Below are 72089 nucleotides of genomic sequence, written 5' to 3' on the forward strand. Positions count from 1 at the left end.
GCTACCCTTTATCGATCTAGTGATCATGCGGAGACCCCGCAGAGCAGGACTAGGGGTGTTATCTCCCCGGAGAGCCCCGAACCTGGGTAAGATTCGCCGGCGTGCATGTCTTCGCCTCATCCCGTTTCCAGGCACCGGCGACGTTTTATTGGCTCCCACAATGATAAGCCATCCCTTGGCATATGTCGCACCAACCACCCGACAATGGCCGGAACCTCTTTCAAGCACTGGTGGCCCTGCGACTGCCCTCTGACGGCACGAAGAATGTCCACCTGGAGGTCGCGCTCGCCGCGAGGCGCCTCGCCCTGCAAGAATTCGTCGACCTACACATCCACGTGTACGAGCAAATCGTGTACATAGGTATCTACAAGGCCAGTGAGGACGCTACGACGTTGGCTTTCCTCAACCGGCTGGAAGCCTTGGATGCCTTTGCTGAGAAGCACCTCGACCTCGCCACAAAAGCCGCCGCTCCTTAGCCGCCGGTTGGTGGCCTGACGCACTAAGTTGAGGAGGAGGAGGTCGTACGTTTGTGGATCCATCTTTCTTCTTGCCTTCTGTAACCACCACTGCGATCGCATCATCGTGGCCTTAATTCTTATTGTGCTGTTGCATTCTCGTTCCAGTCAATACCGACATGTGCGATCCCTTTGCTTAATTATATGCGTCACTGTAACCAGTACTCCATCCGTCAATTTATAAGTTGTGCTTACCTTTTCCATCAACTTCGTGCAACGCGCGGGCATCTTGCTAGAAACACTAGAATATGTCTTTATAATCCGTATGTGATAGTCCATTTCAAATCTCAAAAAAGACAAATATTTAGGTATGGAGGGAGTAATATATTAGGAGTATATCAAAACAATAGTGTTTTCTTTCAAGTTTGTGAACAAATACTACTATTCTACTACTTTGGATCCGTCGCAACGCACGGGCACATTGCTGGTAAAAGGAAAAGGCCTGCCGCGTTCGCGTCGCACCCCCACACGCCCGGGAATCAGGAGTACAACACGGCCCGTCCGGCACGACACATAGCTTAGGGAAGGCGTGTTGCCTAGCATTTTCACTTTCATGTGGGACCGCCGTTGAGCAAACCGACACCCCGCCCGCCGCCGGGTTGGAAAACAGAAACGAGGGGAAGATCTAGCTGTAGCACGGAAGCCAAGAAATATGGTGTCAGACGGGGCTCGTTGATCGAGTAGGAGCATTCCGTACTAGTACTACTCCTACTAGTACCAAGTTTGTACTCCTAATACTATATTACTAGTACTACCACTATACAACTAGTAGGTACGTGCACGGCACCACATCGTAGGAACAAAAAACGGGAAGATCTTGTTTTGGGTGATTTATCTTTTTTTCAATCAACGTAGTATGAATAATATGATGTGGGGGGCACCCATGAAGCTTATGTGGCTTGGTTGCATGGCTACGGAAGGTTGGAGAAAAATAAATAGATAATGTGTTGAGAGTGCACTCCACTAAATAGATATACTTTGGATCCATTGCAACGGACCGGCACATCTATATCTATACCCCCTATATAGTGTGTGTGAAAAACTTTGAAAGTTGGTCGTTGGATGAAGCCAATCCGACGGTAAAAAGATGGCAAATCCGAGCACTACTGGTCGTTGGATATCATCCACCAGATTCTGCCACATGTATAATCTAGAAGACTCCATGGTTGAACTTAATTCATGACTAACTTTGCCACAACTAAGCTTAGGCAAAGTTATTAGTTCTTCAAAATGAGAGCCACAAGTTGGCAAGCCTAAGGGAATCTTGCCACATTTTGTGTGTGTGTGTCATGTGGGGCCTTAGTGTGGCTTGCCTAAGGTGTGGTTTGAACCAAACACTCACCTAAGTTAATCAAACTTGCCTAACCTTACATTCCACCAGATTTTGCCACATGTTAGAATCCAGAAAGCTCCACATGTAGAAGCATAATGCACAAACCACCAGAATCTCATGCGTGCAATGCACGTGTACCTTACTAGTACTAGTTGGTAGTAGTAAGAAACAAATTCCAGTTTTGGCACGAGCTCGTACTGCGGGAGCACCACAAGGCCTGTCGCAGGAGTTACATTTCCCTCTCGGGGCCCACGGGACCGAACTTCAGTGGCTTAGTGCCCGGCCTATGAGTCAATGACATGCGGACCTTAAATGCGGTTGGCCCACATGTCATTCTCATGGTGGTGGCGTGGTTCGTGACTCACTCGTTCGAGATGAACCGGCCGGTGGTGGCGTGGCTGTGGCGAGGGTGCCACAGCTGGGCGTCGGGGCGTTACGAGGCGTAGATGGCCACACCGGCGGGTACTACCTGTAGTACATAAGTACTCCAGATGAGGATTGATGCCCGGGACGAAATGTGTCACAGCCGCTGGATGAAAATTCGATGGTGCGGGAGTACGGATCGGAGCACAGCAGCGGAGCAGGCAAACCGCGTCCAATCGGGTGTGTCTGTGGTAGAAAGTTGATGGTCGCCGCAGTTCAGCTGGCCCGCATGTCATGCACACAAAGGCAGAGGAGTGGTGGGGCCGAGAGGGATGAGGGGCACGTCGGGGGGATGACGATCCCCTGACGCGAACAATCCTACCGTTCTGTCACTGACATGTGGGACCCATAAGCGTGGGTCCCACCTGTCAGCGAAGGAAAGGCAGGGCAAGGCAGTGATAGCCACGTCAGAGGATCCATGTCCACGTCGGGGGACGTCGTGCCGTGGGTTGGAGCCGCGTCGTGGGAATCGCGTGTGGGTGTGGCAGTGGTAGAAACAAGAAACGTGATGGTCGCCGTGGTACAACTTCCATGGACAAGCTGTCATGTCTGCTGACACATGTATATCAAAGCTAGAGTGTTTACATTTCAAGCACGTGAACAAGTATTATTCTACTACTTTGGATCCATTGCAACGCACGGGCCAGCACATTGGTAGTAGTAGTGTCCATCTCTATCTCTAGAGGCCTTCCCTCGTTCATCCTTTTCTCTCACAAGATAAACTACTCATACAAATGCATCTTGATGTTTCGTGGAACGCGCGAGGATGTTTCCTTGGGGGTCTCTCCAGCGCGGCGTGGCCGTAGTTGCAAGTTGACGCCCCTTGAGATGCCGACATTGAGGGGCACTCGGATTTCCTCCGATGAGCAGGTAAGATGAGTTTGATCACGTAGTAAATGCATTCTAAAGACTACTTCCATGTCCATTTCCTAATTCTCCCCCTGCCCACTGTTTCACAGGTTAGGCTCGGTGCGAGTGGAGATTGGCTTGCATATGTATGGGAGGGTACCAACATCAATTTGCACAACATTTACAACAGTGACACCGTTCCCGTAGAACCTTTGTCCAACATTGGGAACAGCCATGCAACGGGCCACCGCATGAATTGGTACTATGGAACCACGGTGAGATTGAATAAGATAGCATGAACCTTGCACATGGCGGTCAAAGGCGGACCATGCTGTCTGCGGCCGATTTGTTGCCGTACGAGTAGGAAGACGCTGTGCTCCTTTCTAACCGCATCTTCGCGGTGACAAACCAGGGGACTTATTTTGTATGGGACACATCCTACAATATACTCCCTCTCTCCCAGTTTATTTGTTTTGAATCTTTTTGTTTTATAAGTTTCAAATTCAAATTTAGAGCTTTCCATCACATGTTGAGATTACAATGTCCATTAAATCGTTGCGTGCATGTAGTAAAGAAACAAATCTCGAGTTTGGCACGAGTTCGTGCTGCGGGAGCACCACAAGCCCTGGCGCAGAAGTTACATTTCCCTCTCAGGGCCGTCGGGACTGAGCTTCAGCGCCTTACTACACCTACCTTTGAGTCAATAACATGTGGACCCGATAGGTGACTGGTCCACATGTAATGCTCCCGTAGGCAGAGGGGCAGTGGGGCCAAGAGGGGTGAGCCGCAGGTCGGGGGACGTGTGGTTTCATGGGTGGCTGTGGTAGAAACTTGATGCTCGCCGCATTTTAGGTGGCCCACATGTCATGCACACAAAGGCAGAGGGGCGATGCGGCCGAGAGGGGTGAGGCGCACGTCGGGGGGCGTGGTGCCGTGGGTTGGAGAGGCGTCGTGGGAATCGCGAGATGAAACGTGATGGTCGCCATAGTTGAACTTCCATGGACAAGCTGTCATGTCTACGGACACATGCACTGCATACCGATCACTGGAAGGAGTAGCAGAGAAAGCTATATATGCGGATAAATAGTTCCTTATAGTCAAGTGGACCCACGCTACTACTCTGTTCCAAAGACATGCACACCATCGAAATAGTCCATCTATATCAATATACACTGAGAGGGAATAATTTTTTTTACAAGAGATGAAATAGTTCATCCATCCATAATGCCCTCCTGCTGGTGCAGCCTTTTCTTCTTCTTCTTCTTCTTCTTCTTCTTGTTCTCATTCTCTGTGGGAGACGGCTTCGCAACAAGCTCTTTGGACCTTGCAGCTATCTCAAAACTCACACGGGCATTGAGGGCAGCATATTTTATCCGCTCGTACGTCAAGGGATAATTCTCCCATCCAGACGACCTTAATATACGTCCTCCCGCGACAAGAAATCGTGAAGCTCACCTGGTATGGAGGGCGAGTGTATGATGTGGTACACCAAAACATCATCTTCGAGGCACAGCTGAAGGACGGCGGCGCACTGGATCTTCCCAGGGGCACGCTCCGTGTACTCTGCGTCGAGACCGATGACCCTCGTCTCTACCTTTTCGAGGGAGTTGGATACATTGTTGATCCACTGCCGAACAACCCTTGGGTGGACGGTGACGGTGGCAACTATGCGCATCGAGCCTTCGACGAGGACATGTTGGACGCTAAAAACCTGCATCTCGATCTCTTTCGCCATTTGGAACCGCTGGAACGGAGGGCTATGGTTTGGAGAATTAGGATTAGATGGCTAGTCTAACTGAAGTAGTAGATGATTATTTAAAGAGGTTAAAACAATGTGAACGCAGTGGGGTTTGGATGCAAATGAAGACGAAGGGGAGGTGAAGAAGCCGAGGAGAATCGGTTCCCGATGGAGAAGTAAATGGGAGAAGTGGCGTGCAGGCAGTTGATTAGACGGCTAGGTAGACTAAACGAAAAGGCTATGCGGGTAGACTGATGAGTCGTACCTGTTCGTGTACGTGCCCATCCTTCCTGATAGGTGGGACCTATGCAAACAGATAAAAAATGTGTCGTAGTTTTTTTTTGAGCGCGTGAGTGGGAGACACAACATTCTCTGGTTAAGGAATACTCCCTCTGTTTAGGTGAGTATAAGTCACCTTATGAAAATCAGGATTTCCCATAACCTTTAGGCGTGGAGAATTAACTTCCTGCTCGATCCCCTCCCAGCCTCGTTAGCCAGCGTTCTCTTCCTCTGCTGCCGCGTTCTACCTTTCCATTTTTCCTCTTCTCAAGTGTGGAACGATCTACATGCTGTCCTTGATGCACCAGAACGACCACTACATGCATCACGGCAGGGCGTTGATTGGGCATGCACGAGAATTTGGTTCTGCTCGCAATATGGATGATACCTGAATGATGAAGTGAACAGGCATGCTAGCACGGGAGACCTATTTCCGCTATACAATACTAGAGTACTCATGTTCCTACTACTAGTAGTAGTAGTAGTACAACTGTGGTACTCCCTCCGTCTAGGTGTGTAAGTCATCTTACGAAAACCAAATAATCCCAAAACACTTAGGTGCGGTGCATTAATTTCTATCTCATTTCTTGTTTCTTGACATATCAACCAATAAGAGAAGAGGGGTGTGCAAGCTTTTAATGACTTGAGACTACCAAACACAACATGCAGTGGTTAGTTCATTGCATGCAATGCTATTAATTAGCAAATAAACATTAAGGTCTCTCATTTTCCCCTCCTCCTTGGTCACGGCGCACAACCTAAGATGACTTACTCACCTAGACGGAGGGAGTACACTTGATGGTCAAAATACTATTCATCCGGTCCTCACAGCGAAGTGACAACACCCTGCGCCTGACACTAGTCTAGACGGCGTGTTCGGGTTACCAAAGTCAGCCTCACCCCGTGCACTGTGCAGTCTGTCACCGCCGCTGTACAGCACATTGGCGCCTCGCCTCGTCTCCCTCTCCGCTCCCATAGCACCACTCCATCTCCATCTCCTTCTCCGTCTCCGTCTCCATCTCACTGTGCCCCCGTGTACCGTCGCCTCACTCGCCTCCCCCAGTACCACTATTCCCTCGCTAGCCGCTCCAGCACCGACATCCTTCTCCCCCGTAAATCAAGCCCCCTTCCAAACTCCACCATGGCCAAACGCGAACCACGCAGCATCCATATGAGCCGCGATTGGAGCAATCTCCCCACTGACATCCTCGACCTTTGTTGTTCGTGTATGGATATGTTGAGCGCCCTGCGGCTGGCTGCATTCTCGAGGGACATGCACACGGCCATCGTCGAAGCGAGGCCTAAGCTTTTCAAGACACCCTGCTTGCTGCTATCTGGTCTTGCGAGATTGGCTCACCATGATACGGAGGCGTGCATGATGCCCCTCGAATTCAATCCGATCTCCATTAGCCGAAACTTCTTTGCAGGTATGTGGTGGGTCGCCGTACATCATTTCCCTCGACATCGATCCGATCACCATCACCCGAAACTTCTTGGCAGGTATGTACTGGGTCGGCATGAACTCCCACTGGATGGCTGCCTTCAGAGAAGACGGTAAAAAGTTGGTGCTCGTGAACTTCCAAACCTCCCATGAGATTATCCTTCCTCCGTTGGATTATATAGAGTATTACCATCACGGTCCAAGTCATCTAGATTGCTACGTCAGTTGGACGGACCTTGTTTTGCAGAAGATTGTTATCTGCCAAGTGCCCATACGACATGCGAATTACGCAGACTTCAAGCTAATTGCCTTGTTCGACCGCGGACTCGCCTATCTTTACGCCGGTGCCTTCTTTAGCTGGAGACAACTCGGCTCGCAGTGGATCATCGTCAAAGCTGATACACACTTCTATGATGCTATTGAACACAATGGCATCATCTACGCGGTCGACAAAGTAGATGGCACCACATATTGCTGGGACGGCGCACGTAAGTTGTTTCCGTCTCATGTTAATGATGATGCCATGACACTGTTTGAACTTTTTGTGATGATTGGCATATCCCTGTTTGAGCAGAATTTGAGTAGAACTATGGCAATGTATTAGAGACGCCGTAAATTAGCTATATTTGGAATGAGTTAATTCATGCGATTGTGACCATGTCATTACAGCCAATTTGTACCCTGAATAATCAAACGGTTAGGAATATATGGATATTATCCTTATTTTACAGTAATCTATATACTACTACTAAATATGAGTGTGTATCAATGGCCATGTTAGTTTCCTCATTTTCATGATGTAGAAACATGCACCACACTGTTGGTTTCATCTAACCATACATTAGGGAAGTAAATGTGCATATGGAGAACTCTATATTTGGAAGTAGTGAAATCCTGCAATGCTTACCATGTGTACATACCTATATTCGCCCTTCAGCAATCAATGGCTAGAATAATATCCTCACAAAATTTTTGCCCACAGAACACGAGTATATAACAATGCATGGTCTGTTAGTTACCTTGAAGAATTTGTTTGTCAGGACAGAACATGATTACTCCCTCTGTTCCCAAATATTTGTCCTTCTAGAGATTTTAACAAGTGACTACATACGGAGCAAAATGAGTGAATCTACACTCTAAAATATGTCTACATACATCCGTATGTTGTGTCTATTTGAAATGCCTAGAAAGACAAATATTTGGGAACGGAGGGAGTACATAACATGCATGACATGGTAGTTTCCTGTGAAGAATCGATTGCGAGATAACATGAGTATAACCATGCATGGCACTTCTATATTTTCGAACCCAGTATACATTTCCCTGTATTTTCCTCCCAGTTCCAACAGGGACATATCAATGTTGTTTCTTGCATTATCCTACTCATACTCTGAACAATGCTGATCTTACATTAACAATGCCTGTCCTTTTTGATATGATGCAGTGTCCCTATAGTTACTGCCCTTTGTAATCACACCACCTTTGCCAAAAACAGGGAAGCACAACTGGTTCCTCGCTCGATCAGACGACGGCAAAAGACTGATGATCATTCGGACACATGAGCCGGAAAAGTTATATTGCAAAAACCCCACTGTATACAAGCACCGTGTAGTACGTGAGTATCCGGACAGTGGTTGTTACGTCTATGAGCAGGATACTAGCTTGTTGGGGCCTTTAGGATTTTTTAGTTGGAGGCGGGTAAACAGCCTTGGTTCACACTCTCTGTTTCTCGGACTCAATTATCCGATTAACCAGGAGATTGAAGGAAATATGCCCTAGAGGCAATAATAAAGTTATTATTTATTTCCTTATATCATGATAAATGTTTATTATTCATGCTAGAATTGTATTAACCGGAAACATGATACATGTGTGAATACATAGACAAACAGGGTGTCACTAGTATGCCTCTACTTGACTGGCTCGTTGATCAAAGATGGTTATGTTTCCTAGCCATAGGCATGAGTTGTCATTTGATTAACGGGATCACATCATTAGGAGAATGATGTGATTGACTTGACCCATTCCGTTAGCTTAGCACTCGATCGTTTAGTATGTTGCTATTGCTTTCTTCATGACTTATACATGTTCCTATGACTATGAGATTATGCAACTCCCGTTTACCAGAGGAACACTTTGTGTGCTACCAAACGTCACAATGTAACTGGGTGATTATAAAGGTGCTCTACAGGTGTCTCCGAAGGTACTTGTTGGGTTGGCGTATTTCGAGATTAGGATTTGTCACTCTGATTGTCGGAGAGGTATCTCTGGGCCCTCTCGGTAATGCACATCACTAAAGCCTTGCAAGCATTGCAACTAATGAGTTTGTTGCGAGATGATGTATTACGGAACGAGTAAAGAGACTTGCCGGTAACGAGATTGAACTAGGTATTGAGATACCGACGATCGAATCTCGGGCAAGTAACATATCGATGACAAAGGGAACAACGTATGTTGCTATGCGGTCTGACCGATAAAGATCTTCGTAGAATATGTGGGAGCCAATATGAGCATCCAAGTTCCGCTATTGGTTATTGACCGGAGACGTGTCTCGGTCATGTCTGCATAGTTCTCGAACCCGTAGGGTCCGCACGCTTAACGTTACGATGACAGTTATATTATGAGTTTATATGTTTTGATGTACCGAAGGCTGTTCGGAGTCCCGGATGTGATCACGGACATGACGAGGAGTCTGGAAATGGTCGAGACATAAAGATTGATATATTGGGCGACTATATTCGGACACCGGAAATGTTCCGGGTGATTTCGGAGAAAACCGGAGTGCCGGAGGGTTACCGGAACCCCCCGGGAGAAGTAATGGGCCTTATGGGCCTTAGTGGAGAGAGAGAGGGGCAAGCAGGAGGGGCCGCGCGCCCCCTCACCCTCTGGTCCGAATTGGACTAGGAGAGGGGGGCGGCGCCCCCCTTTCCTTCTCCCTCTCCCCCTTCCTTTCCCCTCCTAGTAGGAGTAGGAAAGAGGGGAGTCCTACTCCTACTAGGAGGAGGACTCCTCCTCCTGGCGCGCCAAGAAGGGCCGGCCGGCCTCCCCCTTGCTCCTTTATATACAGGGGCAGGGGGGCACCCCATAGACACAACAATTGATCTATTGATCTCTTAGCCGTGTGCGGTGCCCCCTCCACCATATTACACCTCGATAATATTGTAGCGGTGCTTAGGCGAAGCCCTGCGTCGGTAGAACATCATCATCGTCACCACGCCGTCGTGCTGACGAAAATCTCCCTCAACACTTGGCTGGATCGGAGTTCGAGGGACGTCATCGAGCTGAACATGTGCTGAACTCGGAGGTGCCGTACGTTCGGTACTTGATCGGTCGGATCATGAAGACGTACGACTACATCAACCGCGTTGTGCTAACGCTTCCGCTATCGGTCTACGAGGGTACGTGGACAACACTCTCCCCTCTCGTTGCTATGCATCACCATGATCTTGCGCGTGCGTAGGAAAGTTTTTGAAATTACTACGTTCCCCAACAGTGGTATCAGAGCCTGGTTTTATGCATTGATGTTATGCACGAGTAGAACACAAGTGAGTTGTGGGCGATATAAGTCATACTGCTTACCAGCATGTCATACTTTGGTTTGACGGCATTGCGAGATGAAGCGGCCCGGACCGACATTACGCGTACGCTTACGCGAGACTGGTTTCACCGTTGCGAGCACTCGTTGCTTAAAGGTGACCGGCAGGTGTCTGTCTCTCTCACTTTAGTTGAACCGAGTGTGGCTACGCCCGGTCCTTGCGAAGGTTAAAATAGCACCAACTTGACAAACTATCGTTGTGGTTTTGATGCGTAGGTAAGAATGGTTCTTGCTAAGCCCGTAGCAGCCACGTAAAACTTGCAACAACAAAGTAGAGGACGTCTAACTTGTTTTTGCAGGGCATGTTGTGATGTGATATGGTCAAAGCATGATGCTAAATTTTTTGTATGAGATGATCATGTTTTGTAACCGAGTTATCGACAACTGGCAGGAGCCATATGGTTGTCGCTTTATTGTATGCAATGCAATCACCCTGTAATGCTTTACTTTATCACTAAGCGGTAGCGATAGTCGTAGAAGCATAAGATTGGCGAGACGACAATGATGCTACGATGGAGATCAAGGTGTCGCGCCGGTAATGATGGTGATCATGACGGTGCTTCGGAGATGGAGATCACAAGCACAAGATGATGATGGCCATATCATATCACTTATATTGATTGCATGTGATGTTTATCTTTTATGCATCTTATCTTGCTTTGATTGACGGTAGCATTATAAGATGATCCTTCACTAAATTATCAAAGTATAAGTGTTCTCCCTGAGTATGCACCGTTGCGAAAGTTCTTCGTGTTGAGACACCACGTGATGATCGGGTGTGATAGGCTCTACGTTCAAATACAACGGGTGCAAAACAGTTGCACACGCGGAATACTCAGGTTAAACTTGACGAGCCTAGCATATAACAGATATGGCCTCGGAACACGGAGACCGAAAGGTCGAGCATGAATCATATAGTAGATATGATCAACATAGTGATGTTCACCGTTGAAACTACTCCATCTCACGTGATGATCGGACATGGTTGAGTTGATATGGATCACGTGATCACTTAGAGGATTAGAGAGATGTCTATCTAAGTGGGAGTTCTTAAGTAATATGATTAATTGAACTTGAATTTATCATGAACTTAGTACCTGATAGTATCTTGCTTGTCTATGTTAATTGTAGATAGATGGCCCGTGCTGTTGTTCCGTTGAATTTTAATGCGTTCCTTGAGAAAGCAAAGTTGAAAGATGATGGTAGCAATTACACGGACTGGGTCCGTAACTTGAGGATTATCCTCATTGCTGCACAGAAGAATTACGTCCTGGAAGCACCGCTGGGTGCCAGGCCTGCTGCAGGAGCAACACCAGATGTTATGAATGTCTGGCAGAGCAAAGCTGATGACTACTCGATAGTTCAGTGTGCCATGCTTTACGGCTTAGAACCGGGTCTTCAACGACGTTTTGAACGTCATGGAGCATATGAGATGTTCCAGGAGTTGAAGTTAATATTTCAAGCAAATGCCCGGATTGAGAGATATGAAGTCTCCAATAAGTTCTACAGCTTCAAGATGGAAGAGAATAGTTATGTCAGTGAGCATATACTCAAAATGTCTGGGTATAACAATCACTTGATTCAACTGGGAGTTAATCTTCCGGATGATAGCGTCATTGACAGAATTCTTCAATCACTGCCACCAAGCTACAAGAGCTTCGTGATGAACTATAATATGCAAGGGATGGATAAGACGATTCCCGAGCTCTTCGCAATGCTAAAGGCTGCGGAGGTAGAAATCAAAAAGGAGCATCAAGTGTTGATGGTCAATAAGACCACTAGTTTCAAGAAAAAGGGTAAAGGGAAGAAGAAGGGGAACTTCAAAAAGAACAGCAAACAAGTTGCTGCTCAGGAGAAGAAACCCAAGTCTGGACCTAAGCCTGAGACTGAGTGCTTCTACTGCAAGCAGACTGGTCACTGGAAGCGGAACTGCCCGAAGTATTTGGCGGATAAGAAGGATGGCAAGGTGAACAAAGGTATATGTGATATACATGTTATTGATGTGTACCTTACTAATGCTCGCAGTAGCACCTGGGTATTTGATACTGGTTCTGTTGCTAATATTTGCAACTCGAAACAGGGGCTACGGATTAAGCGAAGATTGGCTAAGGACGAGGTGACGATGCGCGTGGGATATGGTTCCAAAGTCGATGTGATCGCGGTCGGCACGCTACCTCTACATCTACCTTTGGGATTAGTTTTAGACCTAAATAATTGTTATTTGGTGCCAGCGTTAAGCATGAACATTATATCTGGATCTTGTTTGATGCGAGACGGTTATTCATTTAAATCAGAGAATAATGGTTGTTCTATTTATATGAGTAATATCTTTTATGGTCATGCACCCTTGAAGAGTGGTCTATTTTTGTTGAATCTCGATAGTAGTGATACACATATTCATAATATTGAAGCCAAAAGATGCAGAGTTGATAATGATAGTGCAACTTATTTGTGGCACTGCCGTTTAGGTCATATCGGTGTAAAGCGCATGAAGAAACTCCATGCTGATGGACTTTTGGAACCACTTGATTATGAATCACCTGGTACTTGTGAACCGTGCCTCATGGGCAAGATGACTAAAACACCGTTCTCCGGAACTATGGAGAGAGCAACAGATTTGTTGGAAATCATACATACAGATGTATGTGGTCCGATGAATATTGAGGCTCGTGGCAGATATCGTTATTTTCTCACCTTTACAGATGATTTGAGCAGATATGGGTATATCTACTTAATGAAACATAAGTCTGAAACATTTCAAAGGTTCAAAGAATTTCAGAGTGAAGTTGAAAATCATCGTAACAAGAAAATAAAGTTTCTACGATCAGATCGTGGAGGAAAATATTTGAGTTACGAGTTTGGTCTACATTTGAAACAATGCGGAATAGTTTCGCAACTCACGCCACCCGGAACACCACAACGTAATGGTGTGTCCGAATGTCGTAATCGTACTTTACTAGATATGGTGCGATCTATGATGTCTCTTACTGATTTACCGCTATCGTTTTGGGGTTATGCTTTAGAGACGGCTGCATTCACGTTAAATAGGGCACCATCAAAATCCGTTGAGACGACGCCTTATGAACTGTGGTTTAGCAAGAAACCAAAGTTGTCGTTTCTTAAATTCGGGGCTGCGATGCTTATGTGAAAACACTTCAACCTGATAAGCTCGAACCCAAATCGGAGAAATGTGTCTTCATAGGATACCCAAAGGAGACTGTTGGGTACACCTTCTATCACAGATCCGAAGGCAAAACTTTTGTTGCTAAATTCGGAAATTTTCTGGAGAAGGAGTTTCTCTCAAAAGAAGTGAGTGGGAGGAAAGTAGAACTTGATGAGGTAACTGTACCTGCTCCCTTATTGGAAAGTAGTTCATCACAGAAACCAGTTTCTGCGACACCTACGCCAATTAGTGAGGAAGTTAATGATGATGATCATGAAACTTCAGATCAAGTTATTACTGAACCTCATAGATCAACCAGAGTAAGATCCGCACCAGAGTGGTACGGTAATCCTGTTCTGGAGGTTATGTTACTAGACCATGACGAACCTACGAACTATGAAGAAGCGATGGTGAGCCCAGATTCCGCAAAATGGCTTGAGGCCATGAAATCCGAGATGGGATCCATGTATGAGAACAAAGTATGGACTTTGGTTGACTTGCCCGATGATCGGCAAGCCATTGAAAATAAATGGATCTTCAAGAAGAAGACCGACGCTGACGTTAATGTTACTGTCTATAAAGCTCGACTTGTTGCGAAAGGTTTTCGACAAGTTCAAGGGATTGACTACGATGAGACCTTCTCACCCGTAGTGATGCTTAAGTCTGTCCAAATCATGTTAACAATTGCCGCATTTTATGATTATGAAATTTGGCAAATGGATGTCAAAACTGCATTCCTGAATGGATTTCTGGAAGAAGAATTGTATATGATGCAACCGGAAGGTTTTGTCGATCCAAAGGGAGCTAACAAAGTGTGCAAGCTCCAGCGATCCATTTATGGACTGGTGCAAGCCTCTCGGAGTTGGAATAAACGCTTTGATAGTGTGACCAAAGCATTTGGTTTTGTACAGACTTTTGGAGAAGCCTGTATTTAAGAAAGTGAGTGGGAGCTCTGTAGCATTTCTGATATTATATGTGGATGACATATTGCTGATTGGAAATGATATAGAATTTCTGGATAGCATAAAGGGATACTTGAATAAGAGTTTTTCAATGAAAGACCTCGGTGAAGCTGCGTATATATTGGGCATCAAGATCTATAGAGATAGATCAGGACGTTTAATTGGACTTTCACAAAGCACATACCTTGACAAAGTTTTGAAGAAGTTCAAAATGGATCAAGCAAAGAAAGGGTTCTTGCCTGTGTTACAAGGTGTGAAGTTGAGTAAGACTCAATGCCCGACCACTGCAGAAGATAGAGAGAAGATGAAAGATGTTCCCTATGCTTCAGCCATAGGCTCTATCATGTATGCAATGCTGTGTACCAGACCTGATGTATGCCTTGCTATAAGTCTAGCAGGGAGGTACCAAAGTAATCCAGGAGTGGATCACTGGACAGCGGTCAAGAACATCCTGAAATACCTGAAAAGGACTAAGGATATGTTTCTCGTATATGGAGGTGACAAAGAGCTCGTCGTAAATGGTTATGTTGATGCAAGCTTTGACACTGATCCGGACGATTCTAAATCGCAAACCGGATACGTGTTTACATTGAACGGTGGAGCTGTCAGTTGGTGCAGTTCTAAACAAAGCGTCGTGGCGGGATCTACATGTGAAGCGGAGTACATAGCTGCTTCGGAAGCAGCAAATGAAGGAGTCTGGATGAAGGAGTTCATATCCGATCAAGGTGTCATACCTAGTGCATCGGGTCCAATGAAAATCTTTTGTGACAATACTGGTGCAATTGCATTAGCAAAGGAATCCAGATTTCACAAGAGAACCAAGCACATCAAAAGACGCTTCAATTCCATCCGGGATTTAGTCCAGGTGGGAGACATAGAAATTTGCAAGATACATACGGATCTGAATGTTGTAGATCCGTTGACTAAGCCTCTTCCACGAGCAAAACATGATCAGCACCAAGGCTCCATGGGTGTAAGAATCATTACTGTGTAATCTAGATTATTGACTCTAGTGCACGTGGGAGACTGAAGGAAATATGCCCTAGAGGCAATAATAAAGTTATTATTTATTTCCTTATATCATGATAAATGTTTATTATTCATGCTAGAATTGTATTAACCGGAAACATGATACATGTGTGAATACATAGACAAACAGAGTGTCACTAGTATGCCTCTACTTGACTAGCTCGTTGATCAAAGATGGTTATGTTTCCTAGCCATAGACATGAGTTGTCATTTGATTAACGGGATCACATCATTAGGAGAATGTTGTGATTGACTTGACCCATTTCGTTAGCTTAGCACTCGATCGTTTAGTATGTTGCTATTGCTTTCTTCATGACTTATACATGTTCCTATGACTATGAGATTATGCAACTCCCGTTTACCGGAGGAACACTTTGTGTGCTACCAAACGTCACAACGTAACTGGGTGACTATAAAGGTGCTCTACAGGTGTCTCCGAAGGTACTTGTTGGGTTGGCGTATTTCGAGATTAGGATTTGTCACTCCGATTGTCGGAGAGGTATCTCTGGGCCCTCTCGGTAATGCACATCACTTAAGCCTTGCAAGCATTGCAACTAATGAGTTTGTTGCGAGATGATGTATTACGGAACGAGTAAAGAGACTTGCCGGTAACGAGATTGAACTAGGTATTGAGATACCGACGATCGAATCTCGGGCAAGTAACATACCGATGACAAAGGGAACAACGTATGTTGTTATGCGGTCTGACCGATAAAGATCTTCGTAGAATATGTGGGAGCCAATATGAGCATCCAGGTTCCGCTATTGGTTATTGACCGGAGACGTGTCTCGTTCATGTCTGCATAGTTCTCGAACCCGTAGGGTCCGCACGCTTAACGTTACGATGACAGTTATATTATGAGTTTATATGTTTTGATGTACCGAAGGTTGTTCGGAGTCCCGGATGTGATCACGGACATGACGAGGAGTCTTGAAATGGTCGAGACATAAAGATTGATATATTGGACGACTATATTCGGACACCGGAAATGTTCCGGGTGATTTCAGAGAAAACCGGAGTGCGGAGGGTTACCGGAACCCCCCCTTGAGAAGTAATGGGCCTTATGGGCCTTAGTGGAGAGAGAGAGGGGCAGCCAGGAGGGGCCGCGCGCCCCCTCACCCTCTGGTCCGAATTGGACTAGGAGAGGGGGGCGGCGCCCCCCTTTCCTTCTCCCTCTCCCCCTTCCTTTCCCCCTCCTAGTAGGAGTAGGAAAGAGGGGAGTCCTACTCCTACTAGGAGGAGGACTCCTCCTCCTGGCGCGCCAAGAAGGGCCGGCCAGCCTCCCCCTTGCTCCTTTATATACAGGGGCAGGGGGGCACCCCATAGACACAACAATTGATCTATTGATCTCGTAGCCGTGTGCGGTGCCCCCCTCCACCATATTACACCTCGATAATATCGTAGCGGTGCTTAGGCGAAGCCCTGCGTCGATAGAACATCATCATCATCACCACGCCGTCGTGCTGACGAAACTCTCCCTCAACACTCGGCTGGATTGGAGTTCGAGAGACGTCATCGAGCTGAACGTGTGCTGAACTCGGAGGTGCCGTACGTTCGGTACTTGATCGGTCGGATCGTGAAGACGTACGACTACATCAACCACGTTGTGCTAACGCTTCCGCTATCGGTCTACGAGGGTACATGGACAACACTCTCCCCTCTCGTTGCTATGCATCACCATGATCTTGCGTGTGCGTAGGAATTTTTTTGAAATTACTACGTTCCCCAACAGAGATCACCGTTGGCAAGGACCTTGATGGCAGAGAGGCTCTGTTTGCTATGGAAAACTGTGTCTACACGGCGAGCCCTAGGAGTTCGGGAGCAAACTCCCCTGATTGTCAACGATACAGCCTGCAGCCAAAAGAAGGTGAGAATGACAAAGGCATCCGGATTAACTTTGATCTTTGGATGTCTCAATTACGACTGGCAGTGATGTGGTTCAAGCCTTCAGGTTGATAGGTAATTGGGCTGTTGCATCGAAAGGGTGGAGTACTGGTGTCTCCGGATCACTGGTCGCTGAAGCGGGGCTGCAAATTATGATGGTGTTGGATCATCTCTTTGAATGACTTTGTTGTCTTTGCTCCTGGTTCTGGATGGGTAGTTCTTTCTTTTGTTATGCATATTCCTTGTCATTTGGTCATCCTCGTCTATGTCACTCTTACTATGTAATAGTTGCTCCTGTTTAGAATGTCATTCTCGTCTGGATCATGAGAGTCTAAGCGCTGCAGATGGGTGCGTTTTGGTGGTGTAGCAAGACTTCTTATGAACTATCATGTCTTGCTGTTTATGTCAGTAGTAGTCACTAGTCAGTGTTTGAATGTTGTATATATCGTTGTTTCGAACTGTTTATTGTCTCGAACTACTGGTGGGCTAAATGAGGGCATCACCATTCTCCAGTGTTCAGAGTATATCTCCTTTTTTCAAGTTATATAATTTGAGCTCAGTGTCTTTTCGATGATGTACACTTGTTTGGGCCAGTGAGGTGTCGTTGAATATGGGCCGAGTAGTAACGCAATGCCAAACAGGTCAATTATGACTCTCAGGCCGGGCTCTCATAAGATCATGAAAAAAAAGAAGGTCGGGCTCTCCAAAAAAGAAAGAATAAGGACTCTTAGGCCGACATGTGGGCGCCACCGGTGTTTTCGTGCGCTTGCGCGCCGAGAGCATATTGGCGCGTGCTTGAAATTCATGCTGCCTTTTCATCCCCAGTCTCCCGCCCCTCCCCCACCACTTGAATCTCGATTCCTACTCCAGTTCCCCCAAATCCCCCTCCTGTACTCCCTATACTCAAGCGCACTATCATGTCGTCGGTCAACGCGGATCTCCGAGCCGGAGATCCTGAGGTCCGTCCTGCCTTCGGTCGCTGCGTGCTGTCGCTCAACAGTGGCATGGCGGCGCTTGACGACCAGTTTGCCGGCAAAGTGCTGATGGTAACCATCAACGGCGACTGGCTTCCCGTCTCGCCGGACGACCTTGTCAAAGCTCTTGGCATTGCGCACGGCATCCAAATAAGTGACTTGCTCGTCGAAGTCTATCCGCCACCGGCTGATTTCTTCGTCAGGTTCCGGACAACTTTCGACTGCAGTCGTGTGTTCGAATCTTCCCGGCATTTGTTCTGCGATGGCGCATTGGTGAGCTTTGATCGGTGGCACCCAGGATAGGGCTCGGTGCCCTCTGAGCTTGAGTTTTTAACAAAGCTTACCTTCCACGGCATGCCTCGACGTGCTTGGAACAGCTAGTCCATGAACGAGCTTATCAACGACCTTGGAGGTGATCTCGTAAGTATGTTTGTTCCTCCAGACAGCTGGGCTCTGACGGTTATGGCATGGATGAAGAAGCCTTCCACCATATTGAAGGTGATTGGTGTTGAGATACCGGTGCAGGAACCGGGGTTGTACTATTCGTCGCCACCAAGGACGCCGCGGACCACGTTAGGGATGTACCTGTATCGAGTGTTCGTGCATGTCGAAGAAGTGGTCAATCCATCAATCGAAGTCCCGCCGCCGCCGCTGGTGCCAGGGTCCGTCGACGACGTCCATTACAGGAGTCAACGTCAGACTTTCCCCGTGTTGCTCGGAACGATGGATGGCACAGGGCCTACTCCATCGTGCGGCAGAGGCCACTGCTTCTTTGGGAGAAAAGGCAGGGCTGGCTGCCTGGATGTGCTCTAATTTGAGGTAACAACTGAATCTTGTCAGATACTAGTTAAATCCGAGCTATGGGTGTGAAGGACTGATATGCCAGTACATTTGATTGTGACTTGTTCTAATTTTGTACCTGAACTTTTTTTAGAAAGGGTTGTACGTCAACTTAATGTGCTAGCAGAACTTATGGTGTTGTCTGTCTGTTTTCTTTGCACAACATTCAAGATATTTCCCCGTCATTGATAAAGACGATGAACCGTTATGTACGACTTCGTTGGTTTCAACATAGCCCTTCCGTAGCGATCCACTGCTTCCATCCTGATTCTGCCGCCTGCGTGAAATTTTTGTATGCAAGTTCAGTGTGCTATGATGTTCTATATGATTGTGTCAACTATATAAGTTTTTACTGAGCATCAGCAATGCATATGGCTGAAAGATGTATTTATGAGCATCGACCGATGGGTCTCTCTCTATCTCTCTCTCTCTCTCTCTCTCACACACACACACGCACACACACGCGCACACGCACAAGTGGGACCCGTTGAATTATTTATTTGCTCGTGACAGCTTTTAATTAGGTTCCACTGTAATCTAACTTTTTTCTTAAGTTATTAATTGAGCTCAGTGACTTCAAAAAGTTGTACCGAAGCCTTGTTTGGGCCTTTCCGGCGTCGCTGAATGTGGGCTGAGTAACCATGTTAGGTTGTACTATACTACACAGGCCTTTTTTTCAACATCAGCAATGCAACTGGGCCGACAGTTGTACACAATATCCGGGTCAACTTGTTATTCTCCGCCCCGCTGGGCTGCAAACTTTCCTAGGAGGTATGCATTAGGCTTAACAAGAAAATGGACTTTAAGAAATAATAAATGGGATGTAATTATAATAACTGAACAGTTACTATGCACCAAACACATAATTAGTTGAAAAATATATTATTTTTGGAATTTGGAAATTTTAATTTCATTACTTGTTGCGCGCACAATATTTCGTTGGATTTTAACGTAATACAACGTTATTTTGAAATTATATTTAACCTGACTAGAAATTTCGGATAAAAATATTTCGGATCCCATCAAAATGTGGGAATTTTTTTTGAATTCTGTTTTGAGCGGTTGTTTGAAATTATTAATCATTGTCCTAGCTAGAAGTTGGGTTGTACTTTTAACAAACTGTAAATGGGCTGTAGTAAATTCCATTAGAATTAAAAAATGGGCTGTACATTCTTACAAATCGAAAATGGGCTATATGTTCTCTGCCAAATCCGAGTTGTGGGCCTACTAAGTTGACGCGTACCAAGGGCTTTGTCAACTTAGTCAATATAAACGATTCTAGCTGCAGTGATCGTACGATGTCCATCCAACGGCCGTAGTGCTTCTTCAACCTCTGGTCTTCTTGCTCCAGCCGCCCAAAGCAGCGCTGGTCGTGTCGCGTGCTCCTGCCTCCCGTGGCCGGCTGTGATGCCGCGGAGGCCTCACCGCCCCGTACTACTCCCACCGCTGGCCAGGCCATCCCTCTACTCACCCACACCCCCTGTTATTCTGCGGCGACGGCAGCCTCATACCGCAGCCGAACCAGCGAACCCTCGTACTCCTCTCCGTGCGTGCTTCCACTGCTGCGTCTTCCATGGCTCCGCGTCGTCCCCTTCCTAGGCCTCGCCGTCGTCCAGACCACCGCCCTGGTGCTCTCCGCGCGGCATGGTCAACGTGGTCAACGACCGACTTCCATCGGAAGAGTACTGTACGTGGAGAGGCTGACAGCTGGGTCCAGGCGGCCGCAAGGAAGTGCCTCCTTATTACGCGAAGCAGGGACCCATCGGACGGGCCACCTTATTTCGCAAAAAAAATGTTTCCCCCTGGCTGCTGGGACCCACCGGACGGGCCAGCGTATTTCGCGAAAAAACGTTCCCCCCGCTGTCAGCTCGGACCCACCGAAAGTGCCTCCTTATTACGCACAAAAAAATGAATACTCCCCCTACTAGCTGGGACCCACCATGGTGGGAGGCTGACTTGTGGGCCTACTAAGTTGACTGGGACGGGGGCCTTTGTCAACTTTAGTCAATATGAATGATTCTAGCTCCAGTGACCGTACGATGTCCATCCAACGGTCGTAGTGCTTCTTCAACCTCTGGTCTTCTTGCTCCAGCCGCCCAAAGCAGCGCCGGTCGTGCCGCATGCTCCTACCTCCCGTGGCCGGCTGTGCTGTCGCGGAGGCCTCACTGCCCCCTACTATTCCCACCGCTGGCCAGGCCCTGCGGCGACGGCAGCCTCACACCGCAGCCGAACCAGTGAACCCTCGTACACCTCTCCGCGCGGGCTTCCACTGCCGCGTCTTCCCGGCTCCCCGTCGTCCCCTTCCTAGGCCTCGCCATCGTCCACTGCCCTGGTGCTCTCGGCGCGGCGTGGTCAATGTGGTCAAGGAACGACTTCCATCGGACGTGGACTGTACGTGGAGAGGCTGACAGCTGGGTCCACGGCCGCAGCAAGGAAGTGCCTCCTTATTACGCGGAAAATAATGATTCCTCCACCTGACAGCTGGGACCCACCGGACGGGCCACTGTATTTTGTGAAAAAAAAGCGTTTCCCCCTGACTGCTGGGACCCACCAGCTACATCTTCGCACGCAAGGAAGTGCGTCCGGGCAAAAAAACGGTTCGCCCCCTCACTGCTGGGACCCACCAGCTACATCTTCGCAGGCCAGGAAGTGCCTGACAGTCGGGACCCACCTGGTCGAAGCGTACGCAGCGTTGTCATTCTGGTCGCGAACGTGTACGTACATATATACTGGTGGATGTAGAGGTGCGCACGTGTCGTAGTAGAGGCGCGTACGTGTCGTAGTAGAGGCGCGCACGTAGCATGTACACGTACGTACAGCGGCCAGGGTGCAAGAAAGAAAATACGGCCACGTATGTGTACATACGGGCGGGGTCTCGAACGCCTACTCGCGCATACGTACGGCCAGGGCTCGTGTACATGGCTGGGTCGGAACGGAGAAACAGCGTCGTCGTCGTGTTCATGGGGAGGCAACGGAATGCGTCGTGTTCATGGGGAGGCAACGGAATGCGTCGTGTTCATCGGGAGGCAACGAAACGAGCCAACCGGCTGGGTCGGAACGGAATGCGTGGTCGTGTTCATCGGGAGGGCTTGGACGGAACAGGCGATGGAAACGAGGCCTGGCGTACCGCACAACGGAGGAAACGGACCTCCTACGTTTGGAACGGGGTCCTGTTGATCGGGAGGGGTCTGGCGTACCGCAAAACAGAGGAAACGGACCTCCTACGGTCGAAACGGGGTCCTGTTGATTGGGAGGGGTGTGGCGTAACGCAAAACGGAAAAAACGGACCTCCTACGGTCGAAACGGGGGTCCTGTTGATCGGGAGGGGTGTGGCGTACCGCAAAACAGACGAAACGGACCTCCTACGGTCGAAACGGGGGTCCTGTTCATTGGGAGGGGTGTGGCGTACCGCAAAATGGGACTCCACGGGATACTGTTCATCTCCACCATCGACCTCCTCCAGCCTCCACGGGCTCCTGTTCATCCAGCCTCCACCGCGCGCTACTCCACCGGCTACTGTTCAACCACCCCTCCACGGGCACCCCTCCACCGTCTACTATTCATCCAGCCCTCCACACCATGGGGTCCTGTTCAACCACCCCTCCACGGGCACCCCTCCACCGTCTACTATTCATCCAGCCCTCCACCACACCACGGGGTCCTGCTCATCCACAAGCAACGCCACCGCTCACTGTTCATCCAACCCCCCCCCCCCCCCGCAACGCTCACTGTTCATCCAACCGATCGGCTTCAGTTAGCAGCAGTAGCGAAGGAATCGCTCGATCGGGTTCAGTTAATAGCCATCGATTGATCGCTCGGGTTCAGTAACGCATAGCCTGCAGTGCAATCGCTCGGGTTCAGTTAGAGCCCAACGCCTCGCTCGGGTTCAGTTAGAGCCAACGCCTCGCACACACGCGCGTACGTGTACGAGAGAAACGCGCATCGCTCGGCCCCCGACCTCCCACCATAACCGGGAACTCCCTGAAATTTTCCTCCCCCTCGCTTCTACCACGGTTTTTTCCGTCATGGACGGCCCAAAGAATGTCATGCAGCTGCTTCTCCGGCCCGCCCAGGACAAAAACCCATTTTCTGTCATGACTTTTTGTCATAGAAGTAGGAGCCCACCACATCTATGATGATACCGGGTTTTGTCACAATTATCGTCATAGAAGTGTCATATGTATGACAGAAAAAAAATTCGTTCAGCCCAAAATGTCATGGATGTGTCTTTTTTTGTAGTGTCTATATGAATGCCTCTGGCGGTGTACCGGGATGTGCAATGATCTAGCATAGCAATGACATCAAGAAACGGACAAGCCATGAAAAAATCATGCTAGCTATCTTACGATCATGCAAAGCAATATGACAATAAATGCTCAAGTCATGTATATGGTGATGATGGAAGTTGCATGGCAATATATCTCGGAATGGCTATGGAAATGCCAAGATAGGTAGGTATGGTGGCTGTTTTGAGGAAGATATAAGGAGGCTTATGTGTGAAAGAGCATATCATATCACGGGGTTTGGATGCACCGGCGAAGTTTGCACCAACTCTCGGGGTGAGAAAGGGCAATGCACGGTACCGAACAGGCTAGCAATGATGGAAGAGTGAGAGTGCGTATAATCCATGGACTCAACATTAGTCATAAAGAACTCACATACTTATTGCAAAAATCTATTAGTCATTGAAACAAAGTACTACACGCATGCTCCTAGGGGGATAGATTGGTAGGAAAAGACCATTGCTCATCCCCGACCGCCACTCATAAGGAAGACAATCAATAAATACCTCATGCTCCAACTTCGTTACATAACGGTACACCATACGTGCATGCTACGGGAATCACAAACTTCAACACAAGTATTTCTACAATCCACAAATACACACTAGCATGACTCTAATATCACCACCTTTATACCGCAAAACTATCGCAAGGAATCGAACATATCATATTCAATGATCTACAAGTCTTATGTAGGATTTTATGACTAACCATCTGAATGACCAGTTCCTGTCATCTCTCTAAATAGATATAAGTGAAGCAACAGAGTTTAATTCTTTCTACAAAAGATATGCCCACGCTCTAACAAATATAAGTGAAGCAAAAGAGCATTCTACAAATGGCGGTTTTCTATGTGAAGAGAAACAGGCAATCCAAACTTCAAATGATATAAGTGAAGCACATGAAGCATTCTATAAAGCCATACTCAAAAGATATAAGTGAAGTGCAAAGAGCATTCTATAAATCAACCATGGACTATCTCATACCAGCATGATGCATAAAAAAAGTGAAAACTAAATGCAAAAGACGCTCCAAGATTTGCACATATCGCATGAATGAAACGAATCCGAAAACATACTGATACTTGTTGAAGAAAGATGGGATGCCTTCCAGGGCATCCCCAAGCTTAGACGCTTGAGTCTCCTTGAATATTTACTTGGGGTGCCTTGGGCATCCCCAAGCTTGAGCTCTTGCCGCTCCTCCTTCTCCTCACATCGAGACCTCCTCGATCTTCGAACAATTCATCCACACGAAACTCAACAGAAAACTCGGTAAGATCCATTAGTATTATAAAGCAAATTACTACTCTAAGTACTATTGCAAACCAATTCATATTTTGTTTTTTGCACTTTAGCTACTGTAATATAACTTTTCCATGGCTTAATCCACTGATATAAATCGATAGTTTCATCAAAACAAGCAAACTATTCATCAAAAATAGAATCTGTTTTAAACATGACAGTCTGTAATAATCTGAACATTCACCATACCTCTGGTGCTCCAAAAATTCTGCCAAAAGTATCAAAAATAAATAATTTGTATAGAAATACAGTTCAAAAAGTTTCAGAACCGTTTGACGTTCCAGTAAAAAATGTAAAATCGCGCACTACAGCCAAAGTTTCTGTCCTGCACCGCACAAACCAACAAGTAGTCTAAAACAACCTAAAGGCAAACCTCGGCACATTATTTTTATTTTTAAACTTTATAAAAGCACACAACAGAAATAAATGACTCTCTAAAACTTCCGGGTTGTCTCCCTGGCAGCACTTTCTTTAAAGCCATTAAGCTAGGCATATAGTGCTCAAGTAATAGATCCACCCGGATCCCAAGGTGTATCAAAGCCAATTTTAATTAACAATGATTTGTAATTTAGTAGTGAGCGAAAGTAACATATATCATGTAATGACAAAGTATAAATCTCTTCCTATGCATCGGCATGTCATAGAAGAACAATTCATGCACACATAGTAAAGGCCAATGCATAGTATAAACAGTTTCTTGCAATTTTATCATGTGGGAAACATAGAGAGGTGGAGATATAGTTCCTCTCTCATAATAATTGCAAGTAGGAGCAGCAAGCACATGCATATTATATTCATCAAAATCATCATGTGCAACGGTAAAAGGCAACCCATCAATATAATCCTTAATAAGGGCAAACTTCTCCGATATAGTGTAGTCGGGAGAATTCAAAAAGATAATAGGACTATCATGTGTGGGTGCAATAGCAACAATTTCATGTTTAACATAAGGAACTATAGCAAGTTCATCTCCATAAGCATAATTCATATTGGCATCTTGGCCACAAGCATAACAAGCATCATAAAAAAGGGATATTTCAAAAGAATCAATGGGATCATAACAATCATCATAGCATTCATCCTTCGGTAAGCATGAAGGGAAATTAAACAATGTATGAGTTGAAGAGTTACTCTCATTAGAAGGTGGGCACGGGTGATCAATCCGATCTTCCTCCTTTTGTTCTTCGCTCTCCTCATCATCTTTTTCATCCAATGAGCTCACAGTTTCATCAATTTCTTCTTCCATAGACTCCTGCAAAATATTAGTCTCTTCTTGGACAGCGGAGGAGTCCTCAATATATGGTTTAACATAGGCATTAGAAGCATAATTATCATAACAATATTCAAGTATGGCAAAATTTTCAGATTTGTAAATAGTAGCATCATACTTTTCAATCAAAGAAGCAATTTCATAAGCACCCTTAAAAGCAACAAATTCTTCAATTTGTTAAAATCATAGTAATTATAAACACCCTTAGCATACGAAGATACGATTCCATTATCACTAAACTCACGTTGGTAGGGAAGGTGTTTCTTAGGGTTTTCAGAACAACAAGTCACATCATATATTTCACATAAATTCCAAGCATAGCATTGCAAACAATGAATTTGATCCAGTAAAAGTTTCCCTTTTTGAGATAAGTGGTGTCGCACATAACAAGCATGCTCATCTAAAGATTTGCCCTCAACTAAGCTAGTTGGGGTTTCAGCACGAGCACAAAGGGATCGAAGATGATCCAAGTAAAAGGCTTCAGGAGTGTGGTAGATTTTGAGTGGTTCTTCAACCATTGGTTCAGTAGGTACAACTAATTTTTTTGGTATTTGTCATTTCCTACCCATAACTAAAGATAGAAAACAACTCAGAACAGCAAATAAAAATTACTTAGTGATAAAGCAAACAAGCACACACGAGAATATTCACCCCACGCTATGACTCCCCGGCAACGGCGCTAGAAAAAGGTCTTGATAACCCACAAGTATAGGGGATCAATTGTAGCCTCTTTCGATAAGTAAGAGTGTCGAACCCAACGAGGAGCTAAAGGTAGAACAAATATTCCATCAAGTTCTATCGACCACCGATACAACTCTACGCACGCTTGACGTTCGCTTTACCTAGAACAAGTATAAAACTAGAAGTACTTTGTAGGTGTTTTTGGATAGGTTTGCAAGATAATAAAGAGCGCGTAAATAAAAAGTAGGGGCTGTTTAGATAAAGACACAACTAAGTTAGTATAGCGAGTGTGGAAAAGTGGTGGTAGGAGTTGCGAAATTGTCCCTAAGCAATTGACTACTTTACTAGACCGATAGCAAGTTTTATGTGGGAGAGGCCACTGCTAGCATGTCATCCCTGACTTGGAATTCTATGCACTTATGATTGGAACTATTAGCAAGCATCCGCAACTACTAACATTCATTAAGGTAAAACCCAACCATAGCATTAAGATATATTGGTCCCCCTTCAATCCCGTATGCATCAATTTCTATGCTAGGTTGAAGCTTCTGTCACTCTTGCCCTCCAATACATAGTCCTATCAACATACAACTAACCCTATGGTGTGATCCACGCACGCGCTCATATGATGGGCACCAAATGACAGCAACATAACCACAAGCAAATTAAACCAATCATAGCAATTCACCAATTACCGATAGGACAACGAAAATCTACTCAGACATCATAGGATGGCAACACATCATTGGATAATAATATGAAGCATAAAGCACCATGTTCAAGTAGAGGGTACAGCGGGTAGCGGGAGAGTGGACCGTTGTAGATAGATGGGGGAAGGTGATGAATATGTTGGTGAAGATGACGGCGGTGTTGGTGTAGATCGCGGTGATGATGATGGCCCCGGCGGCGTTCCGGCGCCACCGGAAGCGAGGGGGAGAGAGCCCCCCTCCTTCTCCTTCTTCCTTGGCCTTCTCCCTAGGTGGGAGAAGGGTTCTCCCTCTAGTCCTTGGTCTCCATGGCGTGGGAGGGGCGAGAGCCCCTCCGAGATTGGATCTGTCTCTCTGTCTCTCTCTGTTTCTGCGCTCTGGATTCTGCCCTTTCACCGTTTCTTTTATAACCGGAGATCCGTAACTCCGATTGGATTGAAATTTCAACACGATTTTTATCTGGATATTAGCTTTCTTGCGACGAAAGAAGGGCAACAACCGCCTTACGGGGCGTCCACGAGGGTCAGGGGCGCGCCCCTGCCTCGTGGCCCCCTCGGGCATCGTCTCGCGATGATTCCACTTCCCAAAAATCAGATATATTCCAAAAAAATCTCCGTCAGTTTTTATTCCGTTTGGACTCCGTTTGATATGGATTTTTTGCGAAACGAAAAACATGCAACAAACAGGAACTGGCACCGGGCATTGGATCAATATGTTAGTCCCAAAAATAGTATAAAAAGTTGCCAAAAGTATATAAAAGTTGTAGAATATTGGCATGGAACAATCAAAATTTATAGATACGACGGAGACGTATCAACGGCCATCAAGTTTAAGTGTTACAACTCAAAAGCCAAATAGTTTCAAAATGAGAGTTGTAAGAACTTAGCAAAAATAATGCAACCACCCATATGGACCCGCTTGAAGACTATCAACCGCATATGCTTCTCCCCCTTTTGTCAGTAATGACCAAAAAAGTTTGAAGACATAGAGGATCTACTCGTTCCTAGTTGGAGTAGAAGATGGAGCAGGGTCGACGTTGGAGTTTGGTGGTGCAGATGGGCCTGACGCAGAATCATGATGTAGTGCAGCCAAAGTTCGTGAAGTGGCGTCCTCTTCTTCATCGACGACTCTCGCAACAACAGTTGCAGCCGAAGACAAATATTTAGAATCTTCAACAGATGGAGTGTGACGCCAGCTTACATTCTATGGAGGCCTAGAATCAAACTTGAAGCTCTCTGTTAAGAGCATCTCCACCCGTTCGCCCCCCCAGGGCGCCTAAAAATAGCGGCCTGGGGGCGAACCGGCGCTAGCTCGGCCCCTGGGGGCGACCTAGCTCCCAGTCACGCCCCCCAGGCGCCACCCCCCCAAGTCGCGCAATTTCAAACTTGGTCATTCCCGCTCACAAAGATGCCACAAGTCCGGCGATCACAAGTCATAGTTCGGCGATCGGATGTAGTCTGGCATACAAAAAATAGAGCGCCACAAGTTCGCGTGCGCAACGCATCACTCGGCGGGGTCGGCCCCTGGCGTCGGTGGAGTCGGCGTGCGCGGGCTGGGTGGTGTCGGAGCTTGCTACCTCTTGAGCACTGCGTTGGTTTTCCCTTGAAGAGGAAAGGGTGATGCAGCAAAGTAGCGTAAGTATTTCCCTCGGTTTTTGAGAACCAAGGTATCAATCCAGTAGGAGGCCACGCACGAGTCCCTCGCACCTACACAAACAAATAAATCCTCGCAACCAACGCGATAAGGGGTTGTCAATCCCTACAGGGTCACTTACGAGAGTGAGATCTTATAGATATGATAAGATAACATTTTTGGTATTTTTATGATAAAAATGCAAAGTAAAATAGAAAGCAATAAACATAACTAAGTGTTGGAAGATTAATATGATGGAAAATAGACCCGGGGGCCATAGGTTTCACTAGTGGCTTCTCTCAAGAGCATAAGTATTACGGTGGGTGAACAAATTACTGTTGAGCAATTGACAGAATTGAGCATAGTTATGAGAATATCTAGGTATGATCATGTATATAGGCATCACATCCGAGACAAGTAGACCGACTCCTGCCTCCATCTACTACTATTACTCCACACATCGACCGCTATCCAGCATGGATCTAGAGTATTAAGTTCATAAGAACAGAGTAACGCTTTAAGCAAGATGACATGATGTAGAGGGATAAACTCATGCAATATGATATAAACCCCATCTTGTTATCCTCGATGGCAACAATACAATACGTGCCTTGCTGCCCTTACTGTCACTGGGAAAGGACACCGCAAGATTGAACCCAAAGCTAAGCACTTCTCCCATTGCAAGAAAGATCAATCTAGTAGGCCAAACCAAACTGATAATTCGAAGAGACTTGCAAAGATAACCAATCATACATAAAAGAATTCAGAGGAGAATCAAATATTGTTCATAGATAAACTTGATCATAAACCCACAATTCATCGGTCTCAACAAACACACCGCAAAAGAAGGTTACATTGAATAGGTCTCCACGAGAGAGGGGGAGAACATTGTATTGAGATCCAAAAAGAGAGAAGAAGCCATCTAGCTAATAACTATGGACCCGAATGTCCGAGGTAAACTACTCACACATCATCGGAGAGGCTATGGTGTTGATGTAGAAGCCCTAAGTGACCGACTCCCCCTCCGGCGGAGCTCCGGAAAAGGCCCCAAAATGGGATCTCACGGGTACAGAAGGTTGCGGCGGTGGAATTAGGTTTTTGGCTCCGTATCTGGTAGTTTGGGGGTACGTAGGTATATATAGGAGGAAGAAGTACGTCGGTGGAGCAATGTGGGGCCCATGAGGGTGGAGGGCGCGCCTGGGGGGGTAGGCGCGCTCCCTACCTCATGCCCTCCTGGTTGATGTCTTGACGTTGGGTCCAAGTCATCTGGATCACGTTCGTTCCGAAAATCACGTTCCCGAAGGTTTCATTCCGTTTGGACTCCGTTTGATATTCTTTTTCTGCGAAACTCTGAAATAGGCAAAAAACAGCAACTCTGGGCTTGGCCTCCGGTTAATAGGTTAGTCCCAAAAATAATATAGAAGTGTATAATAAAGCACAATAATGTCCAAAACAGAATATAATATAGCATGGAACAATCAAAAATTATAGATACGTTGGAGACGTATCAAGCATCCCCAAGCTTAATTCCTGCTCGTCCTGGAGTAGGTAAATGATAAAAACAGAATTTTTGATGTGGAATGCTACTTGGCATAATTTCAACGTAATTCTTCTTAATTGTGGTATGAATATTCAGATCCGAAAGATTCAAGATAAAAGTTCAATATTGACATAAAAATAATAATACTTCAAGCATACTAACTAAGCAATTATGTCTTCTCAAAATAATCATGGCCAAAGGAAGTTATCCCTACAAAATCATATAGTCTGGCTATGCTCTATCTTCACCACACGAATTATTTAAATCATGCACAGCCCCGATGACAAGCCAAGCAATTGTTTCATACTTTTAGTGTTCTCAAACTTTTTCAATCTTCACGCAATACATGAGCGTGATCCATGGACATAACACTATATGTGGAATAGAATGGTGGTTGTGGAGAAGACAAAAAAGGAGAAGATAGTCTCACATCAACTAGGCGTATCAACGGGCTATAGAGATGCCCATCAATAGATATCAATGTGAGTGAGTAGGGATTGCCATGCAACGGATGCACTTAGAGCTATAAGTATATGAAAGCTCAACAAAAAGGAACTAAGTGGGTGTGCATCCAACTCGCTTGCTCACGAAGACCTAGGGCAATTTTGAGGAAGCCCATCATTGGAATATATACAAGCCAAGTTCTATAATGAAAAATTCCCACTAGTATATGAAAGTGATATCATAGGAGACTCTCTATCATGAAGATCATGGTGCTACTTTGAAGCACAAGTGTGGTAAAAGGATAGTAACATTGTCCCTTCTCTCTTTTTCTCTCATTTTTTTATTTGGGCCTTTTCTCTTTTTTTATGGCCTCTTTTTTTCGTCCGGAGTCTCATCTTGACTTGTGGGGGAGTCATAGTCTCCACCATCCTTTCCTCACTTGGGACAATGCTCTAAAAAATGATGATCATCACACTTTTACTTACTTACAACTCAACAATTACAACTCAATACTCAGAACAAAATATGACTCTATGTGAATGCCTCCGGCGGTGTACCGGGATATGCAATGAATCATGAGTGACATGTATGAAAGAATTATGAACGGTGGCTTTGCCACAAATACAATGTCAACTACATGATCATGCGAAGCAATATGACAATGATGGAGCGTGTCATAATAAACGAAACGGTGGTAAGTTGCATGGCAATATATCTCGGAATGGCTATGGAAATTCCATGATAGGTAGGTATGGTGGCTGTTTTGAGGAAGATATATGGTGGGTGTATGATACCGGCGAAAAGTGCGCGGTGTTAGAGAGGCTAGCAATGGTGGAAGGAAGAAAAGTGTGTATAATCCATGGACTCAACATTAGTCATAAAGAACTCATATACTTATTGCAAAAATCTACAAGTTATCAAAGCAAAGTATTACGCGCATGCTCCTAGAGGGATAGATTCTTAGGAAAAGACCATCGCTCGTCCCCGACCGCCACTCATAAGGAAGACAATCAATAAATAAATTATGCTCCGACTTCATCACATAACGGTTCACCATACGTGCATGCTACGGGAATCACAAACTTTAACACAAGTATTTCTCAAATTCACAACTACTCAACTAGCATGACTCTAATATCACCATCTTCATATCTCAAAAAAATTATCAAGCATCTAACTTCTCATAGGATTCAACACACTCATAAGAAATTTTTTCACTAATCTTGAATGCCTATCATAATTAAACAAATTACCATGCTGTTTTGTAGGACTCTCAAAATAATATAAGTGAAGCATGAGAGAACAATAGTTTCTATAAAACAAATCCACCACCGTGCTCTAAAAGATATAAGTGAAGCACTAGAGCAAAAACTATATAGCTCAAAAGATATAAGTGAAGCACATAGAGTATTCTAATAAATTCCGAATCATGTGCGTCTCTCTCAAAAGGTGTGTACAGCAAAGGTGATTGTGGCAAACTAACAAATAAAGACTCAAATAATACAAGACGCTCCAAGCAAAACACATATCATGTGGTGAATAAAAATATAGCTCCAAGTAAAGTTACCGATGGAAGTAGACGAAAGAGGGGTTGCCTTCTGGGGCATCCCCAAGCTTTGGCTTTTAGGTGTCCTTAGATTATCTTGGGGGTTCCATGTTCATCCCCAAGCTTAGGCTCTTGCCACTCCTTGTTCCATAATCCATCAAATTTTTCACCCAAAACTTGAAAACTTCACAACACAAAACTCAGCAGAAAATCTCGTGAGCTCCGTTAGCGAAAGAAAACAAAAGATCACTTCAAGGTACTGTAATGAACTTATTCTTTATTTATATTGGTGTTAAACCTACTGTATTCCAACTTCTATATGGTTTATAAACTCTTTTACTAGCCATAGATTCATCAAAATAAGCAAACAACACACGAAAAACAGAATCTGTCAAAAACAGAACAGTCTGTAGTAATCTGTAACTAACGCAAACTTCTGGAACTCCAAAAATTCATACAAAATAGGAAGAGCTAGAAAATTTGTTTATTGATCAGAATCAATTGGAATCAATATTTTATCACGTTCTGGTCATTTTTAACAATTATTTTCGTGAACAGAAAGTTTCTGAAATTTTCAGAAAAATCAAATAACTATCATCTAAGAAGATCCTATAGATTAAACTTGGCACAACCACTAATTAAAACATAAAAAGACATATAACCAGAGGCTAGATCAAAGATTTAATCCTAAACATAAGCAAAAAGCAAAAAAAACTAAAAATAAAATCGGGTTGCATCCCAACAAGCGCTATCGTTTAACGCCCCTAGCTAGGCATAATAGCAAGAATAGATCTAGGTATTGCCATCTTTGGTAGGCAATCCATAGGTGGCTCTCATAAGGTAATTTTATTTTCTTTATAGGGAAGTGTTCCATGACTTCCCTTAACGGAAATTGGAATCTAATATTCTCTTCCTTCATATCAATAATTGCACCAATCGTTCTAAGGAAAGGTCTACCAAGAATAATAGGACATGAAGGATTGCAATCTATATCAAGAACAATAAAATCTACGGGCACATAATTCCTATTTGCAACAATAAGAACATCATTAATTCTTCCCATAGGTTTCTTAATAGTGGAATCTGCAAGGTGCAAGTTTAAAGAGCAATCATCAAATTCACGGAAACCTAATAAATCACACAAAGTCTTTGGAATCATGGGAACACTAGCACACAAATCACACAAAGCATAGCATTCATGATCCTTAATTTTAATTTTAATAGTAGGTTCCCACTCATCATAAAGTTTTCTAGGCATAGAAACTTCCAACTCAAATTTTTCTTCATAAGATTGCATCAAAGCATCAACGATATGTTTGGTAAAGGCTTTATTTTGACTATAAGCATGAGGAGAATTTAGCACGGCTTGCAACAAGGAAATACAATCTATCAAAGATCAATTATCATAATTAAATTCCTTGAAATCCAAAATAGTGGGTTCATTAATATCTAGAGTTTTGATCTCTTCAATCCCACTTTTACCAATTTTTGCATTAAGATCTAAAAACTCCGAATTTTTGGAACGCCTTCTAGGCAAAGGTGGCTCATATTCAGTCCCATCATTATCAAGATTCATATTTCAAAACAAAGATTTAATAGGGGACACATCAATAACTTTTAGATCTTCATCTTTATTTTCATAAAAACTAGAAGAACACGATTTTACAAAGCAATCTTTCTTAGCACGCATCCTAGCGGTTCTTTCTTTGCACTCATCAACGGAAATTCTCATGGCTTTGAGAGACTCATTGATATCATGCTTAGGTGGAATAGATCTAAGTTTCAAGGAATCAACATCAAGAGAAATTCTATGAACGTTCCTAGCCAATTCATCAACTTTAAGCATTTTTTCTTCAAGCAAAGCATTGAAATTCTTTTGTGAATTCATAAACTCCTTTACACTAGTCTCAAATTCACAGGGCATCTTATTAAAATTTCCATAAGAGTTGTTGTAGAAATTACCATAGTTATTAGAGGAATTACTAGGATACGGCCTAGGATTAAAGTTTCCTCTATACGCGTTGTTACCAAAATTATTCCTACCAACAAAATTCACATCCATAGATTCATTATTATTCTCAATCAAAGTAGACAAAGGCATATCATTAGGATCGGAAGAAACACTTTTATTAGCAAATAATTTCATAAGTTCATCCATCTTTCCACTCAAGACATTAATTTCTTCTATCGCATGCACTTTTTTATTAGTAGATCTTTCAGTGTGCCATTGAGAATAATTAACCATAATATTATCTAGGAGTTTAGTAGCTTATCCTAAAGTCATTTCCATAAAAGTGCCTCCCGCGGCCGAATCTAAAAGATTTCTAGAAGCAAAATTCAATCCGGCATAAAAAATTTGTATAATCATCCACAAATTCAAACCATGTGTAGGGCAATTACGTATCATTAATTTCATCCTCTCCCAAGCTTGTGCAACATGTTCATGATCAAGTTGCTTAAAATTCATAATATTGTTTCTAAGACAGATGATTTTAGCGGGAGAAAAATATTTAGAGATAAAAGCATCTTTGCACTTATTCCAAGAATCAATACTATTTTTAGGCAAAGATGAAAACCAAGCTTTAGCACGATCTCTAAGCGAAAAGGGAAATAGCTTCAGTTTAACAATATCATTATCCACATCTTTCTTCTTTTTCATATCACACAAATCAACGAAGCTATTTAGATGGGTAGCGGCATCTTCACTAGGAAGGCCGGCGAATTGATCTTTCATGACAAGATTCAACAAAGCAGCATTAATTTCACAAGATTCAGTATCAATAAGAGGAGCAATCGGAGTGCTAAGAAAATCATTGTTGTTGGCATTGGTGAAGTCACACAATTTAGTATTGTCTTGAGCCATCGTGACAAGCAAGCAATCCAACACGCGAGCAAACAAGAAGCGAACAAAAAGAGGCGAACGGAAAAGAGAGGGCAAATAAAACGGCAAGGGTGAAGTGGGGGAGAGGAAAACGAGAGGCAAATGGCAAATAATGTAATGCGGGAGATAAGGGTTTGTGATGGGTACTTGGTATGTTGACTTTTGCGTAGACTCCCCGGCAACGGCGCTAGAAATCCTTCTTGCTACCTCTTGAGCACTGCGTTGGTTTTCCCTTGAAGAGGAAAGGGTGATGCAGCAAAGTAGCATAAGTATTTCCCTCAGTTTTTGAGAACCAAGGTATCAATCCAGTAGGAGGCCACGCACGAGTCCCTCGCACCTACACAAACAAATAAATCCTCGCAACCAACGCGATAAGGGGTTGTCAATCCCTACACGGTCACTTACGAGAGTGAGATCTGATAGATATGATAAGATAATATTTTTGGTATTTTTATGATAAAGATGCAAAGTAAAATAGAAAGCAATAAAAATAACTAAGTGTTGGAAGATTAATATGATGGAAAATAGACCCGGGGGCCATAGGTTTCACTAGTGGCTTCTCTCAAGAGCATAAGTATTACGGTGGGTGAACAAATTACTGTTGAGCAATTGATAGAATTGAGCATAGTTATGAGAATATCTAGGTATGATCATGTATATAGGCATCACGTCCGAGACAAGTAGACCGACTCCTGCCTGCATCTACTACTATTACTCCACACATCGACTGCTATCCAGCATGCATCTAGAGTATTAAGTTCATAAGAATAGAGTAATGCTTTAAGCAAGATGACATGATGTAGAGGGATAAACTCATGCAATATGATATAAACCCCATCTTGTTATCCTCGATGGCAACAATACAATACGTGCCTTGCTGCCCCTACTGTCACTGGGAAAGGACACCGCAAGATTGAACCCAAAGCTAAGCACTTCTCCCATTGCAAGAAAGATCAATCTAGTAGGCCAAACCAAACTGATAATTCAAAGAGACTTGCAAAGATAACCAATCATACATAAAAGAATTCAGAGGAGAATCAAATATTGTTCATAGATAAACTTGATCATAAACCCACAATTCATCGGTCTCAACAAACACACCGCAAAAGAAGGTTACATCGAATAGGTCTCCACGAGAGAGGGGGAGAACATTGTATTGAGATCCAAAAAGAGAGAAGAAGCCATCTAGCTAATAACTATGGACCCGAAGGTCTGAGGTAAACTACTCACACATCATCGGAGAGGCTATGGTGTTGATGTAGAAGCCCTCCGTGATCGACTCGCCCTCCGGCGGAGCTCTGGAAAAGGCCCCAAGATGGGATCTCACGGGTACAGAAGGTTGCGGCGGTGGAATTAGGTTTTTGGCTCCGTATCCGGTAGTCTGGGGGTACGAAGGTATATATAGGAGGAAGAAGTACGTCGGTGGAGCAACATGGGGCCCACGAGGGTGAAGGGCGCGCCTGGGGGGTAGGCGCGCCCCCTACCTCGTGCCCTCCTGGTTGATGTCTTGACGTAGGGTCCAAGTCCTCTGGATCACGTTCGTTCCAAAAATCATGTTCCCGAAGGTTTCATTCCGTTTGGACTCCGTTTGATATTATTTTTCTGCGAAACTCTGAAATAGGCAAAAAAAAACAATTCTGGGTTGGGCCTCCGGTTAATAGGTTAGTCCCAAAAATAATATAAAAGTGTATAATAAAGCCCAATAATGTCCAAAACAGAATATAATATAGCATGGAACAATCAAAAATTATAGATACATTGGAGACGTATCAGAGCTGCTTCGGTGCTTGGCGGTGTCGGCGCGGCTTGGGCGCTGCTGGGCGTCGTGGAGGCGTCATCACTCGGGCTTGGTGTCGGCATCGGCGTGGGCGCGGGAGTTGGCGTCGCCGTCGTCGGCAGCTGGTTCTGGATGAGGCCGCGCTCCGCCATGTACCACGCCTTGAGCTTCTCGTCGGTGCTCTGGAGCATGTCCGCCCCGCCCATCAGAAAAGCCAGGTCAGTGTTCCTCTTCTTCGCAGCGACGTTAGTCCGGAGCAGGTCGAGCTTGATGGCGCTCTTCGTCATCAGCGACGACCACCGCGCCGCGGTTTTCTCTTCACGTAGGACGGCCCGGGCCTGTGCATCAGCGAGGCAATGCTCGATGGACTCCTGCACTCATGCCGTAGCGGCATTGGCGTGTTTCCCCTTCTTGGCCCCTTTGTTGCCGTCCGGCCGCCCCTCTAACGCGCCCGGCGTCGGCGTGTCCGGCTTGTACATCTCCTTGGCCTTGTCGTCGGTACACCGGACTTACGCCCACTTCTTGCACATGTCAATGCGCTTGTAAACGTGGAGGTACTTGAACTCGGCGTCGTTGTTGCCCTGCCGATACAAGGCGAACATGCGCAACAACTGCGCGGAGGAACAAACAGTTGGCGGGCGCACACGGCGATGAAAGGCAGGAGACCGGTGTGCCATACCTGATCCTCAACACTGGCCCCGCTCTTCGGGCGAGCCGCGACCTCCTCGACGATCCCATGCCATTTGTTGCACGCCCCCTGGATACGCCCCCAATGGTTCGCCATCGCCTTCGCCCCGCGCTGCATGTAGACGCCTTTAAAGTAGGGGTCCACGAGCTTGCGTTCATCGAACTCGGCCTTGATGCGCTCCCAGTACGTCTCGAGGCTCTGGTTCGGGCCGGTGGTCGGGTCGAGGCAGACGATTTTCCATGCTTCGGAGAGACATTCCTCCTCCTTAGACGCCCACTTGATGCGCGGCTCGCTGGACCTGGCCGCCCGCTTCTTCTTCTTGCGCCTCCTCGCCAGAACAGTCGCCTGCTCCTCCTCCTCCTCTTCCTCCTCCTCCTCCTGCTCCTCCTGCTCCTCCTCGCCGTAGACGTAGCCGAGCTCGCCGTCCATGCCACCGCTGAGATCCACCGTGTCGTCCGGGGTGACGAACCCGGGAGACGCGGCAGCCGCGATAGAGCCGATCGCGATGACGTTCTCCATGTCGGCCTCGGTCTCGTCGGCGTCGCCGAGGTGCGAGAAGGGAAGCGCGCCATGGCGGAAAGGTGGCGTCGGGGAGGACGCGTAGGCGGGTGGCGAGTAGTTGTATGGAGGGTACTACACGCCGGCGAAGGCAGGCGAGGGCGTGCGCTGGGCCGGGTGTCCATGGGGGAAGGTGACGTTGGGGTTGAACCCACTGTGCGCGTCCCCATCGGCGTAGCCCGGCGAGGGCGATCCCCATGGCTGCGGCGACGGAGAGCCGACGCCTTGCTGGCCCCAGGGCGCGTACTGGGCGTGGCTGCCGGGCGGATTCATCATCCCCGCACGAGCCGCCTCGGCCTCGGCTTGCTCCGTCGAAGTCGCAGCCACACGCGCCACGTTGTCACGGGCCTTCTTGGCGATCGCCCTGTTCCTTCGGTCGGCGGTGACAGCCTCCCGTCGCTGAACTTCCACCATCCAGTCGGCATTTGACATGCCCGGTGGCTTGGACGGCGGCGCCCTCGGCTTCCTCTGCTTCGGCTGGGCGACGAAGTCGGTCGCGATTTCCGCGGCGCGGGGGACAACGTACTTCTTTGGCGGCATGGCGGCGGGCTGGGAGGCGAGCGGGAGGGAGATTGGCGGGAGGAAGGGAGAGAATGGGAGGGAAGTGGGGAAAAGCGGGAAGAAACGGCAGGAAGAGGCTCTCGACTCGTCGACAGGGCGGACCCACGTGCCCTTTTCGCTTGTGCCGGCGCCCCAGGCGCCCCCAGGGCACCGGGTTCGGCCTGGGTCCGCCGGCACCAGTTTCGGCCCGAGCCGGCGAAAAACGGGCTTCTGGGGGCGTGACTGGGCCGTTTTTTGGCGCCGGCGCGGCAAAAACGCCTGGGGAGGGCCTGTTGGGGGCGAGGCTGGAGATGCTCTAAGCCATCTTTGCAAAGATCTTCTTCGGGGCAGAGCATTGTGAGGCTCTTCCAGGACCGCCGACAGGCTTCATGTGCAACAAATGAGTTCTTGGTGGCCAAGTTGCGAATGCGATTAACATCCACCAAGAGACTCTGCATATGATGCTTCAGCCAGTCATGATGCCTATCCAGCTTTTGATGCAAAGACACCAGAAGCTAGCGGTCGTTGAGGACACGGGGACGCTTTTGAGGCCTTTGAGATATTGTGCTAGCAGTGGCTTCAGCATTGGCACGGTGTGGCACTCTCAAGTTTCCAGCCAGAGGATAAGCAGGTGTTGCAGCATTAGGCACAAGAATCCCTTCAATGGGTTGTGTGAAGCTCTGGAATTCTGCATTCTGAAGGTGGAGTGGCTTCTTGGCAGGCTCGGGGTAGATGGCTTCAATAGACATATCAACTTCAGGCCAAACAGTATGGTTGAATGAAGCCTAATAAAGCGCGTCACCCATGGAGCATAAAATTTCAGGCCAAACAGATCAATCCCAGAAGCAGCAAGTTGTCTGATGAAGAAATCATGAGTGTTGAATCTGATGCCATTGATGATATAGAACACCAAAGTCTTCATAGCGCCTTCAAGTTTAGCTTCAGAAGAATTTCCTTTGATAGGCCAGAGAGTACGCCTTAGAATATGGTACACTGTGCGTGGCAAGTACTCAAGGTCCTTCACAAAGAATTCCTTTGGGTATTCGGCGTCTTGGGGCAATGGCTTCATGATGCTCATCATTTGGCTCATGTTTGGCTTTGGCTTCTGAAAAATGCTCTGCTGCTCATTCTGATGAAGCTGACAACCAGGTTCATATAATTCACCTGGAGTGGGCAGGGAAGTAAGCTCGATGATATCCTGAGCTTTGGCTTCGTGATGTACATCACCTGTCATCCACTCAAGGACCCAAGTCTTCGGATCCATGTTGTAGCCTCGAATATGTAGAGTAGCATAGAACTGCAGCAGAAGCTCTTCATTCCAATGTCAGTCACAAAGGACAGAAGAGCAACGTCCCTAAAACAGTCAAGGGCTTCCTCGAGGCATGGCAGCCCATCCATAGCATCACAATCCAGACACTTGTGCGGAAAAATCCGGTCTTGGTTGTATAGGATGCAAGAGTAATAGCTTCACTGCTGATGGCTCCAAAACCTGTCAGAGGAGATCTTGGGCTTCGTGTACGGGTTCTTGGCGCCGTCAAAGAATGTATTATGCTCTCTGAAGTTGTGCATGCTGAAAGAGCCCTGTGTTGTGGCAGCACTTGGAAGCCTTGGCAGTCTTGGCTTTGGCTTCTGAACTTGAGGCCTCTACTCCACATGATAATCATATTGTGGCCCGGGAGCAGTGGGTGGAACCATAATAGGCCATTTGACTGTGACAAGCTGACCACCACGATTGAATGCTTGTTCAATGGTGTGAGGCCTTGGGGGAGGAACAACATTGTCTTCGGGCTCCACATTGTCTTCAGCCATGACAGAGTCAGTGGCTTCAGTGGCACTGTTGGTGGCAGCCACATTGTTTTCAACCTCCATCTATTTGACAACTGGAGGGTCGGGCACGATCACAATCTCTTGAAGAATGACTGGATCACTGGTAGGAGGTGTGGCTTCTCTTTCTTCTTCTTGATCTTCTTCTTTATCATTGGCTGATGCAGCCGGAATGTCTTCAGCAACTTTGGCTTCAGACTCAGAGTCAGACGCAGAAGGGGTGGCTTCAGGAAACACTTGACGTGCTACTGAGTTGTGTTGCACTTCCTCTTCTGGAATGCTCGACATGGAGACCTATGGCCTGAAGCCTTTGTGAAGCCTGCGAAACGCTAGCGACGCCTTTGGAGAGGGAGTGGTCTCCATGTAGTTGTCATCATCAAGCACCGAAGAGGTGACTTGAGCAGGTGGAGTACGTGGTGTTTCATCTTGCACTGGGGTGTCTTGTTGTTGGCGCTCAGCCCATGAGTCATCTTGAGCAATTGGCGTCAATGGACGACCAATGCTAATAAGTTCACTACTCGTGGGAGCATGCGATGATACCGACTGGGGCTCGAGCCGAGGAAGGATTTCATCATCATGCACATTGTCTTCATGACTAATGTCTTCAGCTGTGTTGGGGTCAACAACTGGAACTTCTTCACTTACTGGAGCCTCTATGGAAGTAGGCTCATGAATCACTAGGCGATGTTCTTGGTTTGTTGAGGCAGGGAGAGCAACTGAGGTTGGTTCAACGTTGAGGGGCTTTGGGGCAGCAGCACGCCCTGTCTTTCAAGACTTTGAAGCCTTTGTCTTCAATTTCTTCTTGGAGGGAGCATCATCAGAGGTGTCTTTGTGCTTCCTCTTCCTGGCTTCAGCTTCAGCTTGCCTTGTTTTCTTCAACTCAGAAGCTGCTGAGGAGACCTTTGGCTTCGAGCCAGTCATGCTGGCAGGGAAGACAATGCTAGGTTCTCCCTGCCGTTGAGCTTCGGGTATGGCTTCAGCAGACTTCTTCTTTTGCTTGGCAGCCATCCTGGGGTCGATGCCAGGATGCCCAAGAGCCTTTCTCTTTTCAGCTTCATTGTGCGCTTGCACACACTTCTGAGCATAGTATTTCATGCGTTCGCGGGAGCCTTTGGCTTCACACTTCTTGTGGAATTCTGCCTTGAGATCATGCAACATCTTCTTGAAGATTTGCACATCAGCAACACTGAGCTTCTCAATGTTCTTCTTGAAATGCGCCTTCTCATGATCAATTTTGTTCTTGAGCTCGACGATTCTCTGAGCTAAGGCCAATTCATTTCCAATGGCTCCGTGAAACGTGACGCTGATGTCCACTGGCAGCTGTAGGTCATCAATACCGATGCTTTGGTTGTCAAACCATTCATCGATGAAGTTGTTCAGAATATCAACATCAAAGAGAGGCAGATCACTAAAGATCTCAGCCTCTTGCTTGCTCTTGATTAGCATCTCTAGAGGTTCATCACCAAGATCTTCATCACTGGACAGATCAATGGTGTTTTCCTCATTGCGCAGAACGGCAGCAGGAGTCAGGTTATGCCCTGAAATCTTCTTGGGCTTCTTGGTCCTCTTGGAGAAACGAGACAAGTCTACAGACTGCACACTGGGTTCAGGAGGTGCATCCTTCAATGGCTTCACCGTCGAAGCGGTTGGTGCAGCAGAGGGCTTCGAAGCTTTAGTCTTTTTCTTCTTCTGCTTCGGTGGTGCAGGTGCATCTTCAGAGTCTGCGTCATCAGCAGATTGATCCACCGTGGCCCTCTGAGCAGCAATGTGGGAGAGGAGCCCATCGAAGCTACTGAAGGGGCCGATGACATTGGGATTGGCTTCACGTGTGTCATCCTTTCTTGGAGTAGACGGACCAGGATTCAAGTTGAGTCCGAAAGCCTTCTTGTTCTTTTCAGCTGCCTCCTTTGCAAACTAAAAGTTGCGCTTGAAGAGATTGTCGCTACGACACCATAACAGAGATGATGGTCGGCATTCTCAAGCTGAGGTCCTCAGAGCATGTAAGGATAGAAACCTTGAGCAATAGCTTCAGGCTTCGTCTTGGGTTGCATATTTCTGTAAAGAATATCGCCCCACAGGTGCTTGATGGCATTCTTCTTGGCATATTCAGCAGTGACGAAGTTGTACTTGAACCACTGTTCAGCCCAATATCTCCAGATCCATTGGATCCTGGTCTTGCGTTGGTTATAGTTCTCCTCAGGATCAGTCTTGTACATTTCATATAGATCCGGAGGAAGATCTAGAGCAATATTTCCACGGCGCTGCCTGCCACCTTTCCTTGCAGATTTCTCAGAAGCCATAATATTCAGAATGATAGGCTTCAAGACAGTGAAGGGTTTCCATCTACTTGTCAAGCAAGAACTGGCTTCAGGGGAGTAAATATGATGTTGTTAGAATTCTGCAAATGAATGCATACTGTGGGAACCAAGGGATTCTCCCACGGACATGTATCTGTGACAGCATTAGAGATGCAAGGGAAGGGGAAGAGGTCATATGCATTCTCAGAAGATTTTGAAGTTAAATCAGTTTGAAGACATTGACCTCATAGTGCGAAGACATTCACATATTTGAAGGAAGTTGGTTCCAGATTTGTACGAATCCATGAATAAGTACAACTGAGGAGTCTAACTAGTTATAAAGCATAAGTGAACATGCTTTGCAAGATATGAGATTCAGAAAAAGACAGATCCATATTTGGAAGTGTAGAAACCACTTTTGGTTGAAGTGGATGGATTTGACAGATCAAAAAGACTGTAAAAAGTGAGATTTATTTACCACAGACAAACTGCTAGATGAGGCAGAAGGGAGGTCAAGCAGTCCAATCTCCCGTGCCCTAACTTGGTGGCGAAAGACACCTACGGCGGCGGCGGAGAGGACGAGGTCCGCGGCCGGTGTGAGGACGGCGTCGAAGATGTCGCGACAGCTAAGCGCTTTGTCTCCGTCGTCGACGCGAGCTAGCGGTGGCGCTAGGGTTTGGGCGAGATGGTGAGGTGGAAGGGAAGATAATGACCGCGCTGGATGTGTATTTATAAGGTAAAGGGCTGCACAACGCAATTACGCAGGTGCCCCTAGCGGTTCACATCTGAAAGACATGTGGCATGCATGCAACTTATTGGGAGTTGTTCCATGTTCCCACGCACACCTAGATTGTCGGGTGGTCGTTCCGGCTTCTTCGGTATTCAGGCAAAAGCGATATAGCATTAAAAGCAGGTTTAAATGTGTGCCTCTGTATCTTCAGCTGACAAGGACGCAGTGAAGGCATTTGACACGTTTCAATAGAATGCATATGACTAGATAGACAGAATTTGAGGAAGAAGCACAGAAGGGGTTAGGGTCCGATCACATTCACTTAGTTCAGAAAATGGCAACTTTGAAGACATAGCTATAACTGAATGTTGTAGAGGATAGAACACACACACACACAGATATATATATATATATAGGAAATACCAAATCAAAATTGTGAAGATAAACCTAGAAGTCAAATCAATGTTGAAGACAAACCAGATGCGAAGATAATGCAATCATGACGCCAAATGAAAATCCTCGATAAAGTTTGGTGGTGGCGTTGCCCACCGTATAGGAAGTATTAGACCCAGACATGCTGCACAGTTATCGTGGTGCTTCGAAGTCAAATTCCGCGTTAATGTATTCACATTTAGAATGTATGTCTTCATTGATTGAAGATATATGTTACTTCGTGTGTTGCACATCTAAGTCATCAACATGCATAAGTGTTAGGATGTGTGTCCAATCACAGGACATTTGAGGATTCTAAGATATTTAGCTCACACCGCAACTTGCAAAACCTTTTCTCATCCAAGGGCCTGTGAAGATATCTGTCAATTGCTCTTCAGTGTTGACGTGAATGATATCGATATCTTCCTTCATGACATGATCTCTGAGAAAATGATGACGAATCTGAATGTGCTTTGTCTTCGAGTGCTGAACTAGATTGTTGGCAATCTTGATGGCGCTTTCATTGTCGCAGTAGAGTGGCACATGCTTCAGGTGGATACCATAATCCTTGAGAGTTTTCTTCATCCATAGAAGCAGAGCACAGCAAGATCCAGTAGCAATGTATTCGGATTCAGCAGTGGAGAGTGATACACAGTTCTGCTTCTTTGAAGACCAACAGACAAGAGATCGTCCAAGAAAGTGACATGTGCCTGATGTGGACTTGCGATCAACCTTGTCACCAGCATAATCAGCATCTGAGAATCCAACTAGATCAAACTCTGAGCCCTTTGGATACCATAATCCTAGTGCTGGGGTGTAAGCCAAATATCGAAGAATTCGCTTCACAACTAAGTGATGTGATTCCTTTGGTGCCGCTTGGAATCGGGCACACATGCAAACGCTAAGCATTATATCAGGCCTAGATGCACATAAGTAGAGTAAAGAACCAATCATGGAGTGGTATACCTTTTGATCGAACTCTTTACCATTGTCATCGGGGCCCAATTGGCCTTTGGTTGGCATTGGCATCGTGTACAATTTGCAGTCTTGCATTCCAAACTTCTTCACGCAATCTTTGAGGTATTTCTCTTGTGATATGAAGATGCCATTGCTCTGCTGACGGATTTGAAGACCAAGGAAGAATTTCAGCTCACCCATCATGGACATCTGATATTGCTCTTGCATCATATGCCCAAACTCATCACCGTATCTCTTGTCAGTGCTACCGAAGATAATGTCATCCACATATTTTTGGCACACAAACAGTTCACCATCATATGTCTTCGTGAAGAGAGTGGGATCCAGGGAACCAGGTTTGAAGCCTTTGCTCTTTTGGAAGTCTTTGAGTGTGTCATACCAAGCGCGAGGGGCTTGTTTGAGGCCATACAGTGCCTTGTTGAGCTTGTATACCATGTCAGGACGCTTTGGGTCTTCAAAACCAGGTGGTTGTGCAACGTACACTTCTTCTTCAATTTTTCCGTTGAGAAAGGCACTCTTTACATCCATTTGGTACAGAAGAATGTTGTTGCGGTTGGCATAGGCTAGCAGTATGCGAATGGCTTCAAGCCTAGCCACGGGAGCAAATGTTTCATTGAAGTCAATCCCTTCAACTTGTGTGTAACCTTGAGCAACGAGACGAGCCTTATTTCTGACAACTTGACCATTCTCATCTTGTTTGTTGCGATAGATTCATTTTGGTGCCGATGATATTGTGCTTGCGAGGATCAGGACGCTTTACTTGCTCCCATACATTGTTCAGCTCAAACTGTTGAAGCTCTTCTTGCATAGCTTGAGTCCATTCAGGTTCCATGAAGGCTTCATCAACTTTCTTGGGTTTAGATATAGAGACAAATGCAAAGTGCCCACAGAAATTTGCTAGCTGTGTTGCCCTTGAACGAGTAACTGGACCAGTTGCATTGATGCTATCAATTATCTTCTCAATCTGTACTTCATTTGCAACACGAGGATGAACTGGATGAAGATTTTGCCCTTGCTGATCATTGTCTTCATCATCAGCATTGGCTTTAGGCTGAGCAGTGTCTTCAGGCTGATTAGGTGCAGAAATGATGATTTCCTCTTCAGCATGTTCCTCTGAAGGTGTGATTTCTCCAGTACCCATAAGCTTGATAGATTCACTTGGTGTAGCTTCATCTAGCACATTTGGCAGGTGCTCTCTTTGCGAGCCTTTAGTCTCATCGAACCGCACATCCGCAGTTTCAACCACTTTGTAGTGAAAGAGGTTGAAGACTCTGTAGGAGTGCAAATCCATTCCGTAGCCAAGCATAAAACCTTCATGTGCTTTCGGTGCAAATTTTGAAGTGTGATGTGGATCCTTGATCCAGCACCTAGCACCAAAGACTCTAAAATACCTGACGTTTGGCTTCTTACCAGTCAGGAGCTCATATGATGTCTTCTTTAGGAACTTGTGAAGATAAACACGGTTGATGATGTGGCATGCAGTATCAATAGCTCCAGGCCAGAATTTCCTTGGAGTCTTGTAGTCATCGAGCATCGTTCGTGCCATCTCAATTAGGGTTCTGTTCTTGCGCTCCACGATGCCATTCTACTAAGGTGTGTATGGAGCAGAGAACTCATGTGCGATGCCCAATGTATCAAGATAAGTGTCGAGGCCGGTGTTCTTGAATTCTGTGTCGTTGTCACTTCTGATGTGCTTGATCTTGATGCCATAGTTGGTCATGGCACGATTGGCGAATCATCTGAAGACATCCTTCACTACATCATTGTAGAGAATTATGTGCACCCAGGTATATCTTGAGTAATCATCAACAATGACAAAACCATAGAGGCATGCAGTGGTAGTAAGGGTAGAGTAGTGAGTAGGGCCAAATAGGTCCATGTGAAGCAGCTCGAAGGGACGCGTAGTCGTCATGATTGTCTTCGAGGGATGCTTGGCCTTAGTCATCTTTCCAGCTTCGCAGGCACCGCATAGATGATCCTTCTTGAACTTGACGCCCTCGATGCCTATGACATGCTTCTTCTTCGCGAGAGTGTGCAAGTTCCTCATGCCAGCATGCCCTAGCCTCCCATGCCAGAGCCAGCACTCTGAAGCTTTTGCTAGAAGACATACGGCCAGCTGTGGTCCTGCGGAGAAATCTACCATATACAGATCGTCTTTTCGATACCCTTCGAAGACTAGAGATTTGTGAGATTCCATAAACACAAGGCAACGATATTTTCCAAATATCACAATCATGTTCAGATCACAAAGCATTGAGACAAACATTAAGTTGAAACCAAGGGATTCAACAAGCATCACTTTATCCATGTGCTGATCCTTTGAGATTGCAACTCTACCTAGGCCCAATACCTTGCTTTTACCAGTGTCAGCAAATGTGATGCGACTTTTTTCAGATGGACGTAGGGTTGAATCCATAAGAAGACTTCGATCACCAGTCATGTGTAGCGACCCGACCTCAGACGGTCAAGTCTCTGTGCTTAAGTGTCATCCCTGGATCGGTATGCTGACACACACAGTACTCGAGGATTTATAACAGAGGTAAATCAAATGTATAAAGTAACGTAAAATATTACCTCAATCCAAAAAGTGGAAGTAACAAGGTTGTGGATTTCCATCAACACCAACGGCAAAGTTGAGTGTAGAAATCGTAACCCTAACGTATCACTTACTCGTCGTAAGGATCCTGCAACATGAGACGTTGCAGCCCGAAATGGGTCAGTACATTGAATGTACTGGCAAGATAACACAGTAGAGCAATGAGTAAAATAAATGCTATCACTACATGCATATATGGCTGGTGGAAAAGCTCTATGGTTATAAGGTTTTTGCGAAAAGCCAATTTTCCCTACTGCAAAGGAATATATTTTATTTAACTACAAAGTTTATTGAAAACATTGAGAAGGTAAACCCCCTCTCAATCCCAACTAAAAGTAATCATTAACAACCCAACAAATTATTTAAGTAACGTGATGAGATCAATATGATAATCTAAGAACCAGATACTCAAGATGTCCATAACCGGGGACACGACTAACCATGATTAGTTTGTACACTCTGCAGAGGTTTGCGCACTTTTCCCCACAAGACTCGATCTCCTCTGTTGGATTTCTCGCACAACATGGTGTTTGAGAAACGGATGACCGAGACACAGTCTTTCAGAAGCGTTAGCACCTTACGATGGGTAGATCGGTACACCTACATCCCCTACATCTGCTAGTCTACCACTATAAGAGTTCACACGACTTAATCAACTATGCTAGAGCCCATAATAGCTTGTGGCTGCACACGGAAGTTTCTAGCATGAATAATCTTATGATCCCTTTGAGCCTGGGTGGCAGTCCATAGGAGAATCACACGGTACCCCGGGATTTCCAAAAATACAAGCAATCACTGGAATTCCCCAGGTGCCTCAATCCACCCAGATGTGTATTTAAGTTGCCACCTTAAGTTGAACCATTAATTAACAATATCACATCTGTCATGAATACACTCAAACCCAATCCACGTCTACTAGCATAGCATAGCAATATAAGCAACGTAGAAGTAACTCCCAAAGGTTTGATAATAAACAGGTAATAGGTACTACCTCATCTACTTCCCAAAACCCACATATTAAACAGTTCCTAACCATGCAATAGTTTGAGGGTTGATCTAATGCAATAAAACTGGGTGGTAAAGAGGTATGATCAAAGTGTTACTTGCCTTGTACAGTTGATGAAGATGATTCACACTCAAAACTCTTGATAGTTCTACTCGTCACACTCCGGTCAATCTATCGTAAGCAAGCAATAGTAACCACACATAAGCAATCACTCAAAAGATCGGAAAGAACGAAAAAGACAATTCGAAAAGCATCAAAACCAAGCAAATAACTCTTGTACATAAATCAATTTCTAACAGTACCAAAATTATGTGTATTTGGCCTTATCAGAAAGTTTAGGTCAAGGGCTTCGTTTGGCAAAAAGAATCAACTGAATCGGAGTTATAAAACTCAAGTTACGATCAAACGAAGTTTGAATACAAATCTGGTCTAATTCAAATTTTAAACTTTAAAAAACATGTTTGAGTTGGATTACTGGATAGAGGAGGTCATAACAAAGAAGTGGGCGTTGGTTTCGTTGAATTTGGACAAATGGTGTAAAAGTTATGACCGTTTGAAGAACAGAGACTATTCGGTAAAAACTTTAATTGCGAAGAGGTCCCTAACCTAAATAAAACAGAAAAAGAAAAACTTAACCGACGAACGTCCGCTATAGAAACATAAGTGACGAATTCGTCCACTACAAAGGCCTAATCAGTAAACGTTCGCTATTTAGAGCATATCGATCGGTTTTTTTAAAAGAAAAACCTAATCTAATAAAAACAGAAAAACCGGGTGGTGGTTTTACCGGTTCACGACGGTTTCGAAGAAAACCGGCGGGTCGGGCGGACCGGGGCGGCGGATCGGTTTTCGGCAACGGTGGCGGTTTTCGGCGATTGCGGCGGCGCGCTAGCAGCGGCAGGGCGCGGCGCGGCAGCGGGGAGCGGTGGCGCAGGCGAACGGCGAGGGGAGGCGGCGTGCTGCGGGAGGTGCGGCGGCGGCGCGGTGCGCGCGAGATGCAGCGGCGGCGAAAAGCGAGGAGCGGCGCGGCTGAGCAGAGAGAGGGGCGGGGTCGGGCGGCGGCTTAAATAGGCAGAGGGGGCGACGGGTGGCGTGGAGGAGGGGTCAAGGGGAGAGGCGGCGAGGAGGAGTCCGTGGCGGGGACGGCTCGGACGCCGAGGCGGCGGCGGTGGCGTGCGGGATCCGGCCTCCTGCGTGAGGTCGGGGACGGCGCGACTGGGCTGGGCTTGGCCTGGCCTGGTTGGGTGCTGGGCCGGCCCAGTCAGCGAAGAAGAATTTTTTTAAAAAAACACTGGCAAACAAAACAAAGGAAAAATATATATTATATAGGCATATAATATATCAAAATTTTCAGAAAAAGATTTTCTACAAGATGAACATTTTCCTAACGTCAAATAAAATCCAAACAAACTCAAATAATTCAAAGAGTGCTACTGCCCTACTAAAATCCAAAAACAAATCATTTTAAAAATACCAAAATGATTTCAAACTTATTTATCTCCAATTTTCTGATGTAGGGAATCATGTTACCCTATTTTCCATGTATTTTATTTTTGGAGAAAAATAATTTGAATAAAAACTCAAATAACCCAAATTGAAAAATAATTTCAAATGGATTTTAAATTTGATTTTCTTTGAAACTCCCAACTCATATTTCATATGTTTTGAAGAAGTCATTTTATCTTCTCTCATGAAAATCATTGAGTTGCATGAAGTTTCAGAATTGGAAATATTTTCAAATGAAATTCAAATATTTTCAACACCCCTTTTCATTTAAATAAATGGAAGAAGTCATGTCATCTTCTCTCCAGGGTTTTGTGGTGAAAAAAATTTGAATTTACGGAGATCATAAAAAAAATGAAAGTTTGGGAAAGTCCTTTTATTCCCTCTCATTTAACTTTCAAAAAGTTTCGAATTCACTCACTTTCAGTCAATCAAACAAACAATCAATCAAATCTATATTTTTATTATAACAATCCAAAATTTAGAATTTTGGGTTGTTACATCATGTGGTTAGTGCATCCACTGTCCATGATCCACTCAGAAGCCTTTGGTGTCGTACCCTACAATGCAGTTTGGGGGATAGGATTCACCAAGGGAAATGTGAATCATAAACATTTGACAAACAAGCATATTATCAAAGTTCAGATCCTGGTTAGGGTAGATAGGATGTTATTTTCCTTTCTTTAGGTTTTCTTGGATAATATACATACTCTCGATGTTTTTATTTACTTTGCATATGGAGTGAAACTTTGTAAAAGTTTACCAAATTTATAGAAAATATTATAGACATTTACAATAACAAATATATGGTGTGAAAATACATTCGGTGATGAATCTAATGATATTGATTGGTATCATAGTTGCTAATAAAATCTTGTATTCACTTGGATGAACTTTGACCTAAGACAAAACTAATATACAGGTAAAATAACAAGTGTAATCTTGTGTTTTACTACTTGCTCCGTTCCAAAATAAGTGTTTTTGATTTGGTAACTTTTGTACTAAATTAAGGACACTTATTTTGATTCGAAAGGAGTATTAATAACTCTAAATCCTTCCGCTAATCCTTCCACTGTTGATCCAAACTTAGGATATTCCCTGTTGGATGACTAGTGGACCTGCAATCTGATCCATCCATCCCAGCCCTCGTGCCGTCCGCGTCGGGCGACTCGGGGGACCCTACCGCCCCACCCGCCGGCCACCCCTCGCTGACCTTCCTCCCCCCCGCCGCCGCCAGAGGAGGTCGTCCCACGACGGACGGCGGCGGCGGGGCGCTCCTGCCTGTTTCTTTTTCATTAGCCTGGGCACTCTTCACCGATCCAATCATCTCGGATCTGATCTAGGCTTGCGCTTCAGCCGGCGGCCGGATCAAGTCTCCGTGCACAATCATACCCCAGCGCCGGTATGCATGTACATGGGGCAGGATGCATTAGACCTGCATGCAAATCGTTGGTGGCTTGCTGCTCTAGACGTGCATCCAACTCCGACGTCCAGATCGGAAGGTCGGCGACCTGCCAAATCGGAAGGCCACGACGCAGTAATGCGGCGGCCAGATCGTGAGGACAATGACACAGGATGGCGGTGGCCGGATCGTGAGGCCGACGACACAAGATGGTGGCGGTCAGATCATCAGAGCACCGGCAGCTGCTCGTGGACGCGGGTCTGGTCCACGCGACGCCATGTTGCAACCGAACCGAATTCATGGGTTCTGTGGAGTCCGTGGTGTCGCCGGCAATCTGCCCTCGCAACACATGGACCGCCGGGTGATGAGCCACTCGCGGACGTACGTCTGGACCACGCGACGCAGAGTTGCGACCGGAGTGAGTTCGTGGGTGCCGGAGGTGTCCGTGCAGTTGTCGGCAATCAGCTGCCGCAACACATTGACCGTCGGGCGCCAAGAGTGATCGTCCCCAACAACAGGCTCAGGAGGGACATTACATGGCAGGTTTGCTTTGTGGGGTTGGTGCGGCTAAGCTCCTTGTCCGGATCTCCGCACCAGCAATCGGCCTAATTTTCTGTCTCTGTCCTCGGTCATTCTTGTGGACCTATCACACTCCGATTTATTTCGGCACCATGAGGTACTCCAAGGCATATTTACCGGCAATTACCGTGGTGCTAACAATGATGAGGAATCTCAAGATGGTTTTGCCGGATCAAATGACCAGTGGATCTCGATGGCTCATGTGGAGTTCGAGATTTCAAGTGACGACGGAGGCGAGTTTGGTTGTGGTGAAGATTGTGGACCAGATGATCGGCGTTTTGCAGGAGTACCGGCTAGCAGGCGTGACAACACATGTGGACTTCTTATTGGTGGTGCTCTTTGGGCACAAAGTCTCGACTTCCGGGGTGAAAACCCTTGGTCCGACCTTCACTAGTTGTACCTGGCAATGGCGGATCTCTATTCGTCTCCTTGTTGAAGGCATTGCTTGGAGTTCAGTCAGACTTTCTTCAGGATGAAAACCCATGATCTGTGATCAGGCGACGACTGTGTTGGTGCACGGTTTCCTTCTTGGAGGTGTCGTTCTTGGAGAATCTTTTTTGCAGTCCTTGTGTGGTCTCTGGTGGTGGTAGTTTCCTCCTACTTCGCTGATCCGTTTGGCGTTTTCTTTTCTTTTTTCTTTTGGCTGTGTGCATCGTTGATGTCTCAACTAGCTCTTGACATTATGTTGTTGCAGAGGTTAGGTGCAATTGATATCCGCTTGATATTAATATATTCCCATTATCGAAAAAAAGATCCCTGTTGGATTAGGCTCGTGCGCACGCGTACATATTTGGCCAGCGGCAAGAAAGAATGAGCGATCAAGTGAGCTTGTGCGTATTTGGCGGGTGACAAGAATGAATCGGCGATCAAGTCAGCTTGTGCAGGAGACGAAGAAATCGACCAGGATTGAGCCAGCTTGTGCAAGAGACAGAGGAGTCGATCCAGCCACAGCCGAAGTGCTTCACGGTTCTTCAGGACCTTCTCTTGTTAAAAAGATATGATCAATCTCACTAACCACTCGCACTACAGCAACCAACAGATGGTCTATAAAGATCAACGGACGCGTCAACGTGGTCCGGAGAAACGCGCGTGCACTCAATGCGAACTCCCGCTTTCAACCCCCCGTCCTTGTTCGTCCCACTTTCTTCTTTCATCCATCTCCGCATGCACACATTCATTCATGCCCCCCGACCCACTGTTCCAAAGCGGGGGCGTGGGCCGGTCCAATCTCCCGGAGGACAGACGCCAAAAATCTGCTGACCGAGAGCGTCAGTCGGAGGAGCAATGGCGACACAAGCTCAGCTCTGAGGGGGAGATCACGCCGCAGGGAGAATTTACTCCTGGGGCCTCACGCATGCCCTGCGTTCCTCCGGCTTCCTTTAACCTCTCGCTGGCCCAGCGACTCCTGCCAATCTGCCATGTCTTCAACTCCATGCAACCACTACCGGCGACAGGCATTCATCTCGTGACCTTCCCGGTTCCACCTTCAATGCTAGCCGTGTGCCAGTACCCCTGCACTGTTCATTTGGGGCTCCTGCCCTTTTCCCACAGTGGCATCCAGTCAAGCGGTACGCCACTCTCCACTGTCCCGTTCAATCGAGCAATCACGCACGCACAGCACTCCCAGGTGATTGATCCGTCCCATTCAGCCATGCACGTACCGTAACCCCATGCCGCATGGCCATGGGCACCGACCTCATTTGCCCGACCTCATTTGCCGACAATTTGGAATGGGGAAGAGGAAGTGCACGTACTGGCTAAATAATAGTAAAATGAGTGAATCTACATTTTAAAATATGTTTACATACATCCGCACATTATAGTCCATTTAAAATGTCTAAAAAGACTTATATTTAGGAACGGAGGGAGTAGTAGCTATGGTTTATAGACTTATAGTTAACGGCTGGTGCTGGCTGGCTGGCTGGGTGGCTAGCTCCTGAGCGCCATAGTTAAGCACCGGATAAGGAGCTGAAACGTACTATGTACTTTTGGTCGGCCCACTGATGAAACGGCGAGGATCCATCATGGCGCTGAGCAGCTCACCATGGCGCCCCACCGTGGCGTAGAGCCGTACGTACAAGCTAGCTAGGCACAAGTCACTCACACTCATCCACGATCAATTATTTGTACACGGTCGAGACAAGAAACCCACGTGAGCCCAAGCCAACAAAAGGCCAACTTTTGTTTCGGCCATTTGATCCGGTTCTTCTGGTCCTGTGGCCTTTCCACGTCAAAAGGGAAACTCTGCTTTGTTAACCGGAGATGGTACCTGCAGTGTCAGATTTACAGCCACATAACGTAAGAGGCGGGCCTAATCCTACTGTCCGTGCGATCTAGCCGAGCGGCTCACGTGACAGCAAATCAAACAAGATATACTATCATAGTCCATGCAGAGTACAGCCATTATTGTATTGGCGAGGGAATCATCATGCCATCAAATGGCCACACTATAAAACTACTAGTATCTCCTAAGTCCCAAGGAGTATTCAGTTGTGGGAACTATAGCCCCAACATGTGGTGGATACTTAAGAGTTTCACAAGACATGGCTGTCTACTACGTAGTATAATTACTTGGTTGGTGTCTTCTACTACTAACGAGGCCGTCCTTGTCCTTGTCTGGCCTAAACGGTAATCATAACGCCCAGCCCATCGTGTTCTGGAAGGTTGCTGACGAGCCTGACAGTATGCGTCTGTTAGGGCAGTGACGCTCAATTATGGCACTCCACTGGCTAAACCAGAGGCCCCATGAGCCACCTAATTCGCATCAACGAATTGATTACTCTGCCGAGGCATGAGTCCTTCATCATGTTGCTCAAGACCCTACCATGATCTCGGTGTGATGATGTGGGGATTCCTCATCAACGGTAGTATGAAACACACATGGGGCCGATGCATAACTCTCAAACCAAAATGCCCTTTGTAACTTGCAGAAACAGCCTAGCGATATTCAGACAGTATACAGAACTCTGCTCATAGGACACTCGTGTTTGACTTTACTAATTAGGCCATAATAACTGCACGGACTTGCAACTTGGCTTCATCTGGGTCACTACCCATGCAGTTTGTAGCTAGGGAGATGCAAAATCACTCCTCCAAGCAATTCTTTTCTCCTCCATGGCAACAAGTCAAGTCTTGCTTAACGCACGATCATAATGGTTTAGATCGAATATACAGAATGGTTTTCAACGATGGAACAAAGTCAATCAGTATATGTACTTGGATGCAGTACGTAGTGATGAGTCTGCCTTATTGACATTTGACAGCATGGACCATAATGTTCCATGTATCCGATGGTCCACCCGTATGATCCATCTTTCAGGACCCCGAAACAACTTTTATATGCACCTTCATGATGAAGATGCCTACTCATGGCATAGGAGTTGCAAAATACAGTTGGTCAAATCTGGTCCGAATTAAAGGCCACTGTTCGATGCAGGCCACATGCTATGCGCTTTGCCGCCTCGCTCTCATCATCACTTGAATCTTATGCGAACCTCACCGCGGATCGCCTTCTTTCTGGCTTTGCGCCCTTTTCCCCATCCCATTGCCGTTTTCCGGACGTTGTAAAAGTGATGTGAAAGTAGGATATTCCCCTTTTTAGCGGGTGAAAAGTAGAATATTCCATGCATGAATGGAGCTCACGTTCATCATACCTTGTGAATTGCTGCCGGGCCACAACTAAAAATGCGATACTTAGAAGAAGAAAAACATGCGATATAAAGAAGAATGACTATGAGATTGGTAAGAAATGGATCGTGTGCGTAACTGTATATATTAGCTAGGGACCGTGCTACAGTGAGCTCGTGATCAATAGATGAATAATGATTGCCCAGAGGAAGATGAATATAGGTACTAGATATGTGGCTCTACGGTTCTGGTGCATCTGTGTCTGCTCATGAGCAGTGCTTATTTGTGTCCCGCAGCACCGTTGGTTTCGTCTTTAAGCAGGCATGTGAGATAGTACTACGTGATCCGGCTCGCACTCCAACAGGGAAACTCCTCCCCCATGGCCCCGTGCGCAACGACAATGACAGCACCGGGACAGACATGTCAATGTAAATGGGGCCTGCTAAAAATGGCCTAAGGCTACAATCTACTACTATGATTTCTCGTCCCTCATTAGTCAGAACGGCACTCTGACTGCCCATTTAAGCTCTCGCTGTCTCCTTTCATCCTGTGTGCTCATCTTCATCAGTCATCATGCTCCATGCATGCTTGTTGTTATGGATGCCCAGGCTTTCAGAGAGTCTCTCAATGACTGGAACCCAACGCAAGAATGGCTGAACGAGAGCTAAAGACCGCACTTTGGGCCACAAGAGAAATGATTCGTACCAGGAGCCCAGCCCTCACAATCATCGAGTGGACAGGCCCGTAATAAGGCCATGAGAGGAGAGCCATGCCGCATGCACGCACGCACTGCTGCTACCCGTACGGCAGGGAGACCGTGCCGTCCAAGAGCAGCGGCACTGATTTAATCAGTGGGCCTGTGCATTTGGGCAGAGAGAGAGGTTGTCACAGCTAATATAACCACCGCTCCATTTTGCCATGGATTTGTAATCACGGATGTAATCATCTCAGTGGTCGTCGAGTCGTGTGGTGGCCCTGCTGTGTGTTGGTCCAGTGAATCATATCACTCGTCAGGCCAACAAATAGCACCGTGGAAGAAAGAACAATGGAAATGCCTTTTGCATGAGCGTTCGAGCATTAGATCCCCTAAAATGCCATGTTAAGGTGTCTTCTTCAACTACTCCTTTCATGAAGATCTACGTGCAACCACACAACGTGCATTCAGTGCCGGAGCTACAGCAAAACATTGAATTGCAGATAGATGGGATCTCTATACTACGAGTGAGTGTTGTCGGTGTGCCACGATAAACTTTGGATCACCTGGTTTATTTTCTTCAACTTCGCTTCGATACACCACCACTAAAAAAAAGGTTACATGCGGGCAAAATCGTACATTATCTGCGCTACTAAAGACTGGGGCCACGAAATGTAAAGATTAATGAAGTCATCGCACTTCGTTTTGTTATCAATGGAAACGTCACCTCTCACTGAAAAAGAAATATTTTGCTTTTAGCAAGACACACATAACATCAAACCTAGTTGAGGTCTGATCCTGGCGAGCTGAAGGTACAATCATTTTTCTTTCTTTTTGCGGGGGTAATCATCTTTGTGATCAACCAATTAATTGTTAGTTCTCGACTCTTTTCCTTGTGACATTAGCGACGTCAACCTTTTTTTCTAATTAAATGAGCGTAGCATCTCTTATCTCATTGTTGAAATCAAAGTTATAGCAAAGGCATCTCCAGGTTCAGTTATCGTTCCCAGGTTAAAATAAATAAATTTCAAACTTTTTTTGACTTAAAAGGATATGTTATCTACCTTCTTCCATATTTTTGGATGGAAGCTTCTACCATTCATTTTTTGTTGAGAGGAAGATAGAGAGAGAGTGCGTGAGCGGGGCCCAAATAATTCTCAGTCTTTTTTAGACAAAATCACAGTTGAATTGGAGGTACAACACGAGTTGGGCTGAATGAATTGTATATAAGGATTAAAGTTTCAGCCAGTTCAGACAAAAGATTGCTGAATCCTATTTAGCACCTTACGCGCCAAATAGGGTTGCCCCTATGTCTCGGTTAGAGCAACACGTAGGGAAGCCTCGCGTCAAGGGGAGCGCCAGATAGGTCCGCCCAGGCGCGCACAAAGCTACAACCTCACTTTTATGTTTTTTTTCCTTCATCTTAACTATTTTCATACTTGTAAATATTCTAAATAAATGTATAACAAAAAAATATACATAAAACATTTGAAAATATGTTAACCAAGTGCTTGAAAAATGTTAAATGTGTATACATAATTTTTCTCTCGTGTATATGAAATATGCATACAAAAAATATACAATGTGTGCAAAAAAACCGATCATGTATTTAGTTTTTTTAATCAAAGCATTTAAAAAGGTTAAACAAGTATTTGAAAAATGTCAAATGTGTATATAAAAATTGTTGACCATGTATTCTGAAAAATGTTAATCATGTATTTGAAAATTTGAAATTAAGCATTTGAAAACTTTATATATGTATAGAAAAAATGTTGGCAGTGTATTTAAAAAAGTCTTGTATTAGCAAAATGTTAATTAAGCATTTGAAGACGGTACCAAAAAAATATTGACCATGTATTTGAAAAATGTTAATCTTGTATTAAAAAATGTTAAACGTGTTTCAGAAAAATTTATTAGATATATACAAAAAAATGTTAATTAGCGGGCATGTGCATTTGGGCAGATAGAGGTTGTCACAGCTAATATAACCACCGCTCCATTTTGCCATGGATTTGTAATCACGGATGCAATCAGCTCAGTGGTCGTCGAGTCGAGGGGTGGCCCTGCTGTGTGTTGCTGCAGTGAATCATCACTCAGCCCAACAAATAGCACCGTGGAAAAAGAACAATGGAAACACCTTTTGCATAAGCGTTCGAGCATTGGATCCCCTAAAATACCATGTTAACGTGTCTTCTTCAACCACTCATTTTTATGAAGATCTACGCGCAGCCATACAACTTGCAATTAGTGCCGGAGACAAACCAAAACATTGAATTGCAGATAGATGGGAACTCTATACTACGAGTGAGTATTTTCGGTGTGCCACGATAAACTTTGGATCACCTAGTTTATTTTCTTGAACTTGGCTTCGATACACCACCACTAAAAAAGGTTACATGCGGGCAAAATCATACATTATCTGCTCTACTAAAGACTGGAGCCACGAAATGTAAAGATTAATGAAGTCAACGCACTTCGTTTTGTTATAAATGGAAACACCACCCCTCACTGAAAAAGAAATATTTTGCTTTTAGCAAGACACACATGACCTCATACCTAGTTGAGGTCTGATCCAGGCGAGCTGAAGGTACAATCATCTTTGTGATCATCCAATTAATGGTTAGTTCTCGACTCTTTTCCTTGTCATGTTAGCGACGTCAACCTTTATTCTTCTAATTAAATGAGCGTAGAATCTCTTATCTCATTATTGAAATCAAAGTTATAGCAAAGGCATCGCCAGGTTCAGTTACCGTTCCCCTTGTTAAAATAAATAAATTTGAAACTTTTTTGACTTAAAGGATATGTTATGTAGCTGCTTCCATATTTTTGGATGGAAGGTTCTACCATTCAAATGAGGGAGGTATTTTTCTAGTGAGAGAGAGGGAGAGAGAGAGAGAGAGGATCCCGAATAATTCTCAGTTTTTTTAGACAAAATTAGAACAATGCCCGTGCGTTGCAACGAGATATAAATATTCTAGTACGTTAGCTTGAGATTTACCTGTCAATAATAATACGATTGTGTAAATAAATGTTCATCAAATTCTAATTGTGAATTACCTGATAGTTTGATTAGAAGTTTGGTGGTAAATTATAAAATTGGTTCAGAAGGTAAGTAAATTAAGGTGATTAATTATCATATACATGGAAGGTTGAACGAAGGGGTGGTGGGAAGAAGGGTGAAATGGGAACCTTGAGTTCTTTTTAAGTAGTAGAGATAGAGAAATCTCAGTTGAATTGGAGGTATAGCACGAGTTGGGCTAAATGAAGTTGTATATAAGGAATAAAAGTTTCAGCTAGTTCATAGAGAATATTGCCAAATCCTATTTAGCACCTTACGTGCCAAATCGGGTCGCCCTATCTCTCGCTTATAGCAAGACGTAGGGAAGCTTCGCGTCAAGGAGAGCGCCAGATAGGACGGCCCAGGCGCGCGCAAAGCCACAACCTCATTTTTTTATGTTTTATGTTTTTGTTTTTTGCTTTCATTTTTCACTATTGTTTATACTTCCAAATATTCTAAATAAATGCATTACAAAAAACCATATTCATAAAACATTTGAAAAAATGTTAATAAAATATGCATACAGAAACTATACAATGTGTGTTTAAAAATTGATGATGTCTTTAAGAAATGTTAATCAAAGCATTTAAAAATGTTAAACAAGTATTTGAAAAATGACAATCAAGCATTTGAAAAATGTCGAATGTGTATAAAAAATTGTTGACCATGTATTAAGAAATTTTTTAATATTCTATTTGAAAAAGATGAATTAAGCATTTGAACAATGTTATATGTGTATACAAAAATAAATGTTGGCAATGTATTTTTAAAAAGTTTTGTATTAGCATAATATTAATTAAGCATTTGAAAAATATATACTAAAAATTGTTGACCGTGTATTTGAAAATTGTTTATCGTGTATTTGAAAAACGTTAAAGGTGTTTTCGAAAAGGTTATTAGATATATACAAAAAAGTACAATGTGTAAGAAAATAATAGACATAAACAATATAAGTTTTCAAAAATGGTTAATCATATATTTCAAAAATATTAAACATGTATATAAAAATGTTTCTGATATATACGAAAAATGTTGAATGTGTAGTGAAAATTTTGACATGTGTTGAACAAAAAAGAAAACAATGAAATCGAAAAAGAAACCCAATAAAAACCAATTGCAAAAACAAAGAAACCCGAAAAAACAATGGGAACAGAGAAAGCCGAGGAAGAAACAAACAAAAATGAAGAAGGGTAGTAAGAAAAGCATAAAAATCCAATGAAACCAGAGAAAAAACAAATAAAATAAATAAAGAAAAAGCCATTAAAACGGCCTAATAGAGGCAAAATGGTGTGCACACCTCCCCTATATAATTGATCTATAAGTAGGTTGTGACCAAATATCTCTCCTACCACCGGTTTTTTATCTGGGTTTATATGATTTTTTCCCTAGCGGTTATTTGTTTGGTTCTGATGGTCTTTGATAAAAAATTTCCTTTTTCCTTTTCCTTCGTATTTTTTGTTTTATTTTTTCTCGTTCCCTTTTTATTTTTATAAATCAATGGATATTTTTGAAATTTTCAAAATTTTCTTGTAAATAATTTTCAAATTTGTTAATATTGCTTTCCAAATCTGCAATATTTTTTATATCATAGATCTTTATTTAAATTCATGAATATATGTTAATCTGTGAAATTTTTCCAAATTTAGGAATATCTTTTAAATCCGTGAATATTTTGAAATTTACGAGCTTTTTAGACCCATGATCTCTCACAAAAATGAAGGCCAATGCAACATCACTGCCAAGAAAAACAAGCTAGATAACACAATATGCATACCTGTCACACCTTCAAAACTCCTGGTCAACTGGTCAATGTTGACCCGTCCACTGTTGACAGAGCGACATAGGAAGTAACTAGTTGACGAGTGCTCCTTCGGGATCTCACAACGATCACCTGCGGACTGCGGTGGGCTATGAGTGCATCACTTGGCACGCTCTTAGCCGCAGCCACGTGTCACGCCCTGGGTGCTCCCTTTCAATTTTTATTTTTTATTTTTTCATACACGTTTACGGCTTTTTTCGATGGTTTTTTGGATTTTTTAAACTTTTTGATTTTCCACTGGTATTTCTTAGTTTTTCTACAAAAAAGTATGAAAAACGTTTTTTTTGCTTCCTTGAGAGGCATAGTTTTGCTTCCACGAGAGGCATGATTTTGTGCCCCTCGAAAACGGAAAAAAACATGTGTTTCTCTTTTTTTTTCTTTCGTGAGAGGCACAGTTTTGCTTTCGCGAGAGGCACAGAAAAAACAAGGTTTTTTTTCTTTTTTTGTTATTTCACGAGAGGCACAATTTTGCTTTCACGGGGGGGGGGGGGGGGGGGGGGGTACAGTTTTGCTTCCACGAGGGGCACGGTTTTGCTTTCGTGAGAGCACGGCCGTGCCTCTCGAAAACAAAAAAACATTTTCTCTTTTTTTCGTGTGAGGCCCTACCTCTCGGAAATGGACAAAAATGCGTTTACTTTTTTTCCTTTCGCAAGAGGCATGGTTTTGTTTTCCGCGAGAGGCACCAATTTGCTTCCGCGAGAGGCACGACTGTGCCTCTCGGAAACGACTTCCTAAAAGGGGGAAACATGCTCTTGATCAGTTTTTCGTCTGTTTTTTGTGAAAAAAGGGTCAAAACCTAACAACATTGGAACTAGTTTTGAAGATCTTGATGTGAAGAATCCAATAGTGAAAACGATTCAAGATTTCGACGCACGGTTTAAGAGATAAAACATTTTGAATAAACGGATCTATGGAAAAAGGAAAAACTCCCAGGTTGCGTCCAGTGGCGCGCTGCTTGACCACTACGAAAAAAAGAAAAACCGCATGTGTGCAACTTGTCATAACCTAGCGAGATGGGAGTGATCTTCGGAAAGAGTACTCCTCAATTAGTGATTTCGGTGAAAGAGTGGCTACGTTAGCGAAGGAAGGACCGAGCAAGCGACAATCCCACTTGTTGGGCCGGCGCACCTTAGTATTTGCGTAAGCGCCATGGTTGTGAACTGGCGCCCGAAGGCGCAGTTTTGGAGGTCCATGCCTATGTCTCGCTACTAGGCCGACCCAGCGCGCAGGTTGCATCCCACAGCTGTGTTTTCCCATTTTTATTTTTCATGTTTTTTGTTTTCGATTTTGCTTCTTTATTCACTTTTTTATACTACCAAATATTCTAAATAATATATCACAAAAAACACTTTCATATAAAATATTTGAAAAAATGTCAATCAAGCATTAATTTTTTAATGTGTATAGAAAAATGTATCTTATGTATACGAAAAATATATACAATGTGTATGTAAAGGTTAATCATGAGAATTCTTTTATAAAGTATTTGGAAAATGTTAAATGTGCATAGATAAAATGTTTCTCATGTATGCACAACAAATATACAATGTGAATGAAAAATTGAACCATATATTTAAAAATGCTTCTCATGTATACGAATAATGTATACACAAAATATACAATGTGTATGGAAATTTTTGATCATGTATTTTAAAAATATTAATCAAGCATTTGAAAAATGTTATTTCAGTATTTAAATTTTGTTAATTAAGCATTTGAAAAATGTAAAACGTGTATGTAAAACATGTTTCTTGTGTATACAAATAATGTATCCAAAAGAATACAATATGTAGTGGAAAAAGGTTGATCATGTATTCAAAAAATTCTAATCTACCATTTACAAAATGCTACTAAAGTATTTTAAAATGTTAATCAAGCATTTATTAGAAGCAAAGAAAATGGAGAAATGAAAGAAAACTAAAGAAAGACATAGAAAAAATAAGCAGGAAAATAAAACATAAGAAAACCAATGCAAAAGAAGGGAAATAGTGAAATTTAAGAAAGAAATGACGAAAAACAAAAGGAACCCAAAGAAGAAACAAAGAAAAACCCCAAACCAAAGAAAACCAATGCAAAAGAATGGAAACAGGAAAACTAACAAAAAAAGAAAGAACAACAAAGAAAACTAGGGAAAACAAGAAAGAAAGAAACGAAACCGAAGAATAACAAAGAAAATAAAAGAAACGAGTGAACATTGAGAAAGAAATGAAGAAACTTGAAAAAAAGATGACAAAGAAACAAAGAAGACCATAACAAAGACGATAGAAAACGATAGAAAAAAAACCATTAAAACCGGACATGTCCGAACACATTAACAGCAAAAAGAAAAAGAAAAACGAGCATGATAGCAACGAGCGAGTGAGCTAAAACGCGAAAATGGGCCAGCCCATAACTGTGGCACTTCCGGCAAGAGTTTCGTCTGTCTCGCTATAAAGGAGATATAGGTCTCGAGGTTTAGGAGGTCTCCATATGATTATGAGTTGTATAGCAATCCAGTTGTGTTGGAGGCCTTCTTTCTGCCCTTGGGGGAAAACGATTTGAACCGCGATGGCTTAAAGCCCATCTTTTCGGGGGGTTTTGTTTGTTTTCCCATATTGAGGTGATATTCGTTAATTTCTAAAATAGTGCATTGACATATGGGATGGTGAAGGACATGCTATAGCATGTGATTTTTTTTAACTAGGATATGTAGGGAACATCAGATTTCTAGCCTTGTCAAAATGAATGAATCGTTCCCCAAGGAACGATTGGCCTAGCGAATGAAAACGTTCTTCCTGGGGAAGGGAACGATTCGTTCTCACCAATCCCCGCGCGAAACCGCTCCCCCTACATGACAAAACTGAAGGAAATATGCCCTAGAGGCAATAATAAAGTTATTATTTATTTCCTTATTTCATGATAAATGTTTATTATTCATGCTAGAATTGTATTAACCGAAAACTTAGTACATGTGTGAATACATAGACAAAACATAAGTGTCCCTAGTATGCCTCTACTTGACTAGTTCGTTTATCAAAGATGGTTATGTTTCCTAACCATAGACATGTGTTGTCATTTGATGAACGGGATCACATCATTAGGAGAATGATGTGATGGACAAGACCCATTCGTTAGCTGAGCATTATGATCGTTACAGTTTCATGGCTACTGCCTCTTCATGACTTATACATGTTCCTCAGGCTATAAGAGTATGCAACTCCCGAATACCGGAGGAACACTTTGTGTGCTATCAAACGTCACAACGTAAATTATAAAGATGCTCTACAGGTGTCTCCGAAGATATTTGTTGAGTTGGCATAGATCGAGATTAGGATTTGTCACTCCGTGTTTCGGAGAGGTATCTCTGGGCCCTCTCGGTAATGCTCATCACTATAAGCCTTGCAAGCAATGTGACTAATGAGTTAGTTGCGGGATGAAGTATAACGGAACGAGTAAAGAGACTTACCGGTAACGAGATTGAACTAGGTATGATGATACCGACGATCGAATCTGGGGCAAGTAACATACCGATGACAATGGGAACAAGGTATGTTGTTCTGCGGTTTGAGCGATAAAGATCTTCGTAGAATATGTAGGAGCCAATATGAGCATCCAAGTTCCGCTATTAGTTATTGACCGGAGATGTGTCTCAGTCATGTCTACATAGTTCTCGAACCTGTAGGGTCCGCATGCTTAACGTTCGATGACGATTTGTATTATGAGTTATGTGATTTGATGTACCGAACTTTGTTCGGAGTCCCGGATGAGATCACGGATGTTACGAGGAGTCTCGAAATGGTCGAGACATAAAGAATGATATATTGGACCATGTTATTCGGATACCGGGAATGTTCCGGATAGTTTCGGGTAAAACCGGAGTGCCGGAGGGGTTACCAGAACCCCGTGGGGGAAGTAATGGGCCACCATAGGCCTTATTGGAGAGAGAGAGGAGGGAAGCCAGGGCAGGCCCCTCCCCCCTTGCAGTCTGAATTGTAGAAGGGAAGGGGGCGGCGCCCCCCCTTTCCTACTCCCTGCGGTGTCAAAACCGGCAGATCTCGGGTAGGGGGTCCCGAACTGTGCGTCTAAAGATCGAAGGTAACAAGAGGCAGGGGAGACGATGTTTACCCAGGTTCGGGCCCTCTTAATGAAGGTAATACCCCACTTCCTGCTTGATTGACTTTGATGAGTATAGGGGTTACAAGAGTTGATCTACCTCGAGACCGTAATGGCTAAACCCTAGATCTCTAGCCTATATGATTATGATTTTTCCTTGCCTCTACGGACTAAACCCTCCAGTTTATATAGACACCGGAGGGGCCTAGGGTTGTACAAAGTCGGTTTACAGAGAAAGGAAAGTACGAACGCCAAGCTTGCTATCCACACAAAGGAGAGTCCCGTCCAGACACGGGGGAAGGTCTTTGATCTTGTATCTTCACGGCCCATTAGTCCGGCCCATATCACATAGCCCGGATGCCCGATGACCCCCTAGTCCAGGACTCCCTCAGCAGCCCCTGAACCGGGCTTCAATGATGATGTGTCCGGCGCGCAAATTGTCTTCGGCATTGCAAGGCGGGTTCCTTCTCCGAATAATCCAACGCAGTCTTCCGCACATAAGAACTGTATCCAGCTCTGTCCAATAATTACAACCCCAAGCTATAGGGGCAACAATTTTAAAACAAAGTAAGTCACATCTACTGGCGACTTTTTCGGCGAGGCGTTATGTCCTGGCCCTGTTATTATTCTGAACCGTTTTACAACCCCCGCTTCGCGTTTCGAGGCACGGCCATTGACATGTCTTGTCAAAGGAGAGATCGTGTCCCCTTATCACGAGATTCTCATCAATACGGGTTTGGGTAATCCAACCGTGCCGTTCGCACGTCCCTTGGGAATAGGCGAGGTTTAAGGCTCATGAGGGGGCGCTTGATATCCACTGCTTTTATAAGAGGATAAGGACCCATCTTTTCACCTCACACCTTCTTCTTCCTCTGCCCTTCCGTCCCCGAGCACCAGCGCCCAAGCTTCGACCTTTTCCATCGCCACCAAACATTCTAGTCATGTACGGATCTGGAGCGCATGGCAAGTGGATGGCTTCCTCCGTGATGAAGAAAGATATTAAGGAACTCCGAGAGGCGAGGTACTTGACCGCGGAAATCGCGCACAGGCTCCCAACCAAGGGGCAAGCCATCCCTACTCCAAAGCCCGGTGAGAGGGTTGTGTTCATGTTGGGGATCGTAGCAGAATTTTAAAATTTTCTACGCATCACCAAGATCCATCTATGGAGTCTACTAGCAACGAGAGGGAAGGAGTGCATCTACATACCCTTGTAGATCGCGAGCGGAAGCATTCTAGTGAACGGGGTTGATGGAGTCGTACTCGTCGTGATCCAAATCACCGATGACCGAGCGCCGAACGGACGGCACCTCCGCGTTCAACACACGTACGGAGCAGCGACGTCTCCTCCTTCTTGATCCAGCAAGGGGGAAGGAGAGGTTGATGGAGATCCAGCAGCACGACGGCGTGGTGGTGGAAGTAGCGGGGATCCCGGCAGGGCTTCGCCAAGCGCAAGCGGGAGGGAGAGGTGTTGCAGGGGGAGAGGGAGGCGCCAGGGGCTGTTGTGCTGCTGCCCTCCCTCCCCGAACTATTTATAGGGGTCCTGGGGGGGCGCCGGCCACCTTGGAGATCCCATCTGAGGGGGGGCGGCGGCCAAGGGGGTGGCTTGCCCCCCAAGGCAAGTGGGGCGCCCCCACCCCTAGGGTTTCCAACCCTAGGCGCAGGGGGAGGCCCAAGGGGGGCGCCCCAGCCCACTAAGGGCTGGTTCCCTTCCTACTTCAGCCCATGGGGCCCTCCGGGATAGGTGGCCCCACCCGATGGACCCCCGGGACCCTTCCGGTGGTCCCGGTACAATACCGATAACCCCTCGAAACTTTCCCGGTGGCCGGAACTGGACTTCCTATATATAATTCTTCACCTCCGGACCATTCCGAAACTCCTCGTGACGTCCGGGATCTCATCCGGCACTCCGAACAACTTTCGGGTTTCCGCATACTAATATCTCTACAACCCTAGCGTCACCGAACCTTAAGTGTGTAGACCCTACGGTTTCGGGAGACATGCAGACATGACCGAGACGCCTCTCCGGTCAATAACCAACAGCGGGATCTGGATACCCATGTTGGCTCCTACATGTTCCACGATGATCTCATCGGATGAACCACGATGTCGAGGATTCAATCAATCCCGTAGACAATTCCCTTTGTCAATCGGTACGTTACTTGCCCGAGATTCGATCGTCGGTATCCCAATACCTTGTTCAATCTCGTTACCGGCAAGTCACTTTACTCGTACCATAATGCATGATCCCGTGGCTAACTCCTTAGTCACATTGAGCTCATTATGATGATGCATTACCGAGTGGGCCCAGAGATACCTCTCCGTCATACGGAGTGACAAATCCCAGTCTCGATCCGTGCCAACTCAACAGACACTTTCGGAGATACCCGTAGTGCACCTTTATAGTCACCCAGTTACGTTGTGACGTTTGGTGCACCCAAAGCACTCCTACGGTATCCGAGAGTTGCACGATCTCATGGTCTAAGGAAATGATACTTGACATTGGAAAAGCTCTAGCAAACGAACTACACGAGCTATTGTGCTATGCTTAGGATTGGGTCTTGGTCATCACATCATTCTCCTAATGATGTGATCCCGTTATCAATGACATCCAATGTCCATAGTCAGGAAACCATGACTATCTGTTGATCAACGAGCTAGTCAACTAGAGGCTTACTAGGGACACGTTATGGTCTATGTATTCACACATGTATTACGATTTTTGGATAACACAATTATAGCATGAACAATAGACAATTATCATGAACAAGGAAATATAATAATAACCATTTATTATTGCCTCTAGGGCATATTTCCAACAGTCTCCCACTTGCACTAGAGTCAATAATCTAGTTACATTGTGATGAATCGAACACCCATAGAGTTCTGGTGTTGATCATGTTTTGCTCTAGGGAGAGGTTTAGTCAACGGATCTGCTACATTCAGGTCCGTATGTACTTTACAAATATCTATGTCTCCATTTTGAACACTTTCACGAATGGAGTTGAAGCTACGCTTGATATGCCTGGTCTTCCTGTGAAACCTGGGCTCCTTGGCAAGGGCAATAGCTCGAGTGTTGTCACAGAAGAGAGTCATCGGGTCCGACGCATTGGGAATCACCCCTAGGTCGGTAATGAACTCCTTCATCCGGATTGCTTCTTGCGCTGCCTCTGAGGCTGCCATGTACTCCGCTTCACATGTAGATCCCGCCACGACGCTTTGCTTGCAACTACACCAGCTTACTGCCCCTCCATTCAAAATATACACGTATCCGGTTTGTGACTTCGAGTCATCCAGATCTGTGTCGAAGCTAGCATCGACGTAACCCTTTACGACGAGCTCTTCGTCACCTCCATAAACGAGAAACATATCCTTAGTCCTCTTCAGGTACTTCAGGATATTCTTGACCGCTGTCCAGTGTTCCATGCCGGGATTACTTTGGTACCTTCCTACCAAACTTACGGCAAGGTTTACATCAGGTCTGGTACACAGCATGGCATACATAATAGACCCTATGGCCGAGGCATAGGGGATGGCACTCATCTTTTCTCTATCTTCTGCCGTGGTCGGGCATTGAGCCGTGCTCAATTGCACACCTTGCAATACAGGCAAGAACCCCTTCTTGGACTGATCCATATTAAACTTCTTCAATATCTTGTCAAGGTATGTACTCTGTGAAAGACCAATGAGGCATCTTGATCTATCTCTATAGATCTTGATGCCTAATATATAAGCAGCTTCTCCAAGGTCCTTCATTGAAAAACACTTATTCAAGTAGGCCTTTATACTTTCCAAGAATTCTATATCATTTCCCATCAATAGTATGTCATCCACATATAATGTGAGAAATGCTACAGAGCTCCCACTCACTTTCTTGTAAACACAGGCTTCTCCATAAGTCTGTGTAAACCCAAACGCTTTGATCATCTTATCAAATCGAATGTTCCAACTCCGAGATGCTTGCACCAGCCCATAGATGGAGCGCTGGAGCTTGCATACCTTGTTAGCATTCTTAGGATCGACAAAACCTTCCGGCTGCATCATATACAATTCTTCCTTAAGAAGGCCGTTAAGGAATGCCGTTTTGACGTCCATTTGCCATATCTCATAATCATAGAATGCGGCAATTGCTAACATGATTCGGACGGACTTCAGCTTCGCTACGGGTGAGAAAGTCTCATCGTAGTCAACCCCTTGAACTTGTCGATAACCCTTAGCGACAAGTCGAGCCTTATAGATGGTCACATTACCATCCGCGTCTGTCTTCTTCTTAAAGATCCATTTATTTTCTATGGCTCGCCGATCATCGGGCAAGTCAGTCAAAGTGCATACTTCGTTTTCATACATGGATCCTATCTCGGATTTCATGGCTTCTAGCCATTTGTCAGAATCCGGGCCCGCCATCGCTTCTTCATAGTTCGAAGGTTCACCGTTGTCCAACAACATGATTTCCAGGACAGGGTTGCCGTACCACTCTGGTGCGGAATGTGTCCTTGTGGACCTACGAAGTTCAGCAGTAACTTGATCCGAAGCTTCATGATCATCATCATTAACTTCCTCCCTAGTCGGTGTAGGCACCACAGGAACATCTTCCCACGATGCGCTTCTTTCCGGTTCGGAAGGGGTGACTATCACCTCATCAAGTTCCACTTTCCTCCCACTCACTTCTTTCGAGAGAAACTCTTTCTCCAGAAAGGACCCATTCTTGGCAACAAAGATCTTGCCTTCGGATCTGAGGTAGAAGGTATACCCAATGGTTTCCTTAGGGTATCCTATGAAGACGCATTTTTCCGACTTGGGTTCGAGCTTTTCAGGTTGAAGTTTCTTGACATAAGCATCGCATCCCCAAACTTTTAGAAACGACAGCTTAGGTTTCTTCCCATACCATAATTCATACGGTGTCGTCTCAACGGATTTCGACGGAGCCCTATTTAAAGTGAATGCGGCAGTCTCTAAAGCATAGCCCCAAAATGAGAGTGGTAGATCGGTAAGAGACATCATAGATCGCACCATATCCAATAGAGTGCGATTATGACGTTTGGACACACCGTTTCGCTAAGGTGTTCCAGGCGGCGTGAGTTGTGAAACGATTCCACATTTCCTCAAGTGCGTACCAAATTCGTGACTTAAATATTCTCCACCACGATCTGATCGTAAGAACTTTATTTTCCTGTCACGTTGATTTTCAACCTCACTCTGAAATTCCTTGAACTTTTCAAAGGTTTCAGACTTGTGTTTCATTAGGTAGACATACCCATATCTACTTAAGTCATCAGTGAGAGTGAGAACATAACGATATCCTCCGCGAGCCACAACACTCATTGGACCGCACACATCAGTATGTATGATTTCCAATAAGTTGGTTGCTCGCTCCATAGTTCCGGAGAATGGAGTCTTGGTCATCTTACCCATGAGGCATGGTTCGCACGTGTCAAATGATTCGTAATCAAGCGACTCCAAAAGTCCATCTGCATGGAGCTTCTTCATGCGTTTGACACCAATGTGACCAAGGCGGCAGTGCCACAAGTATGTGGGACTATCGTTATCAACTTTACATCTTTTGGTATTCACACTATGAATATGTGTAACATCACATTCGAGATTCATCAAGAATAAACCATTGACCAGCGGGGCATGACCATAAAATATATCTCTCATAGAAATAGAACAACCATTATTCTCGGATTTAAATGAGTAGCCATCTCGAATTAAACGAGATCCGGATACAATGTTCATGCTCAAAGCTGGCACTAAATAACAATTATTAAGGTTTAAAACTAATCCCGTAGGTAAATGCAGAGGTAGCGTGCCGGCGGCGATCACATCGACCTTGGAACCATTCCCGACGCGCATCGTCACCTCGTCCTTCGCCAGTCTCCGTTTATTCCGCAGCTCCTATTTTGAGTTACAAATATGAGCAACCGCACCGGTATCAAATACCCAGGAGCTACTACGAGTACTGGTAAGGTACACATCAATTACATGTATATCACATATACCTTTGGTGTTGCCGGCCTTCTTGTCCGCTAAGTATTTGGGGCAGTTCCACTTCCAGTGACCACTTCCCTTGCAATAAAAGCACTCAGTCTCAGGCTTGGGTCCATTCTTTGACTTCTTCCCGGCAATTGGCTTACCGGGCGCGGCAACTCCCTTGCCGTCCTTCTTGAAGTTCTTCTTACCCTTGCCTTTCTTGAACTTAGTGGTTTTATTCACCATCAACACTTGATGTTCCTTTTTGATCTCCACCTCCGCTGATTTCAGCATTGAATATACCTCAGGAATGGTCTTTTCCATCCCCTGGATATTGAAATTCATCACAAAGCTCTTGTAGCTTGGTGGAAGTGACTGAAGGATTCTGTCAATGATCGCGTCATCCGGGAGATTCACTCCCAGCTGAGACAAGCAGTTGTGTAACCCAGACATTCTGAGTATGTGCTCACTAACAGAACTATTTTCCTCCATTTTACAGCTGAAGAACTTGTCGAAGACTTCATATCTCTCGACCCGGGCATGAGCTTGGAAAACCATTTTCAGCTCTTCGAACATCTCATATGCTCCATGTTTCTCAAAACGCTTTTGGA

Source organism: Aegilops tauschii, chromosome 2 (assembly GCF_002575655.3).
Source record: "Aegilops tauschii subsp. strangulata cultivar AL8/78 chromosome 2, Aet v6.0, whole genome shotgun sequence".
Lineage (NCBI taxonomy): Eukaryota > Viridiplantae > Streptophyta > Magnoliopsida > Poales > Poaceae > Aegilops > Aegilops tauschii.